Source organism: Medicago sativa, chromosome 1, assembly GCF_051527215.1.
Source record: "Medicago sativa cultivar Bolivia chromosome 1, Bolivia_mono, whole genome shotgun sequence".
Classification (NCBI taxonomy): domain Eukaryota; kingdom Viridiplantae; phylum Streptophyta; class Magnoliopsida; order Fabales; family Fabaceae; genus Medicago; species Medicago sativa.
Genome location: NC_140749.1, coordinates 87836638 through 87907551, shown reverse-complemented (window position 1 = coordinate 87907551; position 70914 = coordinate 87836638). Strand labels below are relative to the sequence as shown.

Sequence of the window (70914 nt, the reverse complement as noted above, 5' to 3'; positions counted from 1 at the left end):
CCTTGGTGTAATATTGGATCTACAATATCTGAACTTGTCCTTGCTTTCCAATTTTTCCATGCCTGCAAGAATTTATTCAATTCAAAATAGTAACAATATTTACAATGAATTTTTTAACTCGGAAATCTCTAAAACCATAATTTAGATTGGCTAAGTAACAGTTAAAAGGTACAAAACTTACAATGCCTAATAGATCCTCTATACTCTCCCCGTCATGAATCTCGGTATTTCTTTGGCCACAAACAATTTCTAAAATAATTACGCCAAAACTGAACACGTCTGACTTGACTGAGAATTGTCCATGTCTAATGTACTCTGGAGCCATGTATCCACTGTATGCCAAAACAATTAGGTTCAATCATTAAATATAAAATGTCACCTGGTCATCCATCATTGTTCATTTTCATTTTTCACATTTTTTGTTATAAAATTCATATTTGGAAATATGACGAATTGGTATCTCATTTGTTCAAACATTTTCTTAATACATACTATGTTCCAACAACGGTTGTTGTCATGCCATGAGTTTGATTGGCGTCAAACAATCTCGCAAGGCCAAAATCTGTAATTTTTGGGTTCATCTCCTCGTCTAGTAGAATGTTGCTTGTTTTGAGATCACGGTGAACAATTTGTAATCGAGAATCTTCATGAAGATAAAGAAGGCCACGCGCAATATCTTTTATGATTTTGAAGCGTCTTTCCCAATTCAAAATCGCCCGCTTCATTGGATCTGCATAATTACCCAAGCCAAAAATGTAAAGATATAATATTTCATACTTTAATAACTTAATAACTTTGCTCAAAAAAAAATACTTTAATAACTTAATAATTGATCAACAAGTGGTATACTCCCTTTGGTTTCATATAAATGCAAAAAAAATATTTTCACAGTTCATTGAATAACTAATATATATGGTCTATTTTATTAAACCAAATACACTAATTATTTGATGAATCTGGATAATGAATCATTGTTTATACACTCACAGATTAGCTCGGAGGGAGTAACATATATCTCTTTATTTCAAAGAAAAGCAAAGATAAGGTTGAAGGAAAACAAATTGTAATTTACCAAATATGATATAATCAAGACTTTTATTGGAGACAAATTCATATATCAGTAGTCTTTCTTTTCTTTGTAAACAGAACCCTAACAGCTTAACTAAATTTCGATGTTGAAGCTTCCCTGTCAACAACACTTCGTTCTTAAATTCGGTTTCTCCTTGCTCGGAATTGTTAGCCAGCCTTTTGATAGCAATATCATGTCCATCAGAGAGCGTACCCTACAATTCATTGTAAATTTTAGTGTATATACCTCTAACAAAAATATCATGATATATGCACGTGTGTTTCAATAAAAAAAAGGGGGGAGTTAAATACCGAACCTTATAAACAGATCCAAATCCACCTTGACCGAGCTTATTTGCATCAGAGAAGTTGTTTGTAGCTAATCTGATGCTTGCAAAGTCAAATTGCATTAACTCGCCAACTTTAAGATCATTACATGCTTCAACTTCCACTTCCACTTCGTCTTCATCTTCATTTTTCTCTTGGCCTATAGGTATTTGTTTTCACAAATATTTCGGCTCAATGTTATAACACAATCAATAATTTTTGATTTGATAATACTTCCTTCGGTATCAATAATACTCCCTCCGTTTATGTTACAAATTTCCTCATCGTTATCCTTTTTTATTAAAAAAAACTCATCAAACTTATAAATAAACTCATTTCTTCGTTATATAGGCATAGAAATCAATATTTATTTGAAAAAATCCCTAAAACTCATTAATCCATTTTTCTACATAACCTTAATCATCTTTTTCCCGTTCATAAAAAAAAAAATCAATCATAAGCAAAACAAAAAAATATAACAATATATAAATTCCAACTTGGTACCCCAAACAAAAGAAATAAAAGAAAAGTCGAAGAAGAAATGGCGAATAAAAAAAGATGAAGACTTGGAGTGTTTGATTGATTGATGAGAAACAAAATGAAGGAGATGAAATTCTGATAAAATTCTGAGTTTTTTTTTATATAAAGCTATGTTATGTGATGATTTTTCTAGGTTTTTGGTTTTTTTAATTAAAAAAATGATAACGATGTTAACATTTATAACATAAAAGATTTAATCCGGAAGAAAAATAAAAGAAAAAAATGTTATCTAAAATTAAGTTAAGATAGACGAATTATATAATTTTTGCTGTTTAAATATTTGAAAAGTTGAATGATTGGTTTTTAAGAAGAATGCATATACCAATTTTTTTTTTCTAATATAAAATACCATTGTCATATAAACACAACCTTTCAAATGGTATAAAAACACAACATTCCTATGAACATAACTCAGTTGGTATGGATATTATAATATGTATGGGTTGTAGTTTGAATCTAAGATTTCTCACATATTCACCTTAAACGGTAAAATTTTAATCATTTAAACTAGTTGACAAAGACAAAAAAAAAAAAAAAAAAACCACACATGACATTTTTTTTACAAAAAATAGCAAAAGTATTTTTATAACTTTTTTTTTTGACAAAAAAGTATTTTTATAACTTAAACATTAGATTGTGTTGTTAACCAATTTGACTACTTTTTTAACCTCACAAATGTTATCAACCAATTTTTTTAAAAAAATAAAATAAAAAACTTTATAGTTTTTTTTTTCTCTCTTATAAAAAATTGTATTTTTATTAAGAGAGCCGGGCCTCCAATTTTACAAGAAGGACCCTAGTTATTGAGACATAGGTGAAAAAAGTGGTTCCCACAACAACAAAAAAAAAAAAACAAGGTTAAAAAAGTGGTTAATATCATATATTTTGGTGGTTAATGAAATAGTTAAATTTGTTAATGGTATAATTTAATGTTTATGTTACAAAAGTACTCTTTTATATATATTTTTTAAGAGTTATCATTTTTTTAAATAAGAAAATTGGACCTATATTAACAACAACAAAAAAATGACCAAAGGAATATTCTTCACCGTATTCGTGAATAGTAGGTGTCAATTTTTAATGTGGACATTTTTTTAGAAAAACGAACTTTTAGTTTGGAAATAACATCTTTGCATGTTGACTTACCTTCAATTTCAGCCGTATATTCGGGTCTTGGTTTTTTCCTTCCTAAATAAATGCATATACCCACAGCCAGTATGCCAGTCACAACGACCGCTACAACGACAGCGATGGCTGTTCTTAATCTCCTCCTCTTTCCTAATCCATAATAAATCATAGTTAGGGATAATCAAATAATTATATTTTGACAACTTTAAAAACATTATAATGGTAATAAAACAAATAAGTTATTGGCTCATAATAACCATGTTTTTTTCTTTCCGAAAGCTGATCATAACAAGTTTTTTTTTTTTCCTATTGGAAGGTGATAATAAGCAAGTTATTGGCAATATTTTTTGAAGAGGAGAATAGTACAATATTGGATAAATATAAATAGATAATATTTTTTATGTTGGAAAATAAAAAAAGATGTTTCAGTATTTTTATTTATAGTTTGTATTCAGCAAAAAATTGTCTTATGGTTTAATGAATGACAAAAATTTATTTTTATTTGATCTGTTCCACTCAAGGACGCAACTAGAAAACACCATCGAGGGGGATGAAAAAATTATAGAGCAACATCTCACTAAAGTATAGTGTCATGCTCTTATTTTGTCTGGCAGGCTCAATTATATGAGTTGTGATTTACATTTCACTTAATGATTTGGTTCGTTTTCCTTAATTATTCTTATTATTTATTCAACCAATCAACCTAATCATTATTTATATAATTTTAAAAAAGTACAACTAGTATTAATACATTAAGGAGTAGCAACTTTTTTTAACATGTAAGGAATAGTAAATTGGTTGTTCTAGGAGTAATTAAGGGGAATTTACCTTTACTAGTAGTAGATGTGTTGGTGGAGTTAGCAGGTGCAGTTTTAGGAGAAATTGCCGGAGGAAGTGCTTGAGAAGGTTGTGGTGCTGGTGATGGCGGCTCTGTACTGTTGACTATGGACTGAAAGAATGGAGCCATGTCATATTTGACAGAACAAATTGGTCCAAGATACAAACATCCTTTCCTTTCTTTGCACCAAAATGAAATCTGTCCGAAAGCCGAATCCAAACAATCAGTACACTCTGTCTTTGACAAATCTGGTGTACATTGAACCAGGCCATATATAGTGTCATTACTACTACTACTACTACTACTACTACTTGTTTCATCAATTACTTTAACACTCTTTTCAGCAAACTTCTGGCGCGAATCACCTTCAGCGGCCGCGCTTTTCAGTTCATCCAGCAGGTTGCTAAGTGTTTGATTAAACGCATCATCCACCGTTGTCTTGTCTACAAGATGATAAACATAACCGGTTTCAGTTTCCATCAAACTTACAATTGAATCATTTGAATAGCGTAAGGTGCACAAGTCATAGTAACCAATTGCTTCTTTCTCTATTCGGCACCGGTCCATGAGAAGTGCTGCAGAAGTTTTCAGACAATCACGACAATCCTCTGGATTAACGTCTCCTCTACAGAGTGCGACTGCGTTTACTTGGTCGGGTTCTTCACCGTACGAAAAATTGTAGAATCCATAGTTTATTTCTTTGTCCGAATATATATTTTGTAGAACTGTGCCAAGATTGTTCTCGTAGACGCTACCCAGGGTGAAATTTCCAAGATTGTCGTTACATTTGGAGTAGCGGAAAATTAATTGGTCGTTGGCTTTGGATTTTAGTGCGAAAAACAGAGGAAGAAGTGAAAACAGAAGCCAATGTGAAGAGAGCATAGTTCTCTCTTCTGGAATTTGTTGTGAGAGAAGGATGGTGGAATTAATGAAGTTATTTTGCAAAATTTTGTAGGAAACTTTATGAATGTAGAGAGTAACGAATTATAGCTCTTTCAGTTTCATGAATAAATAATACACACGCTGGGGTAGTTAAAAACATCGGTCAAGTCTTTGCAAAAGTCGTCTTGTTTTGTACCAGTACTTCATCAATAATTTATGTTATGCCAAAAGAAAAATTAAAAAAGAAAAAGTCATAAAGTTCAAAACTATAAGGATGGTTTATATTGAAAATTTAAATGATCGTTCATTCTAAGACATTTTTTTAATAAACATTTTTTACAACATTTTTACTAATAAACATATCGCTCATTATAGAACGGATAAAGTCATATGAATTTTAATTCATAAAATAAATGTGTTTATTTCTTCAAAAAAAATAAAATAAATGTGTTTAAGGATAAGATACAGACATGAACTTGAGACGAACTAGTTTTATTTAAAGTTTTTTTTTAAAGGAACTAATTTTATATAAGTAAAAATATATTTAATTTATCAATGGGGTTTGTCTTGTAGACAATGCTAAATTTTAACATTATAACGAACCAAGTTTTGAAACTCAGCTAGAAGACATGCTCATATTTCATGTCTCAAATTGAATTATAGGAATCCAAAAAAATTATATTTATTTTTTTATTCAAAAGATATACAATATTTTTTTTTTTTGGACAAGTAAGATATACAATATATATAGTATATGTTTAATTTTAATTTTTATTATTGGAGTCAACGTAAACCGAAAGTGTGTACTTTACGCTGCATGACTCATTCCAAGCTAGAAAAGCATTCGATCCACTAATTTCTTATCACTGTGCCCACCGGAAAAGAATTGTAATACTAAACATTTTAGGGAGCAGTTTCATCACTTTCAAAAATGAATCTTGGATTTTTCGTCAACTTTTAATTTTATTATAGCTAATACGTGCTTCAAAAAAAAAGATGGATATCTTATCACATACAAGAGTGGGGTGACATGTTCACATATAAATTTATTTCTTATTAGGATATTAAAGAGAAATATTTGTTTGGATTGTAAATGCATACCTAGAGAAAGCTTGACTACTCAACATAGAGTATTGGTTAAGGATGTAAGGATCAAGATAGGAGTGAAAGAAGAATCCAAAGGAAGATCCAGAAACCAAGTGGTGGCATTTGAAGGGTGAAAACAAATGATTTTCCCAACACAAGATCTTATAGGGAGGTTTTAGTAAGACACATGTAAGCGCAAATGATATGTGGGACAAGAGGGCAGATGGTATTAGAAAAATAGGAAAATATACGTTGGGAGAATCAATAAGTTTTGGACTTAGGGGTAAAGAATCTTGGTCGTGGATCGAAAGTGTTCAGAGTAAGATTAGAATAAAAAAGGAATGTTTTAAAGACTGGTTTATGTGCAAAAATGCCGAAATTTGGGAAAAGTATTAGATAGCTAATAAAGAGACCAAGAAAGTAGTAAGCTATGCAAGAACTCAATCTTTTGACTAGGGATGCAAATGGATATCCATGGGCGCGGATAGCATAATATTTGTGTCTGTCCCATTGGATAAAAAAAATATTTGCGCCCTCCTCATATCCACGCGGATAACATTTTAAAAATGATTAATGTAATTTTTTTATAATTACCTAAAATTTAACAACAAAAGTTTATCACATTCATTATTTTTTTACCAAAATATATATTCATACATTATAATAACAATTTCCATACATTTCATTTCTAACAAAAATAATAATTAAACTCTAACTGTACTACTCTGGTACACCTCATGCTGGATAGGATGTCATGTATGTATTAATATATTTCATTTTGGCTTGTTTAAAAAAAAGTTATTACCATTCAGACAATGATTGGGGTTCAGTTAGATAAAAAATAGCAGATAATTGATAAGTTGGTTGATATCCAATAGTTTATAGTTGATGACTGATGGATTATAGTGGATATATGATGGTTGATGTAGTTGAAAAATTAATTGAAGTTTTTTTTTAACGAAAATTAAATTAAAATAAAAAAAAAGATACAAAGACTGGGGGGCATGAGACCTGACCCAGGTACAATTCATATGAGAATACATCGTGATAAACCATACCAAATGGACCAGTCTTAATCTATTCTAAAAAAAATTCACTAGTCACAGGCGCAACTCAGCGAACCTGTGTACGGGCACGAAACCAAGCTATAAAAAAAAATATGAAAAGTGAACCTCTGCACAAACAGTTAGGATTTTTAATGGCGAATGGATCGACCGCCAGCACGGTAACGAATCCAAGTGCCAACAGCTCCCTGAACAAGCAGCAAGCGTGAAAGCTCTTTCGAGCAAGTACCAAAGTATAAGCAGTCATAACTCCTTGAAACCTACAGAACTCAACAGTCCTGGAAACAACAGGGAATCGAAGGCCAGACCACCAAACACAACGGTTTTCAACAGACGCGTAAGAACTCAGATCGAGGGATGAGTCAAATACGTTAATAACCAAACCCTTTCGGGTTAATCGAACCACCAACCCTAACGGGTTAACAAAACAGACCTTTACGGGTTTTGAAACTCCACCATAGGTCAAAATCAACCGCCACCCCATCTCCAAAACAGAACAAAAGAAAACACACGTACCAACTACCTTAGCCATGAAGAACAACAGCGAAGAACCGCAAAACAAGAACACCACCAGCGAACCAAAAACCCATAACAACTACGACAAACGCAAAAGCCAAAAAACCAGAAAGAACAAAGCAGTACCAACCCTTCCGACACGGTGGAGCTGCAACAAACCTTAACTCAGCTGGCCAAGAAGCAAAACCCACCACCTTAGAGAAAAGGAACCGAACAACCGCGGCAACACAACCAACCAAGAAACCGCCAATGAAGGAAACGCCGACGAACACAACATCCAAGCAACGACAGAGGAAGGTGACAGAAGCTTAGGAGGAACGGTCGCCGGAAAGGAGGTAAAGCAGTGGCGCGGAGGATGGAAGTTACTCGTCGCACCACCGAAAGAAGAGGCTACATCACGAAAGCTTAGATTTGGATTTGTGAGGGAGAAGGATAGAAAAAGGAAAGGCGGTTTGGGAAGGCTAGTGAGAGGTTAGAGAATTTCAAAGTTAGAGAGAGAAGTTTATTCTCAAAGTTAGAGAATTTTAAAGTGTTTGATAAAATTAGCGATTCAAATAACTTATAAATGTAAAATGACCCAAAAGATATTCTTAATTAATAGTAAAATTTATATCCATTAATATATAAGTGTTTAGAATTTAGTAATTTAAATTTGATAATTTAATATATTTTTATATATTATTATTAAAAAAAGTCATTGTCATCATTTTAGGACAACTTTTATAAATTTATATTTTTTTGGCAATATTTGGAAATTAAAGTTAGTGGTCAATTTGTAAACTTCGAAATTTTTAGGGTCAATTTATAATTATTGAAAAAGTAGAGGGGTGAATTTGTAATTTCCAAAATAATTAGGGTCAATTTGAAAATTTAGAAAAATATGAGGACCAAAATAAAAATTTTGAAAAATTATAAGAATGAAGAAATTTGAAATTCTTAACTTTTAAGTGTCATTTAAAAATTCTTGTAAAAATAAAAGTGTCATTTAAAATACTCTAAATTTAACTTCAACAAAATAATTTATAAATTTCCATAATTATAAAATTTTAAATTATCATCCAAACAATGAAATTCATATAGAAGTATTACATTAACACAACATTACACTACCTCAAAACATTCACTAATCCATCCAAAAATTTATTATTTTGTAACAACAGGAAATGATATATGCAAAATTAGTTTGAACTTATAATTTATTTGAAAATAAATAAATATAAAAGATTAATGAAGGAGAGTTTTATCCAGTCAAATCTGACTTGAGTGGTACTCCCTCCGTCCCTCAATAGATGACCTAGTTGACAATATACATTATTGACTTGACAAATTTTGACCATATTTTTCTACTAATTCACAAAGATAAATAATATCATGTAAGATGTTGTTGGATTCGTCTCGATGAATATTTTTAAAAAATTAAATTTTCATAATTTTTTTTAGTTGAGAATTGAAGATATCAAAGATAAAACATATGCGAAGTCTTTTTCCGCCGAGAGATATTTTAGTCTCTTTTGTACGAAGAGATAATCGGTTTAAAAACAAAATATTATTTTTTTTTTGAAAAAACAAAAATGGAAATATATTAACTCACAAGAGTCTGAATAGCACAAGGCGTGCCACAGAGACTCCTCAAGAAACATAAAGTTCAACAGTCAATACAACAAAAAACCAACTTAGCCAATACCCAAACATTGTAAAGGGCTTGACCACCATCTATTAGTGCCAAACACAAAATTAACTTTTCTAGCTTTCAACCACCCTAAAGACAAATATTTTACTTTGTCAAGCAACCTGGGCAATGGAGTAATGGTACTATTGAAAATCCTATTGTTGCGTTCAGACCATAAGACCCAGGCACAAAGAAGCCAAATAAGCTGAAAAAAAGACTTTAAAGCCTTACTACCACCTATAGAGTGAACAAAGTGAACAAAGTGATCGGACACAACATTAGTGTCCACTCCAGCAAAACCAATCCAATCACGAACCATTGGCCAAAGTAAAGCAAAGGAAGAGCAAGAAAGAAACAAATGTTGAGCAGATTCTAAAACACCGCATCCTGAGACACATAATCCAGCTTCTGGTGAAATGACACCTCTATAGATCAAATTTGAATTGGTAGGCAAACGATCACGAAGAAGCCTCCAAGCAAAAACTAATACTTTCGTAGGTACCTGTCTATGCCAAATCATCTCCGATGTCGAGTCCACCAAAGGTAAGTCTTTAGAAGTCAACACGTAATAAGCCCCCCGAACAGAGTAACCCTGTGAGGTATCCGGGATCCACAACCACTGATCTGAAACATTAACATGTAAAACAACATCAAGTAGAAAAGCCCTACACTCCTCTAACAACTCTTCCTCCCACGCCCACAATCTGCGCCTCCACTGCCAACCCTCACCCCCCTCCTCAACACCAAGAGAAAACATGTCTGCCACTGTAACATATTTATTAACAAATAGCTCAAACAACCTACGAAAGCGAACACACAAAGGAACAGACCCCAGCCAAGTATCTAACCAAAAAAGAGTACCATTCCCATCCCCCACCTTCTTTGTAACACATTCCTGAAACCACCCTCCCCCATCACCACCATACCCATCCCTAATCCTCCCCACCTCCCGCCACCAAGAAGAACCACTCCGGCCCCCATCCTCCAACCTCCCACAGACCTCGCCATAACGAGCGACTAAAACTCTATACCAAAAACCCCTTCTATCCACTAACATCCTCCAACACCATTTTCCTAATAAGGCAAGATTAAACTCCCTCAACTGTCTAACCCCTAGCCCTCCAAACTCCTTTTGGAGACAAACAGAACTCCAACCTATCCAAGATATTTTCCTATGTTCATCACCCCCACCCCAAAAAAATTTATTCAATAAAGATTCAATGGTAGAGATTATACCTGACGGAGCTTTGAAGAAGGAAAGAGCATAGACAGGCAGAGAAGTCAAGACAGATTTGAGAAGAACCAAGCGACCACCAAAAGAGAGGAAACGACTATTCCAACCAGACAGTCTAGTTTTCATACGATTCACAACCGGATCCCAGAAACACAAACGACGAGGATTACCACCAATCGGCATACCCAAGTATAAGAAGGGCACCTTTGCCACTCTACAATTAAGCACAGAAGCAGCCTCAAATAGCCAGGAAGGGGTGATGTTAACCCCTACGAGCGAACTTTTGTGGAAATTAACTTTCAAACCAGACATTGCCTCGAAGATGACAAGAGCCGCCCTCATAGCCCGTACATTGGCCCAAGTTTTAGTACCCAACAACAAAGTATCATCAGCAAATTGAAGGTGGGACACCACCACCGGATTGACATCCCCAATGCTATACCCAGAAAACAACTGAGTCTCAACCAGCGACCTCATCAAGACATTAAGGCCCTTTGCCACCAGCAGGAATAAGAAAGGAGACAACGGGTCACCTTGCCTCAACCCTCTTTTTAACGGGAACTCATCAGTGGGACTGCCATTCACAAGGACAGAAGCTGTAGCGGTAGTGACACACTCTCTAATCCATTTTCCCCAAAGAACTGGGAAAGACATTTTGGACAAAACACTATCCAAATACCCCCAATCAACCGAGTCATACGCCTTTTCAAAATCCACTTTGAACAACATAAGGTCTTTCTTCTTCTTTCGAGCCTCATCGACTACCTCATTAGCTATCAGAATCCCATCCAGAATTTGCCTATTTTTAACAAAAGCTGATTGAGAGTCTGATACCAGAGAATCAATCACCCGTCGAAGTCTATTAGCAAGCAATTTTGCCAAAATTTTGTACAAACTCCCCACCAGAGAGATCGGTCGAAAGTCATTAAGCTTCTGAGGACTATCAACTTTAGGAATTAAAGCAATAAAAGTAGTGTTGATACCTTTTGATAATTTACCATTGCGGTGAAACTCGGACACAAATCTCATAATATCATCCTTCATGTCCGACCAAAAATCCTTAAAAAAGCCAAAATTAAAGCCATCAGGACCGGGGCTCTTAAAACTATCGCAATCCCACACAGCTGCCTTAACTTTATCAAGCGAGAAAGGCTTAATTAAACTCACCCCTTCTGCCACAGATAATGTTTTGAACTGCATATTGGACACAGAGGGTCGGTTAACAGTCACTGACTGAAAATGATTAGCAAAATGAGTGAAAACAGCATTACGAATAGGCTGCACTCCCTCCACCACCACATCATCAACCAGGATAGAACACAAAGCATTATGGCGCCTCCTCTTTAACATAATAGAATGAAAAAACTTAGTATTTGCGTCCCCGTGTCGCAACCACCGAACTCTAGACTGCTGCCAACAAATACTGGTATTAAGGCGAGACAAAGAATGAATATCCGATGAAACACCAAATAACTCAGCACATTCGTCTTCAGTCAACACCTCTACTTCACCTTTGCCATCTAAAACTGCCAAACGATCCTTGAGGTCAATAATTTTCCTTGGCAAAGTATGAGTGTGAGCAACATGCCACTCTTTTAGAGCTACTTTCATCAATTTCAATTTTTCCTTTAATACATAACCCCCCCAGCCATCTACCTGTAAAGATTTCCACTTATTGCTCACAAATTGATTGTACCCCGGAATATCCCTCCAACATTGCAACAACCTCGTTGGCCTCGGTCCCCAATCTTCCTCATCAACAGACAAAACCAATGGACAATGATCTGATAATCCCCTCAGCTGCGCTATTTGTAAGCAATTAGGCCACATCAAACACCACTCTTCAGACAACAGGAACCGGTCAATCCTACTCATCGACTTACCATCCCCTTTATACCAAGTAAACATTCATCCTCCCAAAGGAAGATCACACAGAAAATTAGAGTCGATAAAAGCATTGAAGTGAGTAAAATCGAAGTTTACATTTCCTTCCGAAATGGACCTTTTCTCCTCTCTATACCGAACAGCGTTAAAATCCCCACACACACAAACTTTCTTCCCCCTCAACAAAAGTAACCGAGAAGATAACGAATCCCATAAAAGTCTTTTGGCAGCAGCATCACAAGGGGCATAAATATTGAACAGATAAAATTCCTCATTGGTTTTAATGAACCGGCCATTAATGATCAAAGTATGTGGACAACTAAAAGAAGACCACACTTCCACCTCTGCGTTATCCCACATCGTTAGCAACCCTCCGGAAGCCCCTTGAGAGGGTCGAAAAGAAAAGGAGACCGCAGAATTACCCCACAGAGAGGCACAAAAACCGTCATCACACACTTGCATCGTAGTTTCTTGTAAACACATCAACAACAGATTCTTTTCGATAACCAGAGAACGAACTTCCTTCCTTTTAGCAAAGCCTCCCAAACCCCGTACATTCCAAGAGATCAACTTCATCGCTAACACCCTCACCCTACCTCACACCCTCCACCACCGAAACCTAACAACCCCTCCCCACCGAACCCATACCTCCTACAGATTCCTCACTTCTTGATTGACCCCTTCCTCGACCTCTTTTTGCTAACACCCCAAACATATTATGGGACTCCCCATCGAACTGAACCCCAATCGCCTTACCAATACCCCACACATCCTCCACCGCAACCTTCTCATTCCCCTTCAAAACCACCCAGTGAGACCAGTCATTACTTACCGAATCAGATGAAGAAATACCATCAGAAGCACACTGAGACACCACCTCCACCGTTTTCTTAAGCCTGTCGGAACCTTGACGTTTCCTGGCATTTTTCTTCAAAATTTTTAAAACAGCTGAGCGGTCTTTACAAGGTAACCTGGCCACTTTCTTCAGATTATGCACAGAATGTCGCAGGACTCCGTTCACCTTTTTACATTTCTTAACAATGTTCTCAACCGGATGAGAGGTAGGCCGTACCACTTTCTTCACTTTCTTAACGGATGAAGAGATAACACCTGCATCCCCGTGAAGTTGATCACTCAACCACTCCAGACTCCAAGGTCCCGACTCTAAAGAACGAGTACCCCTGGGTGGACATGAAAAACCTCGACCTTTACGACTCAACACCGACTTGTTAGATAACACCACTTCCTCTTCTCTTTCTGACGGTAAAACTAATCCTTCAGGCTGAACTTGATTTGTTTCAACCTCATTCCCCTCAACTAATTCCTCCACAATTTTATCCACAATAAAATCTGCCTTATCACAAATATGTTCTGGGTCAATACCACAGTCATCACGATCAGATTGCATAGATTGTGTGCTATCATCAGTTTCAAGCAGACACACATCATCCACCATATTGAAACCCCACTCCTCAATAATTTTTATCTCCACAGTCTCATCATCAACAATAATATTCTGAACACAATTGACAACCTCCAGTGAGGATGTCGCTATCAGAACACGAGCATAATCAAACCTGAATTTATCCATCGTATAACTATCAGTCCGTAAAAATCTTCCACAGTCCACCACACATAGTTTGAAAAAATTCTCATTCCAAGCGTGAAGAGGAATACCAAACAATCTCAACCAAGCACCTCTCTGCAGCGGTAAAACTTTCTTATCCCACCTCGAAATATTAGAAAATAAAAGAGCAAAAAAATCCTTGGCATTTTCAATAACTAACGAAACATCTTTACCAGAAGTACAACAGATAAAAACTTTGTCGGCCCCCAATGGACGCACATCTAAATCTCCAAAACCCGCATCTACAATCCGATTCTGAATCACAGGAATAGACTCCCCGTTAATAACAGATGCCGTTAAACCATTACGTGCCCATTCCACATCTTCCTCCTTGGACCTATAATTACGTAGTAATTTTTGTGTCGAAGGTTGACTGTCCACAAGACTAGCCCGCTGAACCTTAACCAAATTACTACCATTCCCTCCGTTCTTTACCAACATATCCTCACTAGCAGCCTTCGACACCACCTCTTTCCCTTTCACTCTCACATCCTCCGTCAGGGCCGCTTTCGGATCCTTACCCTCACCAACTCTCGACCAAGCTCCTTTATCACCCAAACGCAACAAGTTTTCTCCCTCACTGTCACCTTGCTTCCCCTTCTCCTTAACCTCACTAACCCTCTCCAACGCCTCCTTAGCCAATCTATCAAATCTTGCAATCTTCGCCTGAACGCGGAAGTTACCAAAACACACCGCATTCACTGCCTTAAGCAATTTACTCACATCCCTCACATTTGAATATCTCACAAAGCCATAAACATCTCCGTTAACATTGCGTTTACTAGGAATAACCACATCCTCTAACATACCACACACTTCAAATCCTTTCCGTAAATAAAAATTCGATAATTGATGCGGAAAATTTGTGAAGTAAAAAGTAACGAACCTATTTAAAGTGGTACCTAGCGGTTGCTTAACAGGTTCAGAAGCTTTGGAAACAGCTCCTAATTGTTTGTCACTACCGTCGGCCAGTTTTGCTTGTTGTTTGTCTGATAAGGGTTGCTGATTTGCTTGCTGGTTGTCTGGTAAAAGTTCATGGTTTTCAATTCGGCGAACACAAACAGCTACACGACGTAGGACAGAACCTTGAGCCTTGCGTCTGTCAACATCCAATTTGTCATATGCTACAGACCGTCGAACACCCTCCACGCAGCCCCTCCTGCTATCAGAGAGCCTAGCTTTTCCGTATGGACCCTCCCTTACCTGCTGCCGATCTGAATAGTAACCCCAATCATCGTTCACGTTGTCATCAACCTAGTGTTCCCTGAACCCAAACTGCCGGTTGTCTCGATCAAACCATTCCCTGCGCCGCTTGTTCTCACGCCATCTGTCCTGACCTCGATCTCCCTGTCGCCGTGCTTTCCTCCGTCGCGAACTCACGACAGTCCAATCCTCCCCATAACCCCCCCGTTGTGGCAACTCCGGCGAAAACGAGCGCCGATTTGGTTGTGCGTGGTGGAAACGCGACCAACCGTCTCGCTCTCTCTCAAAGACGCTCTCTCTCTCTCTCTCATTCTGTTTTCAGTCATAGTAAAAAAAAAAAAAAAACAAAATATTATTCTTACATTATTCTTCAATTATTGATGGGATAATACAAAACAAGAAGACTTTTGCGAAGTCCTTGGCCGATGATTTTCTACGACTTAATTTTGACCAATGTTTTCATTTAATTCCAACGATTTACTGCAAAAGATGTGCGCAACAACTTCATTAATTCCACCATCATTCTCGACCAATTCTAGCGGAGAGAGCACTATGCTTTCTTTACGTTGGCTTCAGTTTTCACTTCTTCCTCTGTTTTTCACTCTAAAATCCAAAGCCAACTACCAAAAACTTCCCATTTACAGCAAATGTAATGAAATTCTCGGAAACTTCACCCACGGTGGTGACTACGAGAACAACCGTAACACCGTTTTAGAACTAATATATTCTGACAGAAAAATAGACTACGGATTCTACCATTTCTCCACGGTGAAGTTTACGCAATCGCACTCTGTAGAGGTGATATTAATCAAGAGGATTGTCATGCTTGTCTGAAAACCTGCGCACAACTTCTCAAAGATCGGTGTCTGAAAAGAGGATTGTCATGACACCAATGTTTGGTGTCATGAACACTGAAACCTCTTACGTTTATTTCATCATAGCCAAAACAGTGGTCGATGATGCGTTTAATAGAACACTTAATGGCTTGTTCGATCAACTTAAAAGCATGGCCGCAGAAGGCGACTCAAACAAGAAGTTTGCTGAAAAGAGTGTTAAAGTAATTGATGAATCAAGTGATAGTAATGAGACTATACATGGTTTGGCTCAGTGTACACCAGATTTGACAGACCAAGACTGTATTAAATGTTTGGATGTAGCTTACGGACAGATTTCGATTCGGTGTCAAGAAATGAAAGGTTGTTTGTATTTTGGAGAAAGTTGTTTAGTATGATATTTCTCGTCTTCTTGAATCACCAGCACCACAGCCTCCTAAACGTGAGCACTTCTTCTTTGCTACTATATGTTCTTAGAGGCTAACATTTTAGATCCAACCTAATTAATATTTAAACTTAGATTTCATATATGTACTTTATTATTTCCTTTTTTCTTTCTTTCTACACTTGAACAAGTCAATGATTTGATCAAAGTGAGGTAGGATGAGATTTATATTCAATGATAGAAACTAAATGGGAAATTCTTCCCTACCCATGCCATTATAATGGGTATCATTACCCATCCTTATTTGTCAAACAATAAGTGGTCCACGTGAAAAGATTTTATTACATAATGACAAAACTCTTTAAAGACTGTTCTTGCAAAAACAGGCTTAAAAAGTCTCAAAGAAAATATTTTAAAAATCCAAAAGGAAAAATAGTCTTGTTACCATTCATTTTGAATCCTAATTACCAAGAAATATGTCTGGTTAAAGCACAGATTAAATGGTGCGATAAAACAGCTACTTACTATCTAAAAGAGAATTTTGACTATCATCTCTTTTCAAGATACGTAGTCAAAGCTGAACAACTCAGAAACAGTCTTAAAAAATTAGCAAGATAATTTATGGATGGATTAATAAATCCATTTGGAAAAATTATACCACAACCATTCATATTAGAACCTAAATATAATAATATAATTAGTATGAGAAACCAAATTAATTGGTTAAGAGAAACAGCATATTGGTTTCTAATATTTGAAGATAATTACACTACATACTGGGAATATGAAAACTTTGCAAACCTCTTAAGTCTCAAAATACAAAAGTTTATACATGGCTAATAAGGGTGTATGTGAAAAAATACAAGATATTTTTGAAAATCTAACAGTACTTCAGAAACAGTTAGATAAAATAGTAGAGGTACTAATAGAAAAAGAGTCTGAAGAAAAACTCAATGAAAAATTATCTAGTCTAGAGGAGAACCAAAGATTACTAGATGAAAAACTTTGTTTAAAAATAGATGATTTAATTGATCTATTAAAACTCTTACCTTCGAGAGATAGATGTTTAACCCTAGAGCAATTACAAACTTTTGTCAAAAAAGAGGGGGGAGACATGATAGAAATTTCAGAAAATATTGAAAAACCAGAAAAAGAAATTAATTTTTTCGCACCATTACCTTAATATGGACGAAACAGAAGAAGAAATAGCAAACCAGCTAAATGAATTACAAACATTAATGGCCTCTCTAGACATTAATAGAAAAAACCAAATAACTGAAGAATCTGATGACGAAAACAAGTTTGTTTACGACTTTGGATCAGAAAGTTCTTTCAGTATGGAAGAAGAACCACAAGTAGGACTTGTAAAAACTAATGAGCATCCAGAATCATCAGAAATGGGACGTAAAAGAGGACGTCAAGAGGATAGTGAAAAATTCATTGATCAACAAATCATTCAAAATAAAATGGATGAAAGAAAATTTAAACAAATACCACCTAAATATATACCAACAATACATCGCCACAAAGAAGATGATGTTTTAAACATTGACTGTAGTGAGGATGTTAAAAGAGAATTAAGAAGTTGGTATCATGATCACATGGTAACAATTCAATTAGACCCTACACTTGGGAAATTAAGTCCAAAGAGTATTTTCAACTATTTAAAGACTAAAACCATAGGAAATGCTTGGAGTTTTATGTCTGAACAATCAGATTCGGAGCTCCCATCAACAACTGAAGATGTGATAAATCATGTCTATTCAATCTTGAAAAAAGAATTTTTAGGTTTTGATGCACCAGAAGCAGAATCAGACCTAAAATATACAAACATTCATAGAATCCTTAATTTAAGAATCTGTGATATGTGTTATGTTGAACCATTTATATGTGAATTTAGCAAATATTACTATGCAATATCTCCACAAGAGAGATTACAATATAATCTTTTAGGATTATTCTACAATAAACTTCCATCATCTGTAGGAACAATAATGGAAAAAGTAATCCAAGAACACCTAGAGAGAATCGTAGGATTAGAAGATACTCTAGGAACAAGAATAACTGCACTAAGGAGATGGATATCCGAAAAATGCATGGAAAAAACTGCTAAAAGAGAAGCAAAAATAAATGTTTGCTGTGATAAAATTCGAGACAAAGTAGGAAACTACGGTTGTAGTAAACCTAGAAGAATGAAAAAGAAAAAAGTTTTTAGGAAAATAGATCGTTCTGAATATAAAAGAAAAAAGAAATTTCCTAAAAAATTCAATAAACAAAAATACTTTAGGAGAAATAAAAAATATCCTAAAAAGAATTCATGTCCTAAAGGAAAGAAAACATGCACATGTTGGTTGTGTAATGAAGAAGGACATTATGCAAATGAATGTCCTAAAAAGAAAGATTCTAAAAAAGAAACCTTGAAATTAATTTGGGAAGTAGGTTTCGAGCCAATAGAATCAGATATAGATTCTGACGAAAGTAGTATTTTTGAATATACTACTGAAGAAGAAATTGAAGAATGAGTAGGAAAATTTTAAAAAATGGAAATCCTAATGCAACATTTATCCAGGTAACACTGAATAAAAAGAAAATTATGGGTTACATTGATACGGGTGCTACTTTATGTTTTGGTAGAAGATCCATAATTAAGGAAGGATGGATTAGACTACAAAAACCAAAAGAAATTATCTTTGCTGATAAGAAAAAACACCAAATATGGTTTGTTCTAAAACATGTTTTTATTAAAATTGAACATAGATACTTCTATGTAAGATCAATCTATGAACATGATTCTGGAATAGATTTGATAATAGGAAATAACTTTTTAAAGTTATATAATCCTTTTATTCAAAAAACTGACACAATAACGTTAAATTGGTTTGATGTTAATAACCCAGAAGAAAGTGAATTTGTTACAACAAACATTATTACAAAAAATGAAATTTTAAAAGCAATTTCAGAAAATCTTAATATACTCAGATGTATGTGGGATAAGAGAAAGTTTTATTTAACGACTGAACAAAATCTAGGATATCATCTAGATCAAGTTTGTTCTGAAAATCCATTAGATACTATAATAAATAAAATACAAGATCTAGTTGTTATAAAACTTAAAGACCCTAAAAAAGAAGTCAAAGCCCTGTACAAAATCCCTTATTCAGGAGAAGATAAGGATGAATTTAAAAAAGAAATAGCAGAACTATTAGAAAAAGGATTAATAAGTCCTTCTATTAGTCCACATTCAGCGCCAGCTTTTTATGTTAGAAAACATAATGAAATAAAAAGAGGAAAAGCTCGAATGGTGATTAATTATAAAAAACTTAATGAGGCAACTGTAAGTGACTCATATAAGTTACCAAGAAAAGATTACATTTTTGAAAAAATAAGAGGATGTAATTGGTTTTCATCTTTAGATGCAAAATCTGGATACTGGCAGTTAAGGTTATCAGAAGAAACTAAACCTCTAACAGCTTTTAGCTGTCCAGAAGGACATTTTGAATGGAATGTTTTACCATTTGGTTTAAAACAAGCACCATCAATATATCAAAGACTTATGGACAACACCCTTAAAGGTCTTGATCATATTTGTTTTGTATATATCGATGACATATTAATCTTTACCAAAGGAAGCAAAGAACAACATATCAAAGATGTTACTACTGTTTTAAACAGAATAAAAGATAAAGGAATTGTTTTATCTAGAAAAAAGTCAGTACTTTTGAAACAAGAAATCGAATTCCTTGGTCTTATCATAAGAGAAGGAGGAAAACTCGATTTATCACCACATGTTCAAGAAAAAATTTTACTTTTTCCTGATCAATTAACGGATAGAAAACAAATTCAAAGATTTTTGGGATGTTTAAATTATGTTGCTAATGAAGGATTTCTTCAAGATTTAGCAAATGATAGAAAAGTTTTACAGAAGAAGATATCTGAAAAAGTGCCATGGTCATGGACACAGAAAGATACTGAGGCTGTAAAATCTTTAAAAGAAAAACTAAAAGTTTTACCACAACTATACAACCCAACAGAAAATGATTTTTTGGTTGTAAATGTTGATGCAAATCAGTTTACTTGGGCTGGAGTTATGAGAGCTCTTCCTAATGGTAAACAAAAATTGGGATTAAATCTCAATGGATATGTTGAGGATGAAACCCCACAACAATCCTATACCACTATGGGCGTAACCCCACAGTTAAAATCAGATATCCCTAATGGGCGATCAGATAAAACATCAGTTTCAACTGATTCAAAACTTGATTACTCAAGCAATAACATCCGAATTAAGGATAAAGATCTTGTTTTATGCAAGTATGTTTCAGGATCTTTTAAAGACGCTGAAACAAGATATCATATCAATGAGAAAGAAACTCTTTCTTGTTTAAATGTTTTAGAAAAATGGAGAATGGATTTAATTCCATCAAGATTTTTATTACGAACTGATTCAACTTATGCTAGCGGATTTTGGCGCTACAATTTAAAAGTTGATCATAAACAAGGAAGACTTGTTAGATGGCAAATGCGCATCCAACAATTCTATCCCTATATTCAACTAATAAAATCAGAAAACAATTGTTTTACAGATACATTGACAAGAGAATGGAGCAAGCTCTAAAAGTTCTTTACAACAGCTTGAAGCAAAAAGATGAACAGATTGAAATCCATAGCCAAAAGCTGAAACAGCTCTCTTCAGAGAGGGGGGAGATGGTTAAAATGATCGAAAGTCTAACTAAGATCATAAATGTTGAAGCTCTAACAACAACAACAACAGAAGAACCAACAAAAAAGACTTTGAATGAACAACAAAGTTTTTCATCAACATCTTCAGCAGGTTCTATGCCAGAAGAAGATACAAAAAAGTCATGGGCTGACAAAGTCGAACAAGAAGATGAAGAGTCAAAAAATGGTCCAGACCAACCAAGCGATGCTGTCGATCTACAACCAGCAAAGAAGGTGTATGTCATCTTTGATGGTCCAATGAAAGGCATCTACAACAATTGGGCAATTGCAAGCCTCCACATTAATGGCAAAAATGTCAGACACAAATCTTATCCAACAATGGAAGAAGCAAAAGAAGCTTATAAGGCTTCCTACAAGGAAATGGCCATAGCAAAAGATATTGGTCAACCATCAAAAATGGAATCTAAAAAGAAGGTTTCAGTAGGATCAATTATAAACCTTCAAAAAGAAAAAAACAAGATAAAAACTATTGATGATTTCATGGGAAAGTGGAGATGGCTAGCCAACTTCAAGGAAGAACTAGCAATTGAATGTTTTTATCCAGTTAATACCAAACATGGGGTAAAAGCTAATACAGTTCCAGGAATATCCAAGGAATTACTTAAAGAATTCTATGACTATGGAATGCTCAAGACTGTATATCTTGAGGAAAAAGAAGGCTATAGATTTCAAGAACTTGCTGATCTTCCAAAAGAGATCGGTGATACAGCAAAAAGATTTAATGACTTCCTTGCCAAGGGAAGAGAAATATTTCTCCAATTCGAACAAACATATCCATGGTTCGAAGAAGAAAATAATCAGATGGCTGTAAGACCAAGAACAGCTATAAAGATAGGTATTTCAAACAAAACCTATCTAGAACCAAAAGCAACAAGTGTCGGATGGACATTAATCTCATTTGTTCAACAAATGAAGCGTTTTTATGATTATCTAATCAAATATGGGTCATCCATTACCAATTATAAAGTCTTATATGTCTCAGATTATTGTTTCATGATCTGCGACTCGAAGAAAAAGGTCTCTACAGAGCACCTCAGACAAACGCTTCAATTCGAAGAATTATTCTCAGGATTCGAAAATGGTCTCCATAGAATCCCAGATGAAGTACAACAGGAATGTTGCCAATACTTCTCAACTTACAAAGGGCATATCTGTAAATGGTGTGCAAAAGACAAAGTGTCGGCAGAAGAAGCCAAAATACCGACAACTTCAGCAACAAAAGATAAGGCAAAAGAAAAAGCCTAGACACGCGTCATGTAGATGACCGTAGGAAAAAAGATGTAATAATGGAACCTTATCATCTGAGTCAGATGGGGTCCATTTAAGTTGAAGATCTTATCACCTTATGTGATAATGCTTTTACTTTTTCCTTTGCGTGTTTTGTTTGTTTTTCTTTTGAGCTGGAAGGAAAGTGACATGTGACCTACTCTGTAAGTCCTTTCCTCCTATAAATAAGAGCCTCGATGCTCACTTGTAAAATACAACTAAAATCAATGAAGTAAGTACCTTTAGTTTGTGGGAAAGAACTTCGCAGGATTAGGTTGTCATAAGAAAAATTCTAAGTTTTTAATATCAATAATCGAAAGATTATTTCAAGTTCCACCAATAATCGAAAGATTATTTCAAATTCCAAAGGATCGAAAGATCAGAATCATCAAAAATCCAAGACGAAGTCAGGTATGATTTTAAATATTTTAAATATTTTATAAATTTCATAATGGAATATAGCATGAAGAAAGAAGGTTCATCTGGTTTTATAGCAGATGTATTAATAGATCATATAGAAAAGGTAGATTTTACCTTAAAACCTGAAGAAAATTTCAAACAAAAAAGTATTTTTTCCTTGATAAAAGAAAAATTATCTAGAGAAAACATACTAAAATATGGAATGATGGTAGGAGAAGTTGCTATACCAATGGAATCAACAGATGGATCTGTTATAATATCCTTGATTGATAATGAACAAATTAATAATAGATTAAAACATCTACCGTTAGAAAAAAGACAGAAGATAGGATATATTCATATATCAACTATCCAAATAATTATAAAAAGTACTTTTATGAAAGGAATAGATGCAGAACTAGAACTTCTTATTGAAGATGCTAGGATGAATGAAAAACATTCACTGATAACCCAAGGTGAGGGAAATTTAAAGTGTGGAAAATTAAAATTTGACATAAACCTACAAATAGGTTTAAGTTTAAATGATATAGATCTAGACAGATCTTTAGTAATTCATTACAAACTTAAGGACCAAACCCTTATGAGACCAGGAAATCATCCTTTTAGTATAAGTTACAAAATGAATTATGCATTAAGTAATTCTCATTACAGTATAGAATTTAGTGGAAAAGAAAAAATACAAATAGATGAACTATTTGCCCCACTAATAAAATTAGAATCACCAATTCTAAAACCATTAAAGAGATCAAAGTCTATTATGACTATAGAAAGAACACCTCTTCTAAAACAAGAAGAAAGTACAAGTGAACCAAAGTTTCTACCCGCAAGAACTTCATTAGACAGTTATGAAAATAAAAAGCTTAATAAAACTTTATCAGAAATAAAAACTGAATTGTTAGGCATCAATAGAAAATTATAATGCCAGGAATAACAATAAAAAATGAATTAAGTTTATTCAGGAAAAAACTAGATAGCTTAGTTAATAAAATAGAAGAAAATTTCTTAAGAATAGAAATGAAAAATGCAATTTGGGGAATCCATGATCTAATGATTTTACAAATTTCATACATAGATGAAATGATAAAAGAATTAGAAGAAACAGAAAATATTTCTGTTACACAAAAAGAAAGAGCCACAACTCTGTTATGGCCATCTCAAAAACTAACTGAATTTAAACAATCTTTAGAAAAAATCATATAATGCCTGGTTTAGGTCTGGTAACAGAAGTAAAACTCTTTAAAGAAAGGTTAGAGAACATAGTCTCTGATATAGAAATCTATCATAGAAGAATTGTCTTAAGACAAATTCTTTTTAACTCCAAAGAGTTTGTACAATACCACATAGAATATATTGAAGACTTTCTAAGAGAAGTAGAAGATCTAGAAAATCTTACAAATACGCAAAAAGAAAGAGCTAAAACACTTTTAAAACCATTTCAAGGGTTACTTAAAATCGAAGAAATGTTAAATCAAGTTCGAGAGAATTCCGCTGGCGATTCTGCGCCCAACCTGGTATCAGAGCCAGTATTACAATCCTAAGGGATGAAGTTAAAAATAAAAATATTATATTTTCAAAAAAGACAAAAACTTATCAAAGTCGCTCTTTTACTTAACCAACTTAGTAGAATCTTATATGATATCAGTTAGCCTTTTAACCGATTTAAAAAGCCCATGGGTACAAATACCCTGCCACGTCAGATGGGTACACAAGTTGTCACCAAACTAAATTTATGTTTGATAAATCACTATTTACTTGTCAATTTTTTTTTTTTGATCGCAACAAATTTATTTATTTTATTTTATCATTTTCCTAACCAACTATGATTTCTGGATTAGGAAAGAAGACCATTGTTATCGTTCTAGCAATTGTTGTGGCTGGCATACTGTTTGTTGGTTCTATATGCTTTTATTTAGGAAGGAGAAAAGCAACAAAATTTGAAGGTAAGTCAACATACTAGTACAAAAGTTATAAATTCTTTCTATCCTAAATTATAAGACCTTTTTAGAATTTGTTGCATGTCCCTAATTCGTATAAGACTCAATCTGTAACGCCCACACTAAACGTATCTAGAAAGTTTAGCATGTGCATTATCTTTAGTACTGGATACATTAAAATTTACAACAATAAGTCTTCGAATGGATAATTATATAAAACAATACGCGTTCGTACAATTAATAAAACAATACTACTCATCCAATACATAGTCATAAACACTTGAATCCTTAAGAGAATCTCGCAACCGGTACGAACGAGCCCTCGTTGAATATCCATCCGGCCACATGCTTGCAAAATCCTGCTTAAACAACCAGCTGATCTGAAACAAAGAGGATTGGGATGAGACATAATGTCTCAGTGAGTTCTACCTAATCCTAGGCTATAGGTAACCTCGGGGAAAACCTAGGGTCACCACGTGACTACAACACAACCATTCGGTTGATTATACGTGTGTGAAACATATTAACCTAGACGATCGTGCATACTAGTATCGTCATAAGGCTCTTCATAACTTAGCTTACAAGTCTTGTCATTATCTACATGTCATGGCGGTCAAGGGAACCTAAGACCGCTACGTCATGATACGGTAAACGCATCAAAACATAACCATAGCTTATTCATGACACGATCCTTCATCACACGATCCTGAACTGGACGATCGGGGAGGCACTAAGATCGTCGACAATATATCTTCATGAACTTATCCTTGTACTTAAGCTTACACATGTCTCACAACATATCATAATCGTAATCAAAACCATTCATTAAGTTAGAGGTTAGCGTGTAACAAACAACATTATCTTGGTTCGTTTTACGGATTAATCCCGAGTGGAGTAACCCCGGAAATTAATCCCTTAACTTAACCGGTGAAATTCCTATATGAGGCTAACGCTGGTACTCCTCTTAATGTCGTGCGGGCCTACCTTGTGGAGCGTATCCCGTCCCCCTTGGCGTGAACCTCTCGTATCCCCCTTGGCGTGGATAACGGAAAGACACGACATGTTCATTTTACTTATAGTATTGTTCGTACATAAAGAGCTTATACTTAATCTTACTTGAATGTTCACCTCGAGTCCGTAACCTACTCGTGTAGTGAATCATTACATGCGTATTCTTAATCATACATAACTTATACCCAATGTTCATAGGTTACATGATAACTTACTTATTCTCGACGATCTACGTCGAGGCTCTATAGTTTTCCCATTCTTAGGGTTAACTTCTACCCGTATGTGATTCGTATCATAACTCTCATGTGCCATTCATTGTTGAATTGTCAATGATCATGCCATGTATTTCTTTAAAGATCTTTAGATGTAATGTGCATTCGATGTTTGATGTTATAAAGGGTTTTTGACGTATAAAAGACTGCAAAAACGACCCTTGGAAGCCACCACGGACCCTAGGGACGAGCTGACAACTTTTTGAAAAGCTGTCATTTTCGCCCCCAGGTTGGCTAATAGCCAAATGCTGCTGGAGCAATTTTGGTATTAGAGAAATTTTGGCTATTAGCGAGTTTCTTCAGCCCAGATTTTCCAGAAAACGTGTTTTACATAAAAATCTTGTTTTTCAAGCAATCTAATGCACATTATCCATCCAGAACATCATAAAAACAGTCTATACATTTGCATGGCAACAATTAACATAAATTCAACAAATCAATGGCATAAGGGTCTCTAGCAACCTAATTCATAATTTGTTCATCATACATTTCTCACATAAGGTTACACAATCTCAAAGGAACTAACTAAGAACTCACCTTAAAAATCATCAAGCTAACACAACATAATTCCTTGATTTCCATGCATGAAGTCTCAAACCCTAGCTTGCTTGATCTTCCCCAAGAAATTATCTCCAAGCTACCATCTTCTTTACACCACCACCAATTCCCACTTGATCTTGCATAGCTAAGATTCTTGCCAAGAGACGAGGATGGATCCATAGAGAGAGAGGGAGGGCGAAACCCTAGAGAGAGGGAGGAGAGAATTTTGCGATCTTGATGTTTAGAGAGAGAAACAACTTGAAGTTATGAAGATTTTGGGACTAAACACTCTTATATACCCCCTTGGTGCAATTACCAAAATGCCCTTCGTCTTAATCGTTTTTAACTTGACACCGGTACATGAACGTGTGCTTGATCGTCACTACCTGATCACATCCTTCGCTACATTATTCTTTTATGAACCTTAATCCTCTGACACACATTCGACTGGTAAAATTCCAATACTGAGGAGTGGGATATTACACAATCACCGATAATTTTTTTCTTTTTGAAATCTCATTTATTCGTATAGTACTACTTTATTTATTAATATGATTTTTTTTCTTAAATAGTAGTATAGTACTGCTTTATTTATTAATATAAAAATTCAACACTTAAAATATATAGTATTTTTTACACATACAACCAATCAAATTCTAAAATATAAATATTTGTGAAAAAAAAAATTACACTTTTTTTCTCGTTGGATCTCAAATTAACAACTCAGGTCGCATAAAGTTGATTTTGTTAATGTAAAACTGAATTGTTTAATAAACTTCTTAACAGGTGCCCCCAGGGCACTGGTTAAGAAACTAGACTGATCTATTTTGTAAAAATCATAATATCAAAATAGTTTGTCAGAAAAAAAAAACAATTTTTTTTAGTGGACAGATGAAAATTGGAGACTAAATAGTTTTAGGTGAAACAAATGGAGACTGAATAGTTTTAGGAATTACTCATATATTTTGTTGAAAAATTTAGTCCTTAATAAAATACTTAAAAATGATCTCTTAGAGACTTGTAGGTTAAGATTAGTTTTTAATCTTCTCTTTCAAAAGCTATCATTTTTATAAAAAAAATAATAAAAAAAAAACTTATCATTTTAATTTAAAAAGAATACTTTTAGAGATTAAGATTATTTCAAAAGAATAAATCATGATACAACCATAGTTTTAAGAACAAAAATAATAATAATTAAAAAGTTGCTTTACCGTATAATCTACAACAAATAGTCTCTAAATACATATTTCAATAGCTCAAACCATGCATTACTAAATCACCTATAGGAATATGGAAAATAGCAAAACCAATGGCATTTTCCTTGTAGTTTTACATTAAGAAAATATATATCTCAATCAATGTGATATATTTCTATTTCTATTACATTTCTAGTAATTATCATACATTTTTTTAATAAAGTAATTATCATACATGAATACTAATAATTAACATGTTCATATTGGTTATTGTGTGAAGCTAACATGGAAAAAATATGATGATGGTGGTGGTGAAGAGGAATTGATGATTGCTGAGTCGTTGCAATTTAACTTTGATACCATACGTGTTGCTACAAGTGATTTCTCCAATTCTAATAAGTAATAAACTTGGACAAGGTGGATTTGGAATTGTTTACCGGGTACGTACCTAAGATAACATATTTATTCATTCATAAAAACATCACCCTTTTTCAAAACATTGCTATAAAAGAAATTATAACTTAGCATACGTAGTGGAATATTTTCAGGGTAAACTGGCTAATGGACAAATGATTGCTGTCAAAAGGTTGTCAACAACTTCTGACCAAGGAGATGTGAAATTCAAAAATGAAGTGCTTTTAGTAGCCAAACTTCAACATCGAAATCTAGTTAGGCTACTTGGTTTTTCAGTCTAGAAAGGAGAGAAAGACTACTTATTTATGAATTTGTTCCAAATAAAAATCTTGATTTCTTCATATTTGGTAGGTTTGAATATCAACTTAATATATAAGATAGTTGCACAATTACTTTTTTTGGCTAGTAAATTTTAGCCACGTGGTTCGAGATTGTTGATTGACAAATACTATACTACCAATATATAGTCTTGAAATTCATATCATCTTGATTGTATATGTAGATCCAACAAGGAAAGCACAATTCAGTTGGGAAAAACGCTACAATATCATAAAGGGTTCTGTTAATCGGTGCCCCCAGGACACTGGTTAAGGAATCCAAAAAAGGAAAATTTGAATTAAAAATAACACTTTTTTGACTTTTGAAAAGTTGATTACACAATTTTCAATACAAAAGCTACTATATTTGCTTCCTTAACCAGTGTCCTGGGGGCATTGGTTAACATTTCCCTATCATAAAAGGTATTTCTCGAGGTCTCGCTTGCGCATTATACATCGTGATCTCAAAGCAAGCAATATTCTCTTAGACGACGAGATGAGTCCTAAGATATCCGATTTTGGATTAGCAAGACTGTTTGTTATCGGTCAAACTCAAGGAAATACAAATAGAATCGTCGAAACCTAGTAAGTTTCCTAATATGCTTAAGATTTTTAGCTGTCGTAATAGCTAAAATCCGATCAACTGTAAGTAAAATATTAATTTCATTTTATTACTTATTAGGAGTGTATGTGTGGCCTAGTTCGATTCCCAGGTGTGATATTTTTGTACCAAAAAAAAAAAAGAACGTATTAACAATATATTCTGAGAGTTTGATGTTTTATTTGATTGTTATAACTTATAAGAGCCCAACCTTATGAAAACATATCACAATATTTGAACAATAGCTACATATAAAACACTCTTTTACACTAAAGAAATCAAATTAGAACTTTGTCACTGAAATATCACAATATTTTTTCATTAAGCTTGTTGATTGGGATGTGATATAACTTAAGATAGATTGTTATTCTAGTTCTAGATTCAAGAGTTCGTGTCCAAATCATCTTGAATCTTATTGAAAGCATTAAACATAAGAATAACAACAATATTGAATCATTAAGCTAGAACCTTATACATTAAAAGATCAAAAGATTACATAATAGCTTGTTTGTTTACCTCAATACTACAATAGTAGATAATAGCTACACATAGACATGTATACTATGCAAAGGATGAAGGAAAGATGAAGATTCCATGCCAAGATCCTTGATGTCTCAATGAATCTAGGGTTGAATCTACTCCTTAATCACTTGCTTTGTGTTTCTCTCTTTGAAATAGCTCTAACCTCTCTCTTAGAATGTAAGAAAATATCTAATGGAATAGTGAATACCTAAAAGAGAGGTAAAAATGGTATTTAAATGAGCTAAGTTTTTACACCTGCTCTAATAGCGAATTACACGCTAATAGCGCAGTGTGGCGGTTTAAGCTTGTGGCCAATGGGATTGTGCCACGTTGGTCTTGCCCTGCTTCTACGCTCCAGCTACGCTAATGGCGTAGCTCTCTGGAGCATTTACGCTAATAGCGTATTTCTTCATGACCAGCTTCGCTCCAGGTACGCTAATGGCGTAGCTCTCTGGAGCATTTACGCTAATAGCTCAGTATACGCTAATAGCGTATTCATCAAGAGTGCTCCAGGATTTCGCTCCAGGTACGCTATTGGCGTATCTCTCTGGACTTTGGTATCTCTTGATCACGCTAATAGCGTAGATCACGCTAATAGCGTATGTCTTTGAACTTTGACGTTTCTTGCTCCTTGCTTGTATTTTCCTGCACAAAAAGGGTAGAATAAGGCTCAAAAGCATAAATGACATATTTGCATAATATTTGGAGTTTTCCATGGAGAATCTTACAAAACAAGTCACTAAAATGCCTAAACTACCATATGAAATATATCACTTTTGAACACTTATCAAACTCTCCCCAACTTGGCTTTTTGTTTGTCCTCAAACAAATCAATCAAAAAGGAAACTTACAAGGCTTTGGACAAGGTTTTCAACATGGTGTCAAACAATTCAAAACAAAAATTTTCATATGGTGATTCAAATATGATCGCGCGGGCAAGCATGAAGTCCTCCGCTACTCTAGATGCAAACTAAGAATGTGAAACTAGTCCTAAACACAAAATATACATCATAAAATTCAAAACATAAACATAACTATCTATGAACCACACCTAACACACCTCTTTGAAAGTATATGAAATATAATAATAACAAAAAGCGAGGGTAATGAACACACATCCAATCAATCATGCTAACATCCTGATTAAGTTAGGTGTCCATCCAAATATAATCTCAAAAAGCACAAAAGCATGGATCAAAAGGTCTTTAGAAGGTTATAACTTGGCCGGGCTACAAAAGAAATTTCATATGTGGGGCAATTGATCAGAAAGACTATCAAAGAGGAACATTCTTCGTATTAACACTGAAATCCAAAATCTTCCCTACCAATCGTTACAAACCCTTGGTGATAAACAATCTAAACGATAACCTTGACAACTTATTCTATTTTTTTTTATTTTTCTTTCTTTTTCTTCTTTTTTCTTTTCTTTTTCATATGTACAATTTTTTTCTTTTCTTCAATGTTGTCAGGTTATTCTATCAATTCACCAATATACTTGACGTACAATGCCTCCTTTTCTCCCCAACTTGAATACAACAAAACTCTAATTGAATGTTCCCCTATCCTAAGGCAAGGGACAAAGTACAATAAGGTTAAGGGTTCAACAAAGTAAAATTATCAAAGTCCTATAAGAGTCAAGCATGAACTGGATTTTTGAAAAATTTCAGGCAAATTCAATGAGCATTGTGCTTATGAATATTGACAGTTCATGTTTGAGGACTTGATTCATTTGGCTCAGATTGGGGTATCAGATACTCGCTCTTCTCACAGGTAGGCTTTATGTGGTCAATTCAGTTAATCTCAATTCAAAAAGTGTCTTGATCCTTTCCATGCTTTCAAACAATTCAAAATAATTATCAGATTTAACATAACTAAAACAAGTTAGACGGTGATTATCGGTCTCCAGCATATATATACAACAATTTGAAGTTACCTCACATTTAGGTTAAGTACTAAGTGGTTCAAAAATATTTATGTTTATGACAAGAATTAGATGAGATATATTTTGTGCAAAGTACAAGTTTCAAATTCTTAGTAAAAACCTAGAATAACGGGAAACCAATACCTTGGCTTTGCGCTTTCTCACAATTAATATCATTATCACTCACCTACTTTTGCTCAAACATGGCTCCTTGGAGCACTTTAAACTTTATTGTTCATGAGCAATTTTCTTTTGAAAGACACAAGCAAGATTTAAACAAAAAATTATTCATCCAAAGCATAAGTTAAAACCCAAAAGATAAGTTATTAAACCAAAACATAAAGTAACAAAGTATCAAGTCGAGCACTAAAAACCACAGTGCTCGAAGAGTACAAAATACAACCAAATTAAAAAGAAGTTCCAACAGCAAATTAAAACATAAAGTTCAAAGCATAAATGAAAACATCACTAAAATCCCAAGATCACTGATCATCCTCAGCATCATCCATGTCAAGATCCACATCCACATCATCATCATCACCTCCAGCATCATCCGGTGTAGCCTCATCATCCACAGCATCTGCCACCCCCACATAAGGACCTGGCCTGCCCTCAGGCCATTGAACATAGCTCTGGTACTGCTCTGGTACAGGCCATTGAACATGACCGGGTAATCAGCATTTCCTGGATACATGTGAGCATTATAAAGGTCCTGATGGATGCCCATGTTGCTCCTATAAACTGCCTCATTCTGATTCATTATGAAGCTGTTCTGGTCCCGCACATACTGGTTGTGCATTTGCTGCTCCAGCATGAAAGTCTGCAAACCTGAAAAATCAAAAGAACCAGTGCCCTCAGATGGGCCACCCTCATCATCAGAAAAATGGTACTGGGCTGCCCTCTGTTCTCTTCTCTCCCAAGTACGAATAGAAGTGTCAGTAAAGGTCCCCTCAATGTCTTCATCAAAGGGTCCAGAAATGGTCACTCCATAGTGCTTTAGCAACCCCATGATAAGTCCCGGATAGAACAAAGCAACCTTCTTCGCACCGGTAGCACATTTTAAAGCCACCTGCTTCATCTCATTAGCTATGACCCGAGCAATGTCGACCTGCACTCCTTTCAGGATACACCAAATAAGTGGGATAACAGCCTTTGGGGCATCAGAAGTGTGGGCTCTGGGTAAAGCATTATGGACTAGAAACTGAAAAACTAAACATGCTTCTGCGGTCATCTCTTTGGTTAGTGCATGTATGATCTCTCCGTTGTCTTTAATAACAAAGTACCTACCTTTCAGCATAATATCCCTCTCTATCTGCTCATACTTCCAGCTTCCTTGAGCATTTCTCTTAGCATAAGTACACAAGGTAGGCATGGTTGGATCAGGTGATGGTTCAAGTTCAAGGGCATTGTCCAGGAATTCATTGATTGAATCCCTATCAAAAGGGATTTGCTTCCCTCTCACATGGGAAGTCCAGGAAAAAGCATCAGCAAGGGTGGTTGGTGAGGCATCAGGTACAGCATTGCAATAAAATTCCCTCACCAAGTTAGTGTTAATCTCGGTTGGAGGATAGAGGAGCTTATCCCATTTGCGTTTAGTTAAAATGCGCAACATATGTAAGTTTGGGCCAACGGGATTGATATCAAAGGTCTTCTCATGCCAGGTCTTATATTGGGCCATCTTTTTGAACCTAGCAGAGTGAGCGGGTGTGGGAAAACGGTTAGGGATACTGGGTGCAGCAGATGTTGAGGCACCTTTGCCTCTAGGACGTTTGGTCCCGGTAATTTTTTCTTGGTTCTTAGGTGCCATCTGCAAAATAACCAGGAAATACCAACATTTTGTATAGAAAGAATTAGCACAAACTGGAATTGATCAATTAAAAACATCAAAAATTTTGAAAATCTGGGCAAGTCTGAAGAACCACGCTAATAGCGAAATTTTCTGGAAAAATTTCGCTATTAGCGTAGATTTCGCTATTAGCGTATTTCTTCGTTCCTGCAATTTTCAAATTTTCAAAATCTTTGTTCCTGCAATTTCACAGCACAAACCAGCATATTTCAACCCTAGGTTTCATCCTATGTCTCAACAACACAATAGAATCATGAAAAGGAATCAAAATCACAACATTTGCACACAAATCATTCAAACCCTTGTTTTATTCAAAAATTTACAAATGGGTCTAGATTCAAAAAGAATGTTTGTTGCATGTGGGTTATGATTCTTGTTCCTTTTCAAACTATAATCAATGAATAACAGTCTCTAATCACAAAGCAAAATTCTAACCCTGACCTAACCATTGCTAATCATGCCAAAACATGGATTTTTTTAAATTAAGGACAAGGAAAGGAAAAGAAAATCAAACCTGTTAATGTAGTGAGCAGCAACACAAATGCTAGAAAGAATGATGCAAAATGGATGCTTGACTTGAATTGAAAAGTGGGTTTGAGTTTTAGGGTTAGGGTGTGAGAGAGAGAAGTTTTTGTGTGTGTTTGTGAGAATGAAGAAAAAGAAACCGTAAAAGGGGAAAAGATTGTGGGTTTGAGAAGTTAAGGAGAGTTTTCCCCTGGGCCCATCAAAAAATTTAACTTCCCACGCCAAAGCTACGCTATTAGCGCAGCTCTCTGGAGCTTCCACACTAATAGCGAAACTTACGCTAATGGCGTGAGGCTTCAGGATCAGTTTTTCAAAGTTGTTTCGTTTTAGCTTTCAATGCTTATGGACTACTACTACTACATGCAATAAACATAAAAATACTTACAAAACTGGGTGTGCCTCCCAGCAAGAGCTTGTTTTACGTCATGAGCTCGACGCTTTTAACTTGAACAAATCATGGTTCGACTAGTGAAATTGTCGACAAACTCCGATCAATTTCACCACCGAAGTTGGCCTTAAGTCTCTGCCCATTCACTGTCCAGCTGGCTTTTGTGACTGGATCCTCAAGTTCAACAGCTCCATATGGTTTCACCTCTTTAACCATGAAAGGTCCGGACCATTTTGAGTTTAATTTGCCCGGAAAAAGTTTGAGCCTTGAATTGAAAAGCAACACCAATTGCCCCGGCATGAATTGTCTCTGGATGATCTTCCTATCATGATATTTCTTGAGCCTCTCCTTGTAGAGTTTTGAAGATTCATAAGCTTGATTTCTCATCTCTTCAAGCTCATGCATTTGAACTTTCCGTCTTTCACCGGCCTTCTCTTGATCGAAATTTAGGAACTTGAGTGCCCAAAAGGCTTTGTGTTCAAGCTCAACCGGTAAGTGACAAGATTTGCCATAAACCATTTGGAATGGAGTGAGGCCTATGGGAGACTTGTAAGCAGTCCTATATGCCCACAAAGCTTCATCAAGTTTAGCCGACCAATCCTTCCGAGATGTAGAGACCGTCTTCTCAAGTATTCTTTTGATCTCCCGGTTGGAAACTTCAGCTTGTCCATTTGTTTGCGGATGATAAGGTGATGCCACCTTGTTCTTGACTCCATAGTGATCTAAGGCTTTGGCAAGTTGTGCGTTGCAAAAGTGTGAACCTCCATCACTAATGAGAACTCTTGGTGTACCAAACCGGGTGAAAATATTTTTCTTTAGAAACTTCACTACCGTCTTGCTATCGGCTTTAGGCGATGCTACGGCTTCCACCCATTTTGAGACATAATCAACGGCTACCAAGATGTATTCATTTGAGAATGATGAAGGAAAAGGGCCAACAAAATCTATGCCCCAACAATCAAACACTTCTACCTCTAGGATGTTTTGAAGAGGCATCTCACTTCTTTTTGACATTGATCCGGTTCTTTGACACTCATCACAATACTTGCAATGTGAATTGGCATCTTTAAAAAGTTTTGGCCAATAGAACCCAGATTGAAGTACCTTTGCGGCGGTTCTTTCCCCGTTGAAGTGACCTCCATAGGGCGAATTGTGACATTGCCAAAGGATCTTCTTTGCCTCTTCTTCATCTACACACCTACGCAAGAGATTGTCCGCTCCAATTTTGAACAAGTAGGGCTCATCCCATACATATTGATTAGCATCATGGAGGAACTTCTTGCGTTGTTGCCTTGTATAATCTTCAGGAATGAACCCAGTTGCTTTGTAGTTCACCATGTCGGCAAACCAAGGTCTCACATTGATTGCAAGCAACTTTTCATCGGGAAATTCTTCAAGAACTTCGGGTTCATCCTTTGTCACCTCATTGTTTGTCAACCTTGAAAGGTGATCAGCTACAAGATTCTCCGTACCTTTCTTGTCTTTGATCTCTAAGTCAAACTCTTGTAGCAACAACATCCATCGGAGGAGCCGTGGCTTTGAATCGGACTTAGTAAGGAGATACTTGATAGCTGCATGGTCAGTATAGACAACAATTTTGGAACCTATAAAGTAAGAACGAAATTTCTCCATTGCATAAACTATTGCAAGTAACTTTTCTCAGTAGTGGCATAATTGATGTGTGCCTCATTTAAAACTTTACTTGCATAGTGAATAGCATGAAAAATTTTGTCCTTACGTTGACCCAACACCGCACCAACAACATAATCACTAGCATCACACATTAATTCAAAATTTAAATTCCAATTAGGAGCTATGATTATTGGTGCGGTGGTCAACTTTTCTTTCAAAGTTTCAAATGCAAAAAGACAATCATTATCAAAAATAAAAGACTTATCTTTGTTTAGCAAGTTGCTCATAGGCTTTGCTATCTTTGAGAAGTCTTTGATGAATCTCCGGTAGAAACCGGCATGGCCTAGAAAACTACGAACACCTTTGACATTCACCGGTGGTGGGAGCTTTCCAATAACATCGACCTTTGCTTGATCTACCTCGATACCCTTTGAAGAAATCTTGTGACCAAGGACAATACCCTCGGTAACCATGAAATGTCATTTCTCCCAATTGAGCACCAAGCTAGTTTCAATACACCGTTTCAGCACGGTATCCAAGCTCTTCAAACACATATCAAATGACGGTCCAAAAACTGAGAAATCATCCATGAACACCTCCATGCATTTACCAATTAAGTTGGAGAAGATTGCTTGAACACACCGTTGGAAAGTTGCGGGTGCATTACACAAGCCAAAAGGCATCCTTCGATAAGCAAAAATACCAAAGGGGCAAGTGAAAGCCGTCTTCTCGTGATCATCTGGGTTCACGGCGATTTGATTGTAACCGGAGTAACCATCAAGAAAGCAATAAAAGGATTGACCGGAGAGTCGCTCAAGCATTTGATCCATGAAGGGCAAAGGGAAGTGATCCTTCCTTGTTGCTTGATTGAGTCTTCTATAATCGATACACATCCTCCATCCGGTGACGGTTCTTGTTGGGATCAACTCATTTTTATCATTAGTGATCACCGTCATTCCTCCTTTCTTGGGAACTACTTGAATCGGGCTTACCCAAGCACTATCCAAGATTGGATAGATCATGTCGGCTTCAAGCAACTTCACTACTTCCTTTCGCACCACCTCTTTCATGTTTGGATTTAAGCGGCGTTGCAGTTGTGCTACCGGTTTGTAGTTTTCTTCCATCATAATCTTGTGCATGCAATAAGATGGACTTATCCCTTTCAAGTCGGATAACTTCCATCCTATAGCTTCCTTGTTGGCTTTGAGGACCTCTACCAGCTTTGTTTCATCATTGATGGACAAGGAGCTACTAATGACCACCGGCTTGGTACCATCTTTCTCTAAGAATACATATTTCAAATTAGATGGTAAAACATTTAACTCTACCTTGGTGTCATCATCTTTTGCTTCTTCCTTGGATTCTTCTTTCAAATCTTCAAGAATGGCTTGATTAGGAAGAATCTCCTTCAAGGAATCTAGCTCCTTCAAACACTCTTCAATGTCTCTTGCTTCATCTTCATCAATAGTATTGAGTGCGTCCACCAAAGCACTCTCAAGGGGTGTTCTTTTGTGCAATTTCTTCCGAGTTGTCAAGATGACCTTTTCGGTTGCATCCATTTTGAAACATGCACCCTTGTCTTTTGAGTGCTTCAAGACTTCCCGGATGTTGAAAGTAACCTCTTCATCATTTACCTTAACCTTCATGATATTATCATCAAGATCAATCATCATCCGAGCCGTCTGCATGAAATTCCTTCCCATAAGAAGAGGCACATCCTCATCTTCTTCAACATCCATAACCACAAAGTCAGCCGGAAAAACAAATTTGTCCACTTTTACAAGAACATCTTCGGCCATACCTAGTGGTTTTGCAAAGGATTTGTCGGCCAATTGCAACATCATCCTTGTCCGCTTTATACAAAGGTCACCAACTCTTTTGGCAACGGACAAAGGCATGAGATTTATGCTTGATCCAAGATCAAGTAGTGTTTTACCTACATGGTTTGTGCCAATAGCTACCGGTAGAGTAACTCTTCCCGGATCTTGCTCTTTCTTTGGCAACCTTCTTTGAATGATAGCACTACAATTGGCATTAATTTGGATAGTCTCTTCATCATTGACTTTTCTCTTCTTGGAAAGGATGTCTTTCATGAATTTAGCATAGACCGGCATTTGCTCCAAGGCTTCTGAGAATGGTATATCAATTTGCAACTTCTTGAAGAGTTCAAGAAACCTTGAGTATTGCCGCTCTTTATCTTTCTTCAATGGAGCATGTGGGTACGGTAATTGTTGAGTAGTCACTTTCTTCTCAACTTCTTTCTTTTTGCCTTTTTCTTGCACCACAGCTTTACTCTTTCACTTCATCGACTCTTCTTCAACATCTTCTCTTTTTTCATTTTTTTCTTTTTCAACTAACTCTCCTTTATTTTCTATGTACACATCCTTCTCTATCTCCACTACATCCTCCTCGAACTTTACTAAATCTTCCTCATTGACAACATCTTCAACCTTCTTTTCAACTATTATCTCTTCACCTACCCCTTCTCCGATCACTCTACCACTCCGTGTTGCGATAGCTTTTGATTGCTATGCTCCTTGGGGTATGGTTGTGTGTTGGCGGTGAACGTTCCCACTTGCGGATTACCTTGAGCCATTTGTTGTGCTAATTGACCAACTTGCGTTTCAAGGCCTTTGATTGACGCGTCGGTATTCTTTTGATTAGCCATTGACATTTGCATAAATTGCTTCAAAGTCTCGTCGGTGCTTTGGGAATGGTTAGGTTGTTGGGGGTTATTTTGTGGTGGGAATTGATATTGGTTATTGAATGGTTGTTGGAATTGAAGGTACGGTTGTTGGTAGAAGTTGGATTGTGGATATTGGTAGTTATTGTTGTAAGGTGCTCTCCATGGTCTTTGAAAGTTGGAATTACCCGGATATCTCCCTTGAAAGTTGGAAGTACCCGGATTTTGGGCTTGTTGTGAATTTCCGGCTTGTTGTGGTTGGATTGGTCTTTGTTATTGGTTTCCCACATAGTTGACCTCTTCTTCTTCAAAAGAACCAGGTGCGGGACAATAGCCGGTGGGATGATCACCCGTACAAAGCTCACATGTGTTCACTTGTGAAGTTCCGGCTTCTTTTTGAATAGATTCTAAGATTTGCTTTGGCATGGCTCTCATCTCTTTTTGCATAGCCTCCTTTTGTTGAGTGAGGAGCTTGTTTTGAGCCAAAACTGCATCATTAGCTTCTAGTTCAAGAATACCGGCTTTCCGTTGTTGAGGATTCCGGTTGTGAGATGATTTACGAGTGTTGAGATCCATTTGGTTTATGATCTTCACAGCCTCAGCTGGACTTTTCAAAGCTATAGATCCACCTGCACTTGCATCTAACATTGTCTTAGACTCACCTTGAAGCCCTTGACAAAAAAGATAGATTTGCATTTGGCTATCATAACCATGCTTCGGACAATTCCTTAGCAAAGATTTGTAGCGCTCCCAAGCTTCACATAGTGTCTCACTTTGCCCTTGAGAAAAAGTTGTAATTGATGTCTTAGCTTCAAGATGCCTATCCTCCGGAAAGAACCGTTCTTGAAAAGCTTTCTCAAGGTCATTCCAATTCCTCATCAAAGAAGTCGGTTGATCCAAGTACCACTCCTTCGCTTTCCCGATCAAAGAATGAGGGAACAATTTAACAAACATAGCCTCTTCCTCATCTTCCTTCATACCAAGTGTCCCAGCAGTGACATAGAAGTTGGTTAGATGCTTATATGGATCCTCATGATCCATACCGGTAAACTGGTTATGAGTTATCAAATTGATTAACCCCGACTTCAACTCAACTTGCTTGGTATTTTGATTTCAGAGATTAGCTAGCCTCCTCGGACTAACCCGCATTGGTAGAGCATCATTATTTTCTTCTTCTTCAGCCATGACTACAACTGGTTCACTCTTCGGAGATGATTGTGCAGAAGAGTGTGAAGAACCACTAAGTGATATAGTATGAACCGAACCGGAAGGAGAAGGAATAAAAAGTAAAGATTCCGGCTGAGCCAGCCTGGCTAGTTTCTTAGCTTCCTTTGCTTGTGCCTTAAGTAATTGAGCAGTTTTCTCAATCTCAGGATCAAACTGAAGGTCTTCTTTAGCAACGGTACCTCGCATAAACAAAGTTCACAAAGACTATACCAGGTGGTTAGCATAAAAAATAATGAATGATATATGTGTATATGTATATGCATGAAAGAATTTTGTGCAAAATTGACTTAACATGACAAAATTGTTTCAATACTTATAACAAATTTCCGTTACTCCCCGGCAACGGCGCCATTTTGATGTAGTTTTTCTACATGTCATAAAACTATATACACGTGAGTATAATATAGGATCGTTTCCACAGGGAGTTACGTTAATCATAAGCATTTTCACAATAGTTCACATTAAGGTATCGAGTATAAATTGTTTGTTTGTAAAACACTATTCCTAAACAACATAAAAGTAAAAACGAGAGAAGATCAAACTATTTCGCTTGCGGTATAAGATAACAATCAAGCATAACAGCAGCAATCTCTCAATCGATTAACAGACTCTAGCTTTATAACCAATATTATCACAATCATTTCTACAACATCCTTCGTGTCCAAAGCGATATCGTTATTTCTAAGTTAGCGTTTAAACATTCGTGTCCAAATCCCTTAACCGATAACAAAGTCGATCGGATAACTTAATCGACCGTGTCCAGCCTGATTAAGTATCCGAAAGCATTAAGTTCTTGATTAAAAGTAATTATCAAAGGTTTACAAACTTGTCAAGAGTGATATAACTTAAGATAGATTGTTATTCTAGTTCTAGATTCAAGAGTTCGTGTCCAAATCATCTTGAATCTTATTGAAAGCATTAAACATAAGAATAACAACAATATTGAATCATTAAGCTAGAACCTTATACATTAAAAGATCAAAAGATTACATAATAGCTTGTTTGTTTACCTCAATACTACAATAGTAGATAATAGCTACATATAGACATGTATACTATGCAAAGGATGAAGGAAAGATTAAGATTTCATGCCAAGATCCTTGATGTCTCAATTAATCTAGGGTTGAATCTACTCCTTAACACTTGCTTTGTGTTTCTCTCTTTGAAATAGCTCTAACCTCTCTCTTAGAATGTAAGAAAATATCTAATGGAATAGTGAATACCTAAAAGAGAGGTAAAAATGGTATTTAAATGAGCTAAGTTTTTACACCTGCGCTAATAGCGAAATACACGCTAATAGCGCAGTGTGGCGGTTTAAGCTTGTGGCCAATGTGATTGTGCCACGTTGGTCTTGCCCTGCTTATACGCTCCAGCTACGCTAATGGCGTAGCTCTCTGGAGCATTTACGCTAATATTGTATCTCACGCTAATAGCGTATTTCTTCATGACCAGCTTCGCTCCAGGTACGCTAATGGCGTAGCTCTCTGGAGCATTTACGCTAATAGCTCAGTATACGCTAATAGCGTATTCTTCAAGAGTGCTCCAGGATTTCGCTCCAGGTACGCTATTGGCGTATCTCTCTGGACTTTGGTATCTCTTGATCACGCTAATAGCGTAGATCACGCTAATAGCGTATGTCTTTGAACTTTGACGTTTCTTGCTCCTTGCTTGTATTTTCCTGCACAAAAAGGGTAGAATAAGGCTCAAAAGCATAAATGACATATTTGCATAATATTTGGAGTTTTCCATGGAGAATCTTGCAAAACAAGTCACTAAAATGCCTAAACTACCATATGAAATATATCACTTTTGAACACTTATCAGGATGATGTGGATATATGGCACCTGAGTATGCTATGCATGGAGAATTTTCGGTAAAATCGGATGTCTATAGTTTTGGAGTATTAGTTCTTGAGATTATATGTGGTCATAAAAATAGTGCAAACATTTTTCATGGGGAGGATATGGAGTATCTATTGAGCTATGTAAGTTATACTCTTCTCACTATAATCTCTTCATTATCATTAAAAATAGAGTAGAACATTACGTGATCTAGACATTATTGTAGAAATTGATTGGTGACCTTATCTTATTTTGGTTATCTGCATTTGAGCAAATTCTTTCAGGCATGGAGAAGCTGGACAGAGGGGAGAGCAAATGAGATTATAGATCCGTCGTTAAACAACATTTCACAAAAATGAAATAATGAGATGCATCCACATTGGATTACTCTGTATTTAGGAAAACTTAATTGATAGACCAACCATGGCTTCCGTTGCACTCATGCTTAATAGTAATTCTCTTACTCTTTCAATACCTTCAAAACCTGCGTATTTTATAGGAAGTGGAACTAGAAGGCTCCCAGACATGCAGCTACAAGTAGATAATGTAGGTGAAACAAGATTGGATGAATCATTGAACCAAGTTACAATTACTGATCCATACCCTCGATAGATTTCAGTCATAATCTAAAAAAAAAATGGTCGATCATAAGAGTAAGAGGGATATATTCTTTTATCATCTGTGTTATTTATTGTTGTAAAACAAATGTATGAAAGGGGATAAATTGTTGTGTATGATGTTTTGTACAGAGCTGCTGTTATATAGACAGCAAGGACAATGCTCAATCAAAAAATGACTTATCTAAGGGATACAATAATTACGACAATATCAGAATCCTATAATTACAAATGACTGATGTTAATTATATTAAATGTCATTTCCTTGATTAACTTCTTTCTTTTTTTTTATTACAAACTTATTTCTTTCTTTTAACACTCCCTCTCAAGTTGAAGTGTGGATGTTCAATTTACCGAGATGTGTATGAAACACAAGTGATCGCCGTGGCTTTGTAAATATGTCAACCATCTGTTTTCCACTTTCTACATATGATGTCTTGATCTCTCTTCTTTTGATTTTCTCACGAACAATGTTCCGATCTGCTTGATTGTGACAAAATAACTTACTGCTTACTGATATGGAACATGTAAATTTTTTAGCAAATATCGCAACCAAGAAAGCTCACAAGTGGCTGCAGCCAACCAATTGCCTCTTTCTCTAAGGTTTTGATGATAACAATGTATAGAAGAATAATTGGGTGTTCTAATGTTTGTTCAAGTGTGCGGACCATATAATTAAAATCTGACTATGAAAGTCAATGCTGCTGCCATTGATTGTGTTTGTATATTTAAATTGATATTGTGAGTTCTATGATGAAATATTGAAATGCCATTTGCTGCAACGACAATTGACTTAAATTTATTAGGAAACTAAAGAAGATGATGAATTTATTTCAACTTTTAGCTACTGTCTCTGCTATACTTTTTACTATTAAGACAGAATTGTTTTAGCCATTAATACTTTTACAAATTACAATATATGGAAAATAGGTAAATGTAGCTTTTCTCAAAAAAAGAAGGTAAATGTAGCTATTATTACACCATAGTTTGACATGATTTGAACAAACACTAAATGGATCAGAAAAAAACATAAAAACAATCTTTCACCGAGGGTATACTTCAGTAATGGATACTTCATTCACAGACCATGGAATTGAACATGTGGTAGACTGATCAGAATCAATCCCTTGCTTTATTCTGTCAGGTGTTCTTCCACGCAGGAAAGACGGTGGTTGTCGAGGTAATGACAAGGTAACTGAATAACTGTTGAGCATAAGTGCAATAGTTTCCATGGATGGCCTGTCATATGGACTTTCTTGAACACACAACAAACCAATATGGATGCATCTCATAACTTCATTTCTTGAATAAGAGTCTCTAAGGGTTGGATCCAGTAACTCCAGAGGTGTTTGCTCTGACCATTTTTTCCAAGCCTATGGTAAATACATACTAGTATGTCAGTATTTAAACTTTTCCTCACCCATTGAAAAAGCCTTTAGCTTTGATTGCATCAAAAGACCAAAAGAAAAAAGTTACACTTATTTATACTCACATAGCTTAAGAGGTCATCAGCTTGATTCCATTGATTTAAATCGGTATTCTTCTTGCCACTAACAATTTCCAAAACCAAGACACCGAAGCTAAACACATCTGACTTCACAGAGAACTGACCGCGCATTGCATATTCTGGAGACATGTAGCCGCTGAAAAACAGAATATAATCCACATATTCAAGAAAGAATGTTAACATTTTCACCAAGAACATGTTTCCTTTTCACACATAATTTGACGGGCTAGTAAATTATAATGTAAGTAAGCTCTTAGTCTCACATATGCTTAGAGGGGATGACAAAAAGGCATGAAACTTACTAAGTCCCTACTATCCTTCCTGTATTTACTTGAGTCTGATCTGGCTGGAAAATTTTTGCCATCCCAAAATCTGAAATCTTTGGGTTCATATTTTCATCTAATAGAACATTGCTAGCTTTGAGATCACGATGAATAATTCTAAGTTGGGAGTCTTCGTGTAGATAAAGAATCCCTCGAGCGATGCCAACTATAATCTTATAGCGACTAGACCAATCTAACTCCCTTTGCTTTGCAGGATCTACAATATTAAGTAAAAATAAAAGATCAAGATTAAGAACAGTAGGAAGGTATAATAAAATTTCCACATATACAAACTATTAATCCTTTCCAAAGTTATTATGTTCTATAAGGAAAAAGGGAACATCGTATGTGGAAATATAAAGTGATTAAGCCTTTATCTGGTAACGGTATGTATTCATAGACAGTGGTAGAAGAATTAAAAATATCCATACCAAATAGAAAGTGATCAAGGCTTTTGTTTGGTATGTATTCATAAACAAGCATCTTTTCCCTCCCCTCCAAACAAAATCCAAACATTCTCACTAAATTTCTATGTTGAAGCTTGGCCACAAGGGAAGCTTCATTCCTGAACTCTATTGCACCCTGCAAGGAGGTTACCGACAACCTCTTCACAGCTATCTCTAGTCCGTTAGAAAGGACGCCCTAAACACAAACATGGGAATAAACCAATTTACTCAAATATAGCATATTAAAAACATGTGTCAAGCATTTTGCACAAACAAAATTCTTACCTTATAAACCACGCCAAATCCACCTTGGCCAATCTTGTTCTCATCAGAGAAACAGTTTGTGGCAGCTTCAATTGTGGAAAAGTCAAATTGCAAACAATCTATATCCGTAAGATCCTCCCTCCGAACTACATAGACAGTACAGTATACTATCCATCAGCAACCAAATTACTATAAACTAAACAAAGGAAACTAATTAACCAAACGAAATATTAAAAATTACTTGAAGATGAACCCTGGACGAATGTGTTATTATACTTATACTTCTTGATTGCCCTCTTACGCAGGAAGTAGAAGCCGACAATAAAAAGTGCCACGACAACAACAATTGGAACAACAATCGCAATGATTAAAGACACATTGCTCTTTCCTACACAAGATCAGCACTTTAAGACATCCCAGATGCAGAGTTAAAACCTATGAAGTACTAACACATACCTAAACACAACACTGACATGTGTAAATCAATATCAACAATAAATTACGTTAATATAATATATAAATACACTTGTCGTGTCATACTAATATTGGACACAATACACGTCATCTAAAATGTCGGTGTTACATAAATTAAAACCCCTATAACAAATCATTGTTACATAAGTTATGTTGATACCTGAAGATGGAGAGGTAAGTTTTGGCTGAGTAGAAACAGCAGAAACATTATAAAACGGGTAAAACTCATATCGAATATTACAACTCGGAAGAAGTGATCTTGCACCGCGTTTCCCATTACAACAATTTCCAATAGAACTAATAGCACCTTGCAAGCACGTGTTACATTCAAACGTAGACAAATCAGGTGTACACTGTGCCAAAGAATAAACCTTCATAGACCCTGAGAAGTGTTCTTCTTTGGCAGCAAATTTCTGTCCTGAAGGAGAATTCACAGATTCATATGCTAAACCCTTCAAAAAGTTTGCAAGAAAATCACTGAACTGTGTAGATTCTGAATCAGGAACACTTTCATCTGATTCCAAGGTTATTCCTGGAACCATATGGTTCAAGAAGGAATCGTTAGAGTAACGCAAGAAGCATTCGTCGTACCAGATAATGGACTCTGTTTGGTTTTTGCAGAGAGTTGTGATGTTATTTGCTGCAGCAGTTACACAGAGGTGACAGATGGAGGGAGTAACATCGGCGCGGCAGAGGAAGAGTCCTTTTAAGTCGTTGGGGGAATTGAAGAGGGGTATGTGGGAGGTGTAAAAAGTGTTGTGTAAGGTGGCGTTGACGAGTGAAGAGAGAAGGGTTTTTAAAGTTGTTTGGAAACTTGAATTTGGTTGGTAATATGAGGTTTCAGTGCAATCGTGGGAGTTATATATTGGAGATGCTGATAATGGAAAGGTGAGTGAAGTTAAGAAGAATGCAAGAAGAAGAATTAATTGGGTTGTAGTTGTTGTTGAGGAATTGAAGATATGCATTTTGAGATGAAAGGATAGTGTTGTGAATTGAGAAATATTGAAATAAGAACAGGTGATAGCCCTTTCTTTTATTCTGGTGAATAAGTTTTTGGTTCTGTTATGCAACGTAATCTTCCACTGTGTTTGTTGGGTAAAATCAGGTAGATGACGAGTGATGGCGACCGTGAGTTTGTGAGGAAATGCCGTTCAGCGACGGCCAGTCCTGACTGCAACAGAAACTACTCTAGATGATCAGTGTGGAAGGAGAGTCAAACAATGACTTGACTTGCATGCCATTGGTTGATCCCCTGACTTTTTTAAAAAGAAAAGTACTCGTACTAGAATTAGATGCGGAAAATTCAAAGGAGACTCCACTAAATGTGACTATTATAAGTCAATTTCTTATCCATAAAATTAGTTGGCAGATACTACCTCCCTCCCTATATCTAACCATCCATTTAACTTTATTTTTGTCCCTAAATCTAAACCTCTTTTTAAATTATTAGATGCATTTATTATTATTTTCTTAAACATACCCCTAATTAATACTACTAACTTGTTTTGAAATTTAAAAAGTCAAATTTAATACATATACAAACAAAGGACAATATAGTAATATTAACACATAAAACAGACATAATAATTATATTGTCAGCTTTTCTTAAGAAATGTGAAAAAAGTAAAGGGAGACGAGCAGTACCAAATATTTTTCCTCATATACCATTACTTTAAACCATCAAAGGTTTTTGTTAATTTTTATGTTAGGGGTGACGGTTGAGCTCTCCATCTTCTTTGTTATTCTATTGCGTCATGGTAACAAATGTAAAAAGTCATGGAAATAATTCAATCAAAACACATTAAATAAACAAACTTCCTAGTTTCCTAACATTTAGAATTGGGGGAGAAAAAGATATTGATATGGGGACATATCTCAGTTCAGTTTTGCGGAAAAGGACGAATTTAGAAAACTTAAATTATTGAGAAAAGATGATAAGGGAAGACACCAGTTGTGTGGTGCCTTACAAGTCCTGACAAGTCACCACAATGAACAAATATCTTAATTAGTTTGAGATTGATTGATTCAGATGAGTCAATTTTGATGGCTTGAAAATGGCGGATTGAGAAAGTGACATAGCAGGAATAGTGCCAACATAAGACATGTTTGTATGTTTGTCTTATTTTGGATGAATAAGTATTTAAGGTTTTATTTTCTTAACAAAAACTCCTATTGTTGAGTGGACAAAGTCTTCCATGAATATTGATTTTGAATTTATCATTGTTTTTGAGTTGCAGAAACCTTGTATCTTACAACCTGTTGTGTTGCTGCTGCAACTAGCAGAGTGACACTATGACACATTTTGAACACCAATAGATCAAAATACAATTTCTGAAAGATGCCATGGTCATCATGACATGAAAATGGGCCTCAACCAATACATAAGAGGTCTTCTACATTTCAAAAGTTGATATTTTGCAAACTTACCAAGCTAATAAATACAAGATGGCCTAAACGACCTTAAGACATTATTTCCACATTGAAAAATAAGCAAATACAAATGTTACACGGTTTTGAACTCAAAACTACATACACTAACAGACTACCCTTTTAAAATCTCCTCGCGTTTTCAATCCTTTCTATTTAATCGGTAGTAGATTTACTAATTTGTATTGTCGGCATGTTTGAATCAGTTCCACTGCGTAGAAAAAATGCAGGCTGCTTAGGTACCGGTAGCGTAACAGTGAAACTATCTAGCATGAGCACTATTGTGGCCATTGTAGGTCTATCTTCTGGATCTTCTTGGACACATAGTAAACCAATATGGATGCATCTGACTGCTTCATTTGGAGTATAAGATTCTCTTACTGTGTGGTCAACCAATTCCAATGGTGTTCCATTCTTCCAAAGTTTCCAGGCCTGTCTCAAATTTTCATCAAGTATTTGTTATGACGTGATCACTATAAAGTAGGAAAGACTAAATAAACACAAGAAGCATAGATTTAAAGTTTTCTTTACTCACATAGGTTACTAAATCATCAGCAACACCTGTTTCATAGAAGGAGTTGCTCTTCTTGCCACTGATAATCTCCATAACGAGTACTCCAAAACTGTATACATCAGACTTTATCGAGAACTCTCCATGCATTGCATACTCCGGAGACATGTAACCACTGAAACACAAACACGTATTTATCATCACCATAAAACAATATCAGCCACAAAAAGGACAAGTACTTCAACAAATATATGTCGCATAGATGATAACGTAAACTTGTACTTACTATGTGCCTACTATTCTACTGGTATTTCCTTGAGTTTGATCCACTCCGAATAATTTTGCCATACCAAAGTCCGAAATTTTTGGATTCATGTCTCCATCCAACAATATGTTGCTAGCTTTAAGATCACGATGAATAATTTTAAGCCTAGAATCTTCATGAAGATATTGAATGCCTCGAGCAATCCCTCCAATAATCTTGTAACGCCTTGTCCAATCCAACAGCCTTCGTTTTTCAGGATCTGCATAAATATTCCATTCATAAGACTATGATCCCCAATAAAAGTAAACCAGTTTAATGAAACAGAAATTTTACAAAAGAATTCAATTGTACAGTTTTCTCATTTGAAGTGTGTACTATAAAGAGTTCAGATAAGATGCACCTACCAAAAAGAATATAGTCAAGGCTTTTGTTGGCCACAAATTCATAAACAAGTATCTTTTCTTCTCTTTCCAAGCAAAATCCTAGAAGCCTAGCTAAATTTCTATGTTGAAGTTGGGCAACAAGCTCAACCTCATTCTTAAATTGTTCTCCGCCCTGTCCCGAGTGTTTAGAGAGTCTCTTGACAGCTATTTCTTGTCCGCTCGGAAGTGAGCCCTGAATTTTCACATAAATTAAATGGTATATATGACAGTAGGTATAATTTCCATGTTATGAAGAAACAAAAAAGAATGTTAACTCCATATACCTTGTAAACCTCACCAAATCCACCTTCACCTAGCTTATTAGCTTCTGAGAATTTGTTTGTAGCTTCTTCAAGTGTACTCAAATCAAATCTCAAGGATTCCACAGTGGAAATATCAGTTTCAGCTATGAAGCAAAAATGATAGGTCTATAAGATCAACTTGTGACATAAGATTATGCTAATATGAAACAAATTAAGACTTAAAATCTTCTTTTCAATTAACTGACGTCCTTACTTTTCGGATCTTGTGCTGCAGACTCGTGCTTCTTCTTCCACACTCTTTTACTTAAGAAACAAACACCAAAGATTAATAGCAGCGCGGCCACAGAAATCGGAACCACAATTGCAACAATTGTCCCTGATGAGATCCCGCTACTTCCTGCAAAATTAAAATTGTAATGATACTTTCGATTTTCAATGCAACATTAATTAATGTTATTTACAATTGTTGCCTCTATTTAATACTAGTTGATAAAGTTAATTTAGTACATTGTTATTCTCTTTTATGCATACACTTTTCTGCATCTATGTGAAATAGTCAAATAGGTCGATAATTGTGACCCTAACAAGTAGTTATTATAAAATTCTTTAGAAATTCATCAAAATTATGTCTAACTTAAATTATATTACCTCCCAAAGTAGGAGTGGTTGTTGAAGGAGGAGGAAGCCCTGGTGCTGCTGAAGGTGCTGGTGATGGTGAAGGAGCAAGGTCTCGATAAAAAGGGTATAATTCATATCTAACATTACAGCTAGGAAACAAAACTCTCCCACCTTGCTTTCCATCACAACACTGTGGAAGAGCTCCAATAGCATCACTAAGACACGTTCTGCAATCTTGCTGTGATAAATCCTCTGTACACTGAGCCATACAATAAAGCGTCTGAAAACCAGAGATGCTAGCTTCCTTTGTTGCGTATTTCTTAGCACCAACAGAAGAATTCGCAGCATTATCTGCTGTTTTGTTCATTGTATCAAACAACAAAGGCATGAATGTCTCCTGGTTCGTGATATTACCGCTGTTCAATAAGAAAACACCGGGCCTTGTAGCCACGGTGGAGAAAAAAGAGGTGTTGGAATATCGAACCATGCATTCGTCGTACCAGATTACAGCTCGTTTGGATAAGGAACATTCTGTGTCTGTTGATAGTTTCTGCGTTGCGTTTACCACACATTGTTTGCAGAGGGAAGAGGAAACGTCGCCTCTGCACATGAATAGACCATAAACGGAGTTTGAGATGTTTCTGCTGGGGACTGTGTTGTAGAATTCATTGTTTGTGGTGGCGTTGGAAGATAGTGAAGAGAGAAGGGTTCTGATGTTTGATTTGTAGGTGCTGTTGGATGTGGTTTTGTTGCTTGAACAAATCTGGTAGAGAAAAGTGGGATTTTGTGCTTTTGTAGTTGAGCTAAGGAGAAAGGTAATGAAGAGGAACAGAAATAAAAGGTCGAAGGAATTCAAAAACATGGTGTAATTCATGGTTCTGTTTATTGTGTTAATGAATGAAGTGTTGCATATATTATTAATGTTTGTGAAATCGAAATTTGTTTCTGATTATTTATTAATTGGACATCATTTGTTGCAAGTCAAGTCAAGTCAACCTTGTTTTGTTGTTGTTATGATGCATTTTAGTCCTTGTCATTCTGTTTTCTGTGAAATTAATCATCTAGGAAAAGTCTCTGTTTATTTATTGTTGGACGTGTTTATTACTCTATGTTGAAATTGTGTAAGACGTCGTAGAATGGAAAAAGGAAAGGTCAAGAGAGTGATGTAAGACTGTGAGGACATGGAAAATAAAGGATTGCTGAAGTGACCACGATTCCCCTGAGAATGGGTTGAATAAGTCTAATTTAGCTGGTGTTGTTAGACTGTTATCACGGTTGCTTACTTGGTTTAGCTTCATTTTATAAGCGAGATAAAAATCTCACATCGAATAGAAAAATTGAGGTTGAATATTTTATAAATGAGAGAATCGACAAACTTATCTTAGATTTTGAAAAAAAATGTGGTGTATGTTTCAGTTCTCTTGCTTAATGTTAGAGGCCACCGGGCTCCCATGGTAACCCAACACATTTTGATTCAAAATTCATAAGTTAATATTGACTCGATATTTAAGGGGATTTTCGTGAACCTTTCCTTAAAGAAAAACATTTCAAAATTTTAAAAACATTTTACCTTAAAAAAACACTTTTACCTTATCCTTAAAGAGTCAACCATCACACTAATTCTAGTTCCCAAAACTAAAAGGTTGATTCAATTGGAGTCTAATTGACCCAAAAAAAAAAAAAAGTAAACAAGTATAGTTTGAGTTTTAATGTAGTAATGCATGCATATTCTGTTCATTTTTGTTAAAGTAATAGTAGCAATCAATTTATTGTGTCACGATGAGAACCAAGAGGAGTAACTGTTGTCATTTCTGAAGAGACGTCAATTATCACTAGAGTTTTAAATGATTTTGAAATACTGTATTGATATAACAATAGACCAATTTTCTATAAATTTAAAGTAGGCTTTTTTTACACCATGATGTGCTGTCCCAACACATTGTATAATTCAGTAAACTTGGACATAAACACTTGAAATATTAATTAATTTTCACGCCAAAATATGACAGATTTACTTCATTTGGTCCATTAAACTCCATGTTGTCTTGTCTTCCTTTCCATTAAGTTAAGAGCACGCAGAAATATTATTAGACATGTAATTATTAGCTAGGAGTTAGTTAGTTAGTTAGTTACTAGTTCATTTTGTCATCTAGAAACAAAATATTATATTTTGTTTCTGTCTATTAAACATGAATGTTGGATATTTGCCTGGCTATTGCCTGGCTATTGTCCTCTAATCTTGATTAGTTGTAAAGTTTACCAATTTCCATGACGGAATTGTTTGCCTTGTTTCAAATTAAAACCACTTATAGAATTTACTCCTCTCCTTATTTCCTAGTCATCAGTCATGTTAGAGTTCTATTCTGTGCTTGTGTAAATTATTCATATTTTCTAGCCGTGTTAGATTCGAGGTTTGATTTGCTCTACATTTTGTATAAATGCCTCCCTTAGTTCATTTATGCTTTCAAATAGTAACATGATTTTGTTACTGATGCATGAAATCATAATTATAAATACTTTGTTTACAACAACAACCAAGTGTTTTTAAGAAGTGTGGTCGGAATACCATAGTGCAGCCATATTTACCTTTGCAGAATCTATTTAAAACCAGTGTTATAATGAATTCAAAAATCCTAGAATGTGAAAGTTTCAACACTTCCTTTCATCTGCATAGTAAGTTCCTAGTTCGTACGACTTTTTTATATCATTATTTTTATTATTAAAAAAAAAAGCTTTTGTTATTATTTTAAGAAAAAGCATGCAGTTATTGAGGTCTTTGAAATAATTCTTTCTGGAATGGTTTTAAAATAACTTATCATGTAAATTTGCAAGGAGATGCTGCTCAGTGTTTAAAATAAGCCGTTTTGAATAAGTTATTTTGAAAAAAGAGATATTAATAAGCTGTTTTGCATAAATAAGTTGTTTTGAATAAGTTGTTTTGAAAAAAGAGATTATAATATGCCGTTTTGCATAAATAAGCTGTTTTGAGTAAGTTATTTTGAAAAAGGAGATCCTAATAAGTTGTTTTACGTAAATAAGCTGTTTTGAATAAGTTATTTTGAAAAAATATATCCTAATAAGCTGTTTTGCATAAATAAGCTGTTTTGAATAAGTTATTTTGAAAAAAGAGATCCTAATATGTTGTTTTGCATAAATAAGTTGTTTTGAATAAGTTGTTTTGAAAAAAGAGATCCTAATAAGCCGTTTTGCATAAATAAGTTGTTTTGAATAAGTTATTTTGCAAAAGGAGATCCTAATAAGCTGTTTTACGTAAATAAGCTGTTTTGAATAAGTTATTTTGATAAAAGAGATCCTAATAAGCTGTTTTGCATAAATAAGCTGTTTTGAATAAGTTATTTTGAAAAAATATATCCTAATAGGCTGTTTTGCATAAATAAGCTGTTTTGAATAAGTTGATTTTAAAATAAGTTGTTTTGCATAAAATAAGTTATTTTAAAATAAGTTGTTTTTTTAAAATAAGTTGGTTTCAAATAGATATGCTTAATGGTTTGGTTCGGTTCGGTTAATAAGCAAGAAAATGGTTAACCGAACCATAACTTTGGTTCGGTTCGGTTACTTCCAAAACTTAAACGGTTCGGTTCGGTTATTCCGAACCATTTCACCAAAGCGGTTCGGTTCGGTTCGGTTAATATGGATAACCGAACCATGTCCAACCCTAAAAATATATATTGATACAAATTTTATCTATCAAATTATCTTAATTTAGCTAAGTAACAAATGCCCGTGACAGTACAGCTATATTAATTGAACAAATAATTGTCCTCGTGAACTTAGCTCGGTTGGTAAGGACAATGCATAACATATGCAAGGTTGAGGTTCAAACCCTAGCCGCCACCAAAAGAAAAATTGAGCAAATAGTTGCAAGATGAGATAACTACAAAGCACAAAGACAGAAAAACATGTGAGAAGGTAAAATTAATACCTAAAAGAACCACAAACTTTACTCCTTCAGCTGCAGGGGATTCCATTCTCTAGAAAGAGTACTTCAACTCATACTTAAAGTTGTAACTGGTACACATAACTCTTCCTCCTTGACTTCTCAAACAACACCACTGAGACACATTACGTAAACTGAAGCAAGATAAGACCGTGGTGTGAACTGTGCGGCTGTGCAACACAGTTGGACTACTCTGTTTGATCGTGATACACCATTAAGTTTCTTTTGGTGTAAACTAATTATAGTATGTGTAGCTGCTTAGATTAATCTTTTTAGAGGAGTTAGAAAATTTATTGGTGAATATTAAACTTAACGGCTTCAAATGGTTGAATGAAATATACATTGATATCTTATAGAATATTCATTTTTGAAGGGTCTTGGACAATATTTAAGTTGGGTATAAAGGAAAGAGAAAAAGAATGTTGTCACAAAAATTGTCATATAATGATTTTATAATATCACTACTCTTTCTAATATTACTTTTTTTTATAAAATAAAATACATAAAATAATCCATTTGTGGCCAAATTATTTTTTCTACGAAGTGGGTCAATGTTAATTCATAGTTGTGTTTGACAATAAAATGGGTTCCTTTAGTCACACATAAAAGGTTACAGTACTTCATATGTTCGAAGAAAAAAAGAAGAAGACAAGATAAATACATTTTCCAAATCGAAGTGGATTGTTTTCAAAATCTGCGAGCTTTCGGTCTTTTGGACTTACTTGGTGTTGGAACTTGGATGAATCTAGTGCACATTTCCTCAGATAGATTGGACAGTTTGTCTCCACCCCATCATTTCTTTCCAGTACTTTTTTAGTGTAAATTCTGTAACTATATATAAAAAAAAACAATTTATCATCAAATTTTTCTGATTAATTAAAAATTATTCCACGAGTTTAACTGAGATAAATAAAATACTAATAACTTGCAACAAATTCAAATAAAAATATCTAAAAGGTATTGAATTTTAATTAAATATTAACTACACACTTAGAAGTTAATATGTAGAGTAAATTACACTCTCCTCCCTACACTCCCCTCCCCTAAGAGAAGCTTGAATTACATTCTCCTCCTCTGTTATGTTAAAATCTACACTTTACTCCCTCAATATTTTTTTTATTTCTAATAATCTAGCAAAAAAAATAAAAATCTAACACTTCAGAAGAAAAAAAAATAGTATTGCGGGTCTATTTTAATATAATCAAAATTAGAATACGTATTTTTCGCTATTTTTTATTCATAATTGCATTAACGTGTAGTTTTAAACCCTATAATAAAATATGAAACAACCCAAAATAAAATTAAAATATGTGAAAATTACTAAAGACAATAAAACATGGTTTTTTAAAAGTTAATTTTATACTCTAAATTATAAAATCAACAGCAAAATATTTAAATTTAATTATCATTGACATTTAAATTATAAAGAAATGAATTTATTTTTTTAAATGGTAGTTCAAAATTAGAGTATATCATAAAAATATTTATTATTTATGTTAAAATAGATTAAAGTGTAGTGCATATTTAATTATTAAGGGAGAAAATAGATTAAAGTGTAGTGCATATTTAATTTTAAGGGAGTTGTAATTTTTTTTTTTTGGTGGTGGCCGGGATTCGAACCCCGGACCTTGCATATATTATGCATTGTCCTTACCAACTAAGTTAAGCTCACGAGGACAGGGAGTTGTAATTCAAGCATCTTATAAGGGAGAGAAGTATAAATTTTATTTTTCAAGGGAGAGGAGTGTATATTTTAACATAAGAAGAAAGAGAAGTGTAATTCAAGTTTCTCTTAGAGGAGGGGAGTGTAATTTACTCAAATATGTATGATGATTTAGTTTAATACCTTACCTGAATTCATAAATAAAAAAAATATAACTAATTGATCACTATTTCAGAAATATAGTCAACACAATTTAACTTTATTGATTTAACAAAAAATATAATTGTATTTGGTGATATATATATATATATAAATCATACCATCTCTTCATTTAATTTACTATGAAAACTTATTCTATGAAAATATTAGTTAGATGATATTTTATAATAATAATAATAATAATAATATAGTAAAATTAGTTGAAATTTCCTTATATTTAAGCCATCAAATATAACTTTTTTTTATAGAGTTTGGAGGCAGTATACCTTAATAATTCAGTGAGTTAAATCCTCAATTTTTTTACTTATTACTTATCTTTTTTTGAGAGGGATCTATGACTTATCTTATATGTCAAGTTTGTCACTGTTTGCTTTTTTAACTCAATTTCAAGTTTTTCACTGTTTGCTTTTTTAACTCATTCTTCACATTTAAATCGATTGAAACCATTTTTGCTCAAAATTTAACAACTATGATATGAACTTTACTCAAAATTAAAAAACCATAATCTTCACTCTTCCTACAGTAAATTTTAATATCAAAATGTACTAATCAATTTCTAACATCTAAACTTTCTAAGACTATATGGTATCATGAAACCATCGCAAGCCTTTAAATATTTGAATGGAAAAGAAAATTTGAATGCAATGTGAAGAAAGAAATTGATAGCAAGGCCAAGTTAGTTTCATTATGAAAATAAGAATATCTAGTTGACTTGAAAAAGAAAACTTAGAATCAAAGTCCCATATAATCTAAATTTGAGAAATCAAAATTGCAATTAAATAATGTTCATATTTTATTAATAACAAAACAAGATTTACATATAAAAATACAAACATTTTTTGACTTGTATATACGGATATAGATTATAGACACATATGTGAATGAGACACCACCGGCCACCGGGGTATAATACAAGCATGGTTGGTGCACAAAATGCGTGAGTGTTGTAAACCGAAGTACTAATATGGTATGAAAGACTACTAACGAGGACATACACCGGAGGAGGAGAAGGAATAGTTGGTGGAGTGACCTGAATATGATTCATGTCCAGCTGAATAGCCTGAATTTCTTCTCGTTCTGCCGTGCATGAAAAATGCTGGTTCCATGGGAAATGGCATATCAACTGAGACATTGTTAAGATATGAAACAACAGTTCCCATTGTTGGTCTATCATCTGGATTTTCCTGGACACAAAGTAAACCAATTTGCACACACTTTTCTACTTCATTTGGTGAATAAGATTCTTGCATAATTGGATCCAGCATCTGAAATGGTGATTCATCTTTCCATTGATTCCAAGCCTGAAACCATAAATTAAATACATTTCATTTCCTGATTATTTTCCTTATTAATTTGCATTTTTGGGGTCTATATAAGGAACTAACAATAAAATACAAGCAAAAACAAATAGGGTTTGGATACTCACATGACTTAAGAGATCATCGATACGACGTGACTCAAATGAACATGAATTCTTTTTTCCACTAATAATCTCGAGGACCATCACTCCAAAACTAAAAACATCAGACTTCTCTGAAAATTGTCCATGCATTGCATATTCTGGAGACATGTAACCACTGAAGAAAAAAAAAAGGAAAAAAAATCAGTATCGAAATCATAAATTCTATTAACATAGCCATGATGGACACAATTGATTTTGGGCTCAGATTTAATGGCCCTACTGTAGTTGCAGAGCATCAAAACTCAAATTTAAGAATGCCAGTAGAATACTCGAAAAAGTTAAAAGGAATGACAAGTTTTTTCTTCTAAATATATATATTCCAAAATAATAAATAAATGATTAAGATGAATAACACTTCATATTTGATACAAATATTAGAATGGTAAAGATAATGATTTGAAACTCACTATGTGCCCACAACTCTATTTGTATGTCCTTGAACTTGTTCTATAGCTACCATCCTTGCCATGCCAAAATCGGAGATTTTTGGATTCATATTGTTATCTAGAAGAACATTGCTTGGTTTAATATCACGGTGTATAATCTTGAGACGAGAATCTTCATGGAGGTAAAGAATTCCTCGAGCAATCCCTTTTATGATACTATACCGTTCAGGCCAAGTTAATTGTTTTTGCTTCCGAGAATCTACAAATTATGGTTAAAACCAAATACATAAGATTGAACTTTAAAATGTGAAACTTCAACTAGAATTGAAATAAATACTGAAGCGTCAATGATATCATACCAAATAGAAAGTGATCAAGACTTTTGTTAGGCACATATTCATAGACGAGTATCTTTTCTTGGTCTTCAAGGCAAAATCCTATTAACCTCACTAAATTTCTGTGTTGAAGTTTGGCTATTAACATCACCTCATTTTTGAATTCTTCTGCTCCTTGGCCAGAAGTTTTGGACAGTCTCTTTACAGCTATTTCTTGTCCACTAGGAAGAGTTCCCTAAAACTAGAAAACATTAGAAGAAATGAAAACATGCATTAATAATGTACTTATCACATTCGTATATTATTACCTTGTAGACTTGTCCATATCCCCCTCTGCCGATTTTGCTATCTTCAGAAAACATGTTTGTTGCTATTTCAATTGTAGCAAAATCAAATTCCAATGACTCCGAGTTTTTAAATTCAAGCACAACTACATCACAGTTCACAAAAGAGCATTTTAAAATTAAAACCAGATGATCAAACACAGGCATTGATTAAACTTGAATATTATAGGTTTATTGACATTACGGTTTTCTCTGTGACTGGTCTTGCGTCTCTTCTTCGCTTTTATCCATAATAAACAGCAGCCAGTGGACAGAACCACAGCCAAAATGACAACCAAAACAACAATGATGGCAATCACAGTCGTTGGAATATTTCTCCCCCCTGTCAAACATTGTCATATTGACATTAATTCCACACACAATTAAATCTTCTTAATGAATATTTATGGATGTGATCACAAGGTTTTCAAATTCTACGTGACTCCAATGCAACATCAATTGCATTTGACCGCGATTCTTCATATAAAAAAGGGTTCATGACCGTGATAAGGTCGTGACATCAAATTTTTTTAAGACTCTACAACCTGCATTAATCCCTTTATAATTGCAATTCTTCTTAATAACAAGAATTGTAATCGTCCCTTCAAAAAAAAAAAATTGTAATATAATCGTGACCATTATTGCAACTTATAACCTTAGTTGACCCAACTAATATGGTGTTGGAAGAATTGGTAACATGCCTAGTAAAAGAAACCTAAATTAGATTACTACAATAGCCGATTTTGGAGGTATCTCAATTCCACATGAAAAAGTTTGGATGTCCGATCCGAGGATTAATCTTATGGCAGGATCAAAGAGTCTAAGCCATAAAGATATTTTGGCGCGCTTACTCGGGTCAAAGATGCTAATTATGGATTAATAGAAACATCATATAACATTAGAAAAAGAAACTAACCCTTAGTTGTTGTTGCTGCTGCTGAGGTCTCTGAATGCTGATAAAACGGATAAATTTCAAACCTAACAAAACAACTTGGAAAGAAAACAGTTTCCCCTATGCTACCACCACAACAATCCTTAGGAAATTCTACCACCGCATCCTCGATACACCGCCTACAATCTCCGGCTGACAAGTCCGGCGTGCACTGAGCAAGACCATATAGCGTTACACTGGCAGAAGCATTTTCTTGCTTCACAGCATACTTGTTAAAACCATCAAGAGAAAGTGCAGCTTGTTTTGGAAGAACATTCAAAACAGATCTTAAAGCAGAGTAAAATCCTTTACTCTGTAACAAAACAGGGTCCCCCATTGGAATCTCGATCTTGTATCTAGGCCATGTTTCCATTTTCATGAAGATGAATCTGTAGGAATACCTTAATAAACACTCGTTGTACCAGATCACAGCTTCTTTAGAAGAAGGACAAGATGATGGAATTTTTTGTGTTGCAAAACCAATACACTCTCTGCATAGAGCAAATGGAACATCTCCACGACACATATAGAGACCATAGACTTTGTTTGAATCATTTCCTGATGTTGTGTTGAAAAATCTAACATCATTGGTTGCGTTGGAAGAAAGTGAAGAGAGAACGGTGTTAAGGTTTTTGTGGAAAGTACTGTTTGGTGTGAATGTTTGGTTGGTTGTGCAGGTAACATTGTTGAACACGGATGCAGAAGTTTCTGTTATGGAAAGTATAAGAATTCTAAGAAAAAAGTGTACTATAAGATTCTTTTTTACTACTTTGGTAATCATGATTCTGTTATGCTGCAAAAATATCTATGAACAAGATAAACATGTGGTTGAATTTGCATGTAAATAATATGGTAAATTAATTAAGTAGGATCTTGTAATTAGATTCAGAGATCTCAAGGTATAGTGTAGTTGAAATTAGTTATGAGTCAATAAAGGACAAAAAAAGCTATACTCCCTCCGGTCACATTTATAAGCAAAAAACCACTTTTTAGATTCATTCAATGCTTAATGTATTTGGTCAATATATAGACCAAATACATTATGTATTAAATGAACCTAAAAAATGCATTTTTGTTTATAAATATGACTGGAAGGAGTACTTTAAAAAAGTGGGTAGAAGCTAACTAATTTCATAATAATAAAATCTGACTATAGTTTACAAACTCAGTGGATGGGCATCTACTTCCAACTTTTCCATCTTCAATCTTCTGCTCCCTCCGGCCCGGAATATCTGAGCCAGTTTGGTTTTTCATACAGATTAAGAAAAATGTATAAATAAAGGGGAAAATGGAATATATTGAATTGGGAATGATGAAAGTAGTATTAATTAGAGTTATATTGTATTGAAAATGATGAAAGTTGTATTGAAAATTGAAATGACTCAATTATTTTGAGACACTTTTTTTTAGTAAATGAGTCAGATAATCCGAGACGGAGCAAGTAATATTCTATGGCTGCACTTCAGGTACAAAAGTCTTATCTAATAAAATATTGTCGATTCTAGCTGGAGGACTCTTGCCGTAATAATCATAGCAAACTTGGGTTGTGTATTTGCTAGCTAGTATTCATTGATATTTTAGAGTTATAGACTAAGATTTTTTTTATTTGTCATAAAGCCTTTTTTTCTTATAAATATTTGTCGTTTAGATAAAATCATTGAATCGTGGGGCCATGTGAATAATGAGTAAAAAAGATGAAAAATTACTAAGAAAGGTGAGGACTTTGGCGAATAATTCTTGAGTGGACACAAGAATTTAGATTATGTATTTGGTTACATACACAAAAAAGTGGACATGTTATAAATATTTGAAAATTATTTATTATTTAATTATTATTTTTTCTATTTTTTTAATGTATATGTGACCAAATAGAGGGTCTAACATTTGTGTCCACCTAAGTGTTGCTCGGACTCCAGCAGAGGGTGTGTACCCACTTGAGTTGAATGAATGATAGTCATGTGTATTTCACGGAATGCATTTTTCAATAGGCTTAAATAAAAATTTTCATGCATATATTAAATGTTTTGGTTTTAGTCCTTGATACAAAATCTTTTGTTTTGATCAATGTTATCTTTGTTTTAGGCCTTATAAAAACTATTTATAATGAAATTGGTCTCAACAATATTCATTTTAATCCTTATTTTAAAAGATTAATCAATGAAAATATAGGAAAAGCGAGTTATTAATCAATGAAAAACGTTAACAAGTGTCTTAGGTATTGTTTGTAGTAATTTTATCTTAAAAGTTGTGTAGTTATAACTTTTACAATGTTTAACTTGTATTTTCAACATAAAATTTCTTTTTAAGGGTTTCTTAAACAATGTTCTTGTTGCACTTGTTAGCTCTTAACGATTCTTGCTAATGAATGCAACCAGACACTCTTTAAGCATTCTAACTCAAGCAAATATTCTTTTAAAAAAAAAACAAATGTTTCAATTTCCAATATATTTAATACGCATGTTTTCATAATTACGTACAACTTATGGTTCTTAAATAATGTCATACATGCACTTGTTAGCATTTTCCAATATGCATCTACTATCATCTTTTCCATCTTCAATCTTCTAAGAGTAGTGCTAGTAAAAATCTCTTTTGAACACTCTCTCTAATACTCATTCTTTTATTAATTTAAAGGGAAATGTTCTTTTCAATGCAAAACTTGACTTTTCTTTCTACTTTTAGTTCCTTAACTAGTGCCCCGGAGGCACTGGTTAACAAGACCCTAATTTAAATCATTGTAAGTATCCACATTGGAAATAGAACTCACACAAAGTGGTGGGACATACATTGACTCCATCAAATAAAAGAATGATTGTTAAAAAGGATATTTGAAAGTGAGTGTTGCTGGCATTCTTCGTCTTTTAATATTCTATTCTATGACTGGATTTCACGGGTGCAAAAGTCTTATCCAATCATATTGTCGATTCTAGCTGCTTATAAAAAAAATATCTGAGTATTGTACTGCTAAAAGTTTGGTGGATGGGTACCAATTATTTATTTTGGTACATAGGATGGGTACCAATTATACAATAACATGTCATATTTTTTTTATCAACGTCGTTTATATAAAATGATTGAATTATGGGGCCATGTGAATAATGAGTAAAAGATGAAAAAATTATTCGAGTATTCCAGTGAATATCATGTGCCCTGATTAAGAAAGGCGAGGACTCCAGCACAGTTTTAGGTGTGTACCCACTTGAGTTGGATGAATGATAGCCATGTGTACTTTCACCGATTGTATTTTTTAGTACTAGACTTGTCAGCATTTTCCAATGCATCTACTATCATCTTTTCCATCTTCAATCTTCGGTGGCATTTAGGGTGGGTGAGGGAAAGAGTTTCCCACTATGGGAAAGTAAAATTTAACCATTAGATTGAATGAAGAGCATACTCTTATCATACTCCATCAACACTATATTAATTTTTACACTATCTTCCTCTTCCATCCTCTCTCTCTTCCATGACCCACTCACCCACAACCACCAGTGTCATCATCACCGCCACCATCATCAAAACCACTTCTCAATTGTATACTGTAGATCCAAATTCAGCCGGCAAGCTAGAAAACTAAGAAAGTATACCCTTAAATATTTTGCTTCCATTCTTGCTTCTACTTCTTCATATATATAAAAATAAACCCTTAAATATTAAAATTCAGAAGCAAAACGCAGAGAAAGTAAGAAAAAGTATAAGATCTACAAAGTTTTTTTTTTCTTTTGAGGTAAAGATCTACACAAGTTTTGCCAATTTACTCTTAATTTCTCTCTATAAATTGAAATTTTTTGCAAACCCAGAATCCATAAACATGTATATTGTCTTTTTTGCTGGATTTTGTTTCTTATTTTTTTTCTTCGGAAAGGCAATGGATCCGTGATTTCAATATAAATGTTTGAAAAATGAGAATAAGCCATAACAGGAATTGAAGAAATTGAATGTGTGAGAAATTTGGAGTTATGGGTATGAAAAGGTATTGAGGATTATGCTACATATGATGATGAATGTTGTTGTTTCTGGAAATGTTGATGATGTTGAACAATTTAGTTGATTTTTTTTTTAAAGAAATTTAGTTGATGTTAATCAGTAATAACCCACTGTTTCCCTAATTTTTTTTTTCCTTTTTCAACAACAAAAAAAGTCTTATTTTTAGTTTTGAAACAAAATCTAGTGTTGTTGAGATTCCATCATAAAATTATGCTCTTTATTTGTTGTTGTTGTTGTTTAGTGGTGGTGGTGGATGAGTGAGCAGAGACATAGAGGGAAGAGAGAAGGATGATGGAAGATGATGTAAAAATAATATAATGTTGAGAGACTATGATAATACTATGGTCTTTCTTTGATCTAATGGTTAAAAAATATCTTTCCCATAGTGGGAAACTCTTCCCCTCACCCACCCTAAATGCCACCTCAATCTTCTATGAAAAATTTGGGAATAGTGGATTTGAATGCGAGTCCCAGCATATTAAACATCTTTGTGGTTTTATTACCTTTCGAGACTCGTACTGACATTTAAATTTAATCGGTGCATTTGCTTATATGTATGTATTTATGTAAGAGTTTGTGAACATAATCTATATGATATAATATTTCAAATATGTGGTCCCCGTGAACATAGCTCGGATGGTAGGGACATGCATTATTATATGCAGTGTCCGGGGTTCGGACACCCCACTTATTCACCTTGAAAAAAGTAAATTCTAATCATTGGGTTACTTGACCTAAAAAAAAATTTCAAATGTGTCAATACCAACTTTTCTTTGTAAATTTTTGGTTGTATCAAAAATTGTCACATTATAGTTGTTTAAATAACACATCTCTTTCTATAATATGTATTCGATAAAAAAAATTTGGTGAGCAATATAAATTATAATGAAATGAAAAACTCAGAATCCATCTCAATATGAACGTTTATTATGCATTGAAAACACATGGGTAGAATTTTATATCAAAAAGTAAATGAACTTTTTAACGAGGATAAAATGTACTTATTGACATGTCATTAACAGAAAATGGTTTAGAACTACTAGCAGATAGACCTGAGCTTGACTCCTGCTGCCCAACAATTTTTTGATCAATTGTACTATGCAACACAAATGCTGGTTCTTGTGGAAATGGCAGTTCAAGTGAGTGATTAGTAAGATATGAAACGACTGTTGCCATTGTAGGTCTAGCATTTGGATTTTCTTGGACACATAATAAACCAATTTGAATGCATTTTATAACTTCAATTTCAGAATATTTTTCTTTTATATCTGGGTCAATTGCAGTGAACAATGTTTGGTCATTCCATTGTCTCCAAACCTGTAACATTTCATATAAAACGTTCAAACAGCTATATTTTCATATTTAATCAAAACAATTTTTCTTCACATGCAATACAAACACATGAGAACTAAGTTTAAAAATGTTATAGATATCACACTTACATAGCTCAAGAGGCCTTTTGCATCCGGATTTGATTCGTAAGACTTAGCATTCCTTTTCCCAGTGATTATCTCTATGACCATTACTCCAAAACTAAAAACATCTGATTTTTCGGAAAACTTTCCAAGCATTGCATATTCTGGAGACATATAACCACTGTAAAACAAACTACAATTAGTTAAAATACACCACTTAAAAAGAGAGAACAACATATACAAGAATTTAGAACTTACTATGTTCCCACAATTCTGGTGGTTTTACCGCGATCTTGGTCAATGTCAACAATTCTAGCCATGCCAAAATCTGAGATTTTAGGGTTCATATGTTCATCTAATAGAATATTACTAGGTTTAAGATCACGATGTATAACTTTTAGTCGAGAATAATCGTGTAAATAAAGAACTCCTAAAGCAGTTCCTCCTATAATTTTGTAGCGCTCGGACCAGCTTAACTTTTGTTCTTTAGCCCCTGAAAAAATAAATGAATAAAAGAAATGAAAACTGTTTTTTGTACGTATCGTAAATAAGATATAACGTAGTAAAATGGGTGCATGTATCACTTTTTCCTTTTTTTTGGTTTCATGCATATATCACTTTACACTCCCTTTTCTATATTTATAAGCCTTATCTGGAGAAAAAAAAAGGGACCGTGATTGACTGCAGTCACTTAATCACGCAGTCACTGCAGTCATTTAAAATTCAACCGCTGGATTGATCTTACGCATTTAATACAGCCAAGTCATCTTCTAGGAACATGTGGTAGAAACTCCTTTTGCTCTCCGTTCCCACTTTGGTGTTCACATGGTAGTTGCGCTCCGCTACCATGGCCATATGTGTCTTCCATTTTTTCACCCCACTGTAACTTGCTGAAACAAATTTGATTGTTTTTGCCATTGAAACTAATTGGGTTGTTGGTGATGATTGGTTCCATGAAAAGTGATGGATGAGAGAAATAAAAACTTAATTGATTTTTTTTTACCTTTTAACCAAGCAGTGCTTGATGATTTTGAATTGACAGACTCTGGTTTGTTGATGCTAAGTTGCCAACATTGGAATTTACAGGTTTCATTGTCGATTTCCATTACCTTATCTAATAAAACCTAAACTTTGATTAAAAAGAATAGGTGAGAATCCATTTAGGTTGCAGCGGCTTTATCTGCTCGTTGAGCTTCCATGGAGGTTGTAGTTGTTACAGAGATCAGAATAATGTTCGGAGAAGAGAAGGGTGAAGAAGGTCAACGAAGTTGCGGTGGATTGGGAACACAATACGATTTTGATTATGTGTGTGTCACTAGAGAGGACCATGCTGAATGAAGATGCTTGGATTAATTGAATGGTTTGATTTTACCTGACTGCGGTGACTGCATGATTACGCCGACTGCAGTCAATCGCAGTCCAAAAAAAAGTTGTGTCCCCCCATCACTTTTTCCTTTTTTTTGGTTTCATGCATAGATCACTCCCTTTTCTATACCACCACCCTCCCCCTCCCTTTTTTTTTTTGTTTTTTTTTTTTTGCATATAGACGGAATCAACCATTAAAAGTCTTACCCAAAAGTGAACCAGTCAAGGCGTCTGACCTAACAATTTCCGAATTTTGCAGTTAAGCTAGGATCGATGGACATTCAAATATACTTCTTATTAATACCATTAATTTATCTTTAAAAATAAAATTTTAATTTTAGACACATTAATATAAATTAAATAAAATGTATTTTAGAAAAATCTATATAAAATATTTTTGGCAGTGTCTGGGGTTTGAACCCCCTAACCTTGCATATATTATGCATTGTCCATACCAACACATTAAATTAACGGCCATATTTCTTAATATATGGAAGAAAAAAATGCTTATAAAAAGAACGGAGGAAACATTGAAAGAGAAGGTCAAAGTTTTTTTTTTTTTTTAATTTGAATAAAAAGAGAAGGTCAAAGTTAAGTCCATATACCGAATAGAAAATAATCAAGACTTCCATTTGGGACATATTCGTAAATGAGAATCTTCTCTTGCTCTTCTAGGCAAAAACCTATCAATGCCACAAGATTTCTATGTTGTAGCTTGGCTATCAATAAAATCTCATTCTTGAACTCAATCGAACCTTGTGTGGAACTTGTTGAAAGCCTCTTGACAGCTATATCTCGTCCATCACGAAGAGTGCCCTAGAAATATATAAACTATTATTGTTAAAATGGGTCGTTCCCGACAATTTAGAGACCCGATTGTAATTTTGACAATTTTCGTTAAAAAAATAAAAAATAAAAAATCCAACACTACTTATAGTGATAAATAATTAATTTGTAGTTAAATATATTAGCATTGGTTCAAACATGACTTTTATCTACAGACAAATAGACATTTACCAACGAAAAAAAAGACATTTAGGGACAAATTTTGTCGTAAGTAAGAGTTATTTTTTTTATCCTATACCCCAGCAGTTATACCCTTATCCCTACAAATATTTGAGGCCTCCATAAATTGGAGTCCATGTTCCATAGAGCTCGTTGCTCTTGCCAAGGAACGGCCCTGTTGTTAAATAGGAAACATTATTTTTTTATATATATGCAAACAAATGCTATCACATAAGTAAGTTAGCACAAGAAGTGCAAAGCTTCAACAAACCCTTAGAAAACATGATTGTAATAAACATGGTTATATGAAAACAAAACAAATATAACATAGTTGTAAAAGACAGAAAATATATTATTGCTTTTTACCTTGTAAACTTCTCCAAATCCACCTTTTCCAATCTTGTTCTCATGTGAGAAATTGTTTGTTGCTGTAGCAATTGTAGCTAAATCGAATTGCAACCCCTCTAAAGTGGTACTTTCACGTCCAACTTGACCAAAAATATGAATGAGTTGTGGAATTAATAATTAGTTTGGAAACATCATGAACACAAGTTTGAGAGAAAAAAAAAATAGAAACCTAGTTCGTCCCTATGAAATAAAAAAGAATTCAATTTGATTCTGAAATCTTAATTGTCGTTAAAAATTTGCCATTTTATGGATATTTTAGTTATTGAGATCAGTTTGAGCTATTTCAAAAATATTTAAGAGTCAAACTATACCTTTTTTTAAGGGTCAAAGTATACTTTTTACATTTCTCAATATTTCTGAGGGACTAAGGGTCCGTTTGTTTTGGATTTTTTTGAAAAAAAATCTATTTTTTTAACTAAAAAATCATTTTTTTTGTTTTTGTAGTGTTTGTTTTAGATTTTGAAAAAATCCATTTTGTTAAAAAAATCATTTTTAGGCTCAAAATGAAAATCTATTTCAAGTAGCTTTTCTAAAATCTATTTTTTTCTAAATATAAGGAGCTCAAGTGTAAGAGTTTCAAATCTTCAAAAAATGATTTTTAGGATAGTAAACAAACACAAATAGAATAGATTTTTTAAAAAATCTCTACAAAAAAAAATCTCTAGATTCTTTTACCTCAAAATCTATTTTTTTTAAAGCTGAAACAAACGCACCCTAAATAAGAGTTTTTTTCTTTCTTTCCTTTAGAGTTGGGCCTTACAGTTTTCTTGGAGGAGAATATTGGACCTGCTTGTTCTCGCTTTTCTCCTTCGATAATACAAGCAAACAGCAAAGACTATTGCAGAAGCAGCCACAATGGGTATAGCAACAATGATAGCTATTCGTGATTTTCCTTTTTTATTTTCTACACATACAAAAACAAAACTTCTGTCATTTTACCCTGAAAAAACAAGTCATCCTTCAAACACGAGTAATAATTTCAACAGAGAACTTGACCAAATAAATTAATTAATTAAATAACTTCTACAAAAAATGATATTTTGACATCAATATTTTGACAGCAAATATGTACGTTCTCTTTTGATTTTTATTTGTGTTTATGAAATGCGCAAAAGTTATAGAAGGTAAAAAGCAAGAACTATAAATATAAACGCACACAATGTCGCATATGATTTCTAACAAGATGATCATTTTACCAAAAAGTCAACATAATTAAGTTTATGTCATCTAGTCTGATCTATTTGAATATTTTAAACCAAACAAAACAGTGGAATGAAATGATTTATTAACGAGATTTTGATTCTTAGCGTTATCAACTAATCTTTTTTTTTCATAAACAAAAGCTTTGAAGAAGCGTATATTTAGACTTACTTACCTGTTGAATTAGGTCCTGCAGGCGCTGGAGTTGGTGCCAAAGTAAGAGAACGATAGAAAGGGTAAATTTCAAACCTTATAACACAATTAGGATACAAAACTCTTCCACCTTGCGTTCCTGCACAACACCTTGGAAGATCTGAATTTATCAAACCATAAAGACAACTTCTACACTCTCTTTCTTCAATATCTTGTGTACACTGGGCTAAACAATAAAGGTTCTGAAATATATTTATTTTCGCTTCCCTTGTAGCGAATTTCTTCGAAGAAGATGAAGCTTCATCTGAAGTTTTGTTCAACGTATCATACAATAAACGGTTGAAGCTTTCTTGGTTTGTCATGTTAGTTGGACTTGGGAGAACATAGCCTGGTCCTGTTGCAACTGTTGAAAAGAATGATATGTTGGAATACCGAACCATGCATTCATCGTACCACATAACTGCTGCAACTGAAACAGTGCACTCTTTATTTGTGGACAATCTTTGAGTTGCGTTTCCGACGCATGATGTGCATAGGTTGGAAGGGATGTCACCTCTGCACATATATAGTCCATAAACTGTTTCTGAATTATTTTTCCCGGCGACGGTGTTGTTGAAGAATTGGGTGTTTTGATCGGTTTTTGCTTTGGAAGTTAAGGAAGAGAAGAGAGTTTTGAGGTTTGTTTGGTAGGTGCTGTTGGATGTGAAATTGTTTTTTGAGCAAACTTGGTAGAGAAAATTTGGGTCTTGTGCATGAGAATATGTTGCAAAATTGAGGAAGATGATTGAAATGGTTAAGAGGAAGAAGACTAATACTTCGATGTTGGAAGCCATGGATGGATGTAGTCTGTGAATTTGAGAGCATATGCAGTAGCTAGCTACCAATAACATAGAGTTGCTTTGCAGTTTGTATTTTGTTTAGTTAATTTAGTTTGAAAGGGATTGAGAGGGACTTGGGACACATGTATGCAAATCCATGACCATGAAGCAGGAAAGTCAACTTTTCTATTTGATCTTCTTCGTTTGTTTCTATCGGAGGTTATCCATCAGTTCTACAAATAGTTTAATATCATTTTCTGTCAGCGAGTCAATGAATTTGATCCTCGACGGTAAGTTGATCCATTTTTTTATTTTTTCGTCAAAAAAATAGAAATATATAGTTTTTTTTAAGAAAGAAATAAATAGCAAATGCTGATGAAATACTGTGATTTGTGCGTTGACAAATGAAAAATATCACCATTAAATATTCTGTTTTTATGCATTTGTAGTTTTACGATGGTTGGATTTAATATTCATTTACTAGTAAAAGTCGAATTACGATTTTTTTTTTTTTTTTGTATAACGAGACAACATTGAGTTTACCTAATTTTTTATCCCATCTTTTCCCATTATAGCATTTTGTGAATCATCCTTGAATATTCTAAAGTTAAAAAGATAAAAAAAAAAATTAAGTAAGTTAAACTGTTCTTCTCTTCTAAAAAATTATTCTTTTTTATTATTTAATGTAAAAAGATTAATTACAAAACCTACCAATTGTAAAATTTGAAACTTAAATTTAAGTGACAACAAATATGAATGGAATGGGCAATTATTTGTATCAAATCAAATACAATGGTAAGTACTGCTATTTTTTATTTTTTTTTGAAAGAGTAAGTACTACTATTATATAGTAAGACAAGTGAATAAAATAATTTTATGAATGGAATGGGCAATTATTTATATCAAATCAAATACAATTGGAATTGGTAAGTACTACTATTATACAGTAAGACAATACAAGTGAATAAAATAATTTTTTTAAAAAATAAAATAAAATAACATAGATTTTTTTCTTCTAAAATTTGATATCTGATATAAGAACCGACTAATTTGATTGGTTTAATCTCATTGTTCATCTGTTAGGGGCCTATTTAAAGCTAGAATAAAGATCAAATTGTGAAAATTGAAGTTGAGACTTCGCGATGAACGCACTCTAATAAATTAAGCTAACATTAATAGGTCAATCCAAATGAATTTGAAATAAAATACTTTTTTAAAAGTGAATGGTTTTAAAATAAAGGATGTCAATAAATAAAAATAGGGTCATGTTAACTTGTGCCCTTAAGGCACAAGTTAAAGAGCTTAAAATAGAAATTAAAAATAAATTTTATATTGAATATTAACTTTTAAAATTTTTAAGACATTGAATGTACAATTTTCAAAAAAAAATTCTATATTTAACTTTTTTTGTGGTGGTCAGGGTTTGAAGTGGTGGTCAGGGTTTGAACCCTGAACCTTGCATATTTTATGCATTGTCATGCATTGTCCCTGCCAACCAAACTATACTCGACTATATAGTTAACTTCTTATGCCCCAAGACACACACGTTAACATTTCCTATAAAAATAAGC

General features: G+C 34.4%; 6 protein-coding genes, 1 long non-coding RNA gene and 1 pseudogene across 10 annotated transcripts in view; 2 read left to right on the top strand and 6 right to left on the bottom strand.

Moving 5' to 3' along the window:
• The window catches only part of LOC146958736 (cysteine-rich receptor-like protein kinase 26), a 5438-nt gene extending 532 nt beyond the window's left edge, over window positions 1-4906 (bottom strand). The window contains exons 1-7 of the mRNA XM_085740272.1: window positions 3892-4906; window positions 3082-3213; window positions 1386-1555; window positions 1073-1283; window positions 493-730; window positions 182-332; window positions 1-62 (exon numbers count right to left, since the gene is read on the bottom strand). The exon at window positions 1-62 is cut by the window's left edge and continues 532 nt beyond it. Coding sequence (XP_085596398.1) covers window positions 1-62; window positions 182-332; window positions 493-730; window positions 1073-1283; window positions 1386-1555; window positions 3082-3213; window positions 3892-4783 — 1856 coding nt within the window. The 5' untranslated portion in view covers window positions 4784-4906. The remainder of the gene's footprint in view (window positions 63-181; window positions 333-492; window positions 731-1072; window positions 1284-1385; window positions 1556-3081; window positions 3214-3891) is intronic.
• A 7949-nt stretch (window positions 4907-12855) lies between these two features.
• LOC146958735 (uncharacterized) lies at window positions 12856-15098 on the bottom strand. Its single transcript, XM_085752510.1, has 2 exons — window positions 15067-15098; window positions 12856-14962 (listed from the first exon to the last, which is right to left on the bottom strand). The coding sequence occupies exons 1-2, from the start codon at window positions 15096-15098 to the stop codon at window positions 12856-12858; spliced, it is 2139 nt and encodes a 712-aa protein (XP_085608636.1).
• A 330-nt stretch (window positions 15099-15428) lies between these two features.
• LOC146958734 (cysteine-rich receptor-like protein kinase 29) lies at window positions 15429-28635 on the top strand (annotated as a pseudogene). Its single transcript, XR_015024715.1, has 5 exons — window positions 15429-16341; window positions 24546-24650; window positions 27944-28103; window positions 28212-28424; window positions 28580-28635. The product of XR_015024715.1 is annotated as a cysteine-rich receptor-like protein kinase 29 (transcript).
• A 12933-nt stretch (window positions 28636-41568) lies between these two features.
• On the top strand, window positions 41569-42276 carry LOC146958733 (uncharacterized). Its single transcript, XR_015024716.1, has 2 exons — window positions 41569-41724; window positions 41866-42276. It is a non-coding gene; the product is annotated as an uncharacterized LOC146958733 (long non-coding RNA).
• A 720-nt stretch (window positions 42277-42996) lies between these two features.
• On the bottom strand, window positions 42997-46374 carry LOC146958732 (cysteine-rich receptor-like protein kinase 10). The gene is made up of 7 exons (XM_085740270.1): window positions 45373-46374; window positions 44980-45126; window positions 44760-44884; window positions 44460-44670; window positions 44008-44245; window positions 43691-43841; window positions 42997-43571 (listed from the first exon to the last, which is right to left on the bottom strand). Exons 1-7 carry the CDS (start codon window positions 46175-46177, stop codon window positions 43242-43244), a joined length of 2007 nt encoding a protein of 668 aa, XP_085596396.1. The 5' UTR covers window positions 46178-46374; the 3' UTR covers window positions 42997-43241.
• A 1029-nt stretch (window positions 46375-47403) lies between these two features.
• LOC146958731 (cysteine-rich receptor-like protein kinase 15) lies at window positions 47404-50646 on the bottom strand. The gene is made up of 7 exons (XM_085740271.1): window positions 49749-50646; window positions 49354-49497; window positions 49122-49243; window positions 48820-49030; window positions 48437-48674; window positions 48175-48325; window positions 47404-48071 (listed from the first exon to the last, which is right to left on the bottom strand). Exons 1-7 carry the CDS (start codon window positions 50590-50592, stop codon window positions 47796-47798), a joined length of 1986 nt encoding a protein of 661 aa, XP_085596397.1. The 5' UTR covers window positions 50593-50646; the 3' UTR covers window positions 47404-47795.
• Window positions 50647-53440: 2794 nt separating this feature from the next.
• LOC146958730 (cysteine-rich receptor-like protein kinase 19) lies at window positions 53441-60521 on the bottom strand. 3 transcript variants are annotated; one of them, XM_085740267.1, is made up of 8 exons: window positions 58981-59947; window positions 58270-58407; window positions 58050-58171; window positions 57766-57976; window positions 57428-57665; window positions 56985-57135; window positions 56589-56859; window positions 53441-54507 (listed from the first exon to the last, which is right to left on the bottom strand). In XM_085740267.1, exons 1-8 carry the CDS (start codon window positions 59774-59776, stop codon window positions 54437-54439), a joined length of 1998 nt encoding a protein of 665 aa, XP_085596393.1. In that variant the 5' UTR covers window positions 59777-59947; the 3' UTR covers window positions 53441-54436. The 3 variants fall into 3 exon arrangements, with proteins under 3 accessions (XP_085596393.1, XP_085596394.1, XP_085596395.1); XM_085740268.1 differs by having other exon boundaries at window positions 54114-54501; XM_085740269.1 differs by lacking the exon at window positions 53441-54507 and having other exon boundaries at window positions 56328-56859; window positions 58981-60521.
• Window positions 60522-63884: 3363 nt separating this feature from the next.
• LOC146958729 (cysteine-rich receptor-like protein kinase 25) lies at window positions 63885-69505 on the bottom strand. Its single transcript, XM_085740266.1, has 7 exons — window positions 68548-69505; window positions 67933-68076; window positions 67131-67252; window positions 66365-66575; window positions 64653-64887; window positions 64422-64575; window positions 63885-64296 (listed from the first exon to the last, which is right to left on the bottom strand). Exons 1-7 carry the CDS (start codon window positions 69413-69415, stop codon window positions 63961-63963), a joined length of 2070 nt encoding a protein of 689 aa, XP_085596392.1. The 5' UTR covers window positions 69416-69505; the 3' UTR covers window positions 63885-63960.
• Window positions 69506-70914: the final 1409 nt, after the last annotated feature.

What these genes read in the sequence shown, in the direction of transcription:
- LOC146958731 (XM_085740271.1), bottom strand. Translation starts at nt 50,592, where the DNA reads ATGAATTACACCATGTTTTTGAATTCCTTCGACCTTTTATTTCTGTTC. An exon ending in TGCAGCACAAGATCCGAAAA is followed by an intron (nt 49,244 to 49,353) that starts GTAAGGACGTCA and finishes TTTGCTTCATAG; the next exon opens with CTGAAACTGATATTTCCACT. An exon ending in CCTTGACTATATTCTTTTTG is followed by an intron (nt 48,675 to 48,819) that starts GTAGGTGCATCT and finishes ATATTTATGCAG; the next exon opens with ATCCTGAAAAACGAAGGCTG.
- LOC146958732 (XM_085740270.1), bottom strand. Translation starts at nt 46,177, where the DNA reads ATGCATATCTTCAATTCCTCAACAACAACTACAACCCAATTAATTCTT. An exon ending in GATTTGGCGTGGTTTATAAG is followed by an intron (nt 44,671 to 44,759) that starts GTAAGAATTTTG and finishes GTTTGTGTTTAG; the next exon opens with GGCGTCCTTTCTAACGGACT. An exon ending in GGAAGGATAGTAGGGACTTA is followed by an intron (nt 43,842 to 44,007) that starts GTAAGTTTCATG and finishes TCTGTTTTTCAG; the next exon opens with CGGCTACATGTCTCCAGAAT.
- LOC146958730 (XM_085740267.1), bottom strand. Translation starts at nt 59,776, where the DNA reads ATGATTACCAAAGTAGTAAAAAAGAATCTTATAGTACACTTTTTTCTT. An exon ending in AATAGAGTTGTGGGCACATA is followed by an intron (nt 57,136 to 57,427) that starts GTGAGTTTCAAA and finishes TTTTTTCTTCAG; the next exon opens with TGGTTACATGTCTCCAGAAT. An exon ending in TGGACATGAATCATATTCAG is followed by an intron (nt 54,508 to 56,588) that starts GTCACTCCACCA and finishes TTTTATATATAG; the next exon opens with TTACAGAATTTACACTAAAA.
- LOC146958735 (XM_085752510.1), bottom strand. Translation starts at nt 15,098, where the DNA reads ATGATTGGGGTTACTATTCAGATCGGCAGCAG. An exon ending in ACTATTCAGATCGGCAGCAG is followed by an intron (nt 14,963 to 15,066) that starts GTAAGGGAGGGT and finishes GGATGTTGACAG; the next exon opens with ACGCAAGGCTCAAGGTTCTG.
- LOC146958729 (XM_085740266.1), bottom strand. Translation starts at nt 69,415, where the DNA reads ATGTTATTGGTAGCTAGCTACTGCATATGCTCTCAAATTCACAGACTA. An exon ending in TGCAGGACCTAATTCAACAG is followed by an intron (nt 68,077 to 68,547) that starts GTAAGTAAGTCT and finishes TTGTATGTGTAG; the next exon opens with AAAATAAAAAAGGAAAATCA. An exon ending in ACCAGAATTGTGGGAACATA is followed by an intron (nt 64,576 to 64,652) that starts GTAAGTTCTAAA and finishes TTTGTTTTACAG; the next exon opens with TGGTTATATGTCTCCAGAAT.